Source organism: Bos grunniens, chromosome 15 (genome assembly GCF_055505025.1).
Source record: "Bos grunniens cultivar Pamir isolate PY7600 chromosome 15, Bosgru_T2T1.0, whole genome shotgun sequence".
NCBI classification, from domain to species: Eukaryota; Metazoa; Chordata; class Mammalia; order Artiodactyla; family Bovidae; genus Bos; species Bos grunniens.
Window position 1 is genome coordinate 50,009,606 of NC_141179.1, and position 72,089 is coordinate 50,081,694.

A 72,089-nucleotide genomic window follows, 5' to 3' on the forward strand; every position below is an offset into this window, starting at 1 on the left:
TATTGGCCAAAGTATGTTTTCAAATGAATGAGCTTCCTAGCCTCTGACTTTTTTTCTGCTGTAGCCATAATCTTACCTATTTATAACTGTATTTGTATCTCATTAACTTTTGTATGAATTACACTGCAAATAGCTTGATTCCTTACAATAATGTAAGTCTTCCTTTTTTTTTTTTTTTTCAATGAGTGTATGCTGAGTGGCTCTAATGTTGCTTCTGTTACTAATGACTGGCTGTGTTTCATTTTTGACTGTATAAATTCTGAGTTTCATCATTGATCAAACAGAGGAAATAGTTTTTATACTTTATAGTGTCAGAGCAAGGATTAAATTAAATGATGACTGAAACACAGTTATCACAGTAATAAATAATCTTCTTCCATATTATCATGAATAGTGCCAAGATAGGTACTGAAATTTGGAAGATCTGTTAGAAAAGATGTTTTTCCAAATACCAATAGAGTTTTGAAATAGATAGCTCTATATTCCAAATGCCAAGATAGGTACTGAAATTTGGAAGATCTGTTAGAAAAGATGTTTTTCCAAATACCAATAGAGTTCTGAAATAGATAGCTCTATATTCCAAATACCAATAGAGCTCTGAAATAGGTAGCTCTCTATTTTACAAAGATATCCTCTTAGTTATTCCACATTCTCCAAAATGGACATTTCACACTTATTCACCCACCCAAACCATCCTAAAAAATTTATTGTCTCAGTAAGTAACACATCAAATCACTTAAGTCAGTGGGAGAATCAGTTAATGTCATAAAGCATTTATTAAGTGTCAAATATTCGTCCAAATATATGAGAAACAAAGTAGTAAAAAATGAACTAATTTTTATTTTAAAAAATCAGCATATATCCCAGATAATAAAAAAAAAAAGATAAATTCAAAGTAACAGTTTAAAAATTGTTCAGGTAATAATGGAATACCAAAACTACCACAAGGAGACAATTTTCTAAGGTATATTGGAGGAGATGCTAGGAAAAGGATGACTTGAATCTTGAAGAGTAATGATAACATATCCATATAGTAAGGGTGTCAAAGGTTTTCCAAGAGGCAACATCACAATGGAGGTGAATAGACACTGTATGAAAAGTAAAAATTCATCCAGAAGAGAGTCATGGCATACTAAAAAAGGAGAATAAAACTTAAAGAAAAAAACATAATTAGAAAAGCAGGAGGGGAATCCAATAAGAAAATATCCAATTTGGGGCACTGTGATGGTCATAGTTCACCATGAGAAATAAAGAGTTGTACAATGGGAATGGTGAAAGGGCCATACAATCTTGTATGCAATGAATGACCTTGTCTCCAGGTGATAAATCTAGCCAAAAATCAGAATTCATTTAAATAAATGCTACATTATACTTTGAACTTATAGAGCCTAATATTACTTTTGACCTACTTCACAGAATATGACTTTGTCAGGTTCATGGGGCAATCTGTAGCACACAGGCTAAATCCATCTTGCTGCCTCTTTTTCTAAATAAAAAAAAATGTATTGGATCATCATCATATCCATTGATCAATGTATTGTTGATGGAGGCTTTGACACTATAGGGGCAAATTTGAATAACTAGGACAGAGATCATACAAAAAGTTTAAAATATTCACTGTCAAACTCTTATATAAAAAGTTTGCTAATCTATAATTTAGAGCAACACTTCACTACATCATAATGTGTTAGTTGAGATTCCCCAGGGACTCAGGGGTAAAGAATCTGCCTGCCAATGCAGGTGATTCAGGTTTGATTCCTGGGTCAAGAAGATACCCTGGAGAAGGAAATGGCTACCCACTCCAGTATCCTTGCCTGGAAAATTCCATGGACAGAGAAGTCTTTTGGGCAACAGTCCTCGGGGTTGCATAAGAGTCAGACATGACTTAGTGACCTAAAAACAACAAATTTTTCATCAGATATAGGTCTGTTTTTTCATTCATTGCTTCCTATATACACACATTCATGTGTGTAATTTAATTTAGTTCTAGGAACAACAACAGATTTCGATGACCAAAATGTGCATATATAATACAGAAAAAAACAGTATCCTTTGAGAGATTAATAGATTTTCCTTTTTAATAATAGTTATCAGTTCAGTTCATTCGCTCACTCGTGTCCGACTCCTTGCAACCCCAAGGACTACAGCACATCAGGCCTTGCTATCCATCACAAACTCCCCGAGTTTACCCAAACTCATATCCATTGAGTCGGTGATGCCATCCAACCATCTCATCCTCTGTCGTCCCCTTCTCCTGCCTTTAATCTTTGCCAGCATCAGGGTCTTTTCAAATGAATCAGTTCTTCCCATCAGAAGGCCAAAGTATCGGAGTTTCAGCTTCAGCATCAGTCTTCCAATTAATATTCAGGACTGATTTCCTTTAGGATGGACTGGTTGGATCTCCTTGCAGTCCAAGGGACTCTCAAGAGTCTTCTCCAACATCACAGTTCAAAAGCATCAATTCTTTGCTGCTCAGCTTTCTCTATTGTACAACTCTCACATCCATACAAGACTACTGGAAAAATGATAGCTTTGACTAGATGGACCTTTGCTGGCAAAGTAATGTCTCTACTTTTTAATATGCTGTCTAATTGGTTATAACTTTCCTTCCAAGGAGCAAGCATCTTTAAATTTTTTGGCTGCAATCACCATCTGCAGTGATTTTGGAACCCCCAAAAGCAAAGTCTGTCAATGTTTCCACTGTTTCCCCATCTATTTACCATGAAGTGATAGGACCAGATGCTATGATCTGGTTTTCTGGATGTTGAGCTTTCAGCCGACATTTTCACTCTCCTCTTTCACTTTCATCGAGATGCTCTTTAGTTCTTCACTTTCCGCCATAAGAGTGGCATCATCTGCACATCTGAGGTTATTGATATTTCTCCCAGCAATCTTGAAACCAGCTTGCTATTCATCCAGCCCAGCGTTTCTCATGATGTACTCTGCATATAAGTTAAATAAGCAGGGTAACAATATATAGCCTTGACATACTCCCTTCCTGATTTGGAACCAGTCTGCTGTTCCATGTCCAGTTCTAACTGCTACTTCCTGACCTGCGCACAGATTTCTCTCTGGTATTCTCAACTTTTTCAGAATTTTCCAGAGTTTGTTGTGGTCCACACAGTCAAAATCTTTGGCATAGTCAATAAGCAGAAATAGATGTTTTTTTCTGGAACTTTCTTGCTTTTTTGATGATCTGATGATCCAGTGGATATTGGCAATTTGATCTCTGATTCCTTTGCCTTTTCTAAAACCAGCTTGAACATCTGGAAATGCATGCTTCATGTACTATTGAAGCCTGGCTTGGATAATTTTGAGCATTATTTTACTAGTGTGTGAGATGAGTGCAATTGTGTGGTAGTTTGAGCATTCTTTGGCATTGAATGAATTGAATGGAATTGAATGGAAGTGAATGACTTGAGCATTCTTCGGGATTGGAATGAAAACTGACCTTTTCCAATCCTGTGGCCACTGCTGAATTTTCCAAATTTGCTGGCATATTGACTGCAGCATTTTCACAGTATCCTCTTTTAGGATTTGAAATAGCTCAACTGAAATAGCTCAACTGAAATTCCATCACCGCCACTAGCTTTGTTCCTACTGATGCTCCCTAAGGCCCACTTGACTTGACATTCCAGGATGTCTGGCTCCAGATCACACCATTGTGGTTATCTGGGTCATGAAAATCTTTTTTGTATAGTTCTTCTGTGTATTCTTGCCACCTCTTCTTAGTATCTTCTGCTTCTGTTAGGTCCATACCATTACTGTCCTTTATTGAGCCCATCTTTGCATGAACTGTTCCCTGTATCTCTTATTTTCTTGAAGAGATCTCTAGTCTTTTCCATTCTATTGCTTTCCTCTCTTTCTTTGCACTGATCTCTGTGGAAGGCTTTCTTATCTCCCCTTTCTATTCTTTGGAATTCTGCATTTAAATGGGTATATCTTTCCTTTTCTCTTTTTCTTTTCACTTCTCTTCTTTTCACAGCTGTTTGTAAGGTCTCCTCAGACAACCATTTTGCCTTTTTGCATTTTTTTTTCCCTTGGGGATGGTCTTGATCCCTGCCTCCTGTCCAATGTCATGAACCTCTGTCCATAGTTCTATATAAGAATAAATATATGTAGTAATCTGTCTAGATATTTAAGTCTGTATAACCCTAGTAACAGAAACAGATAAAACTTTAACAGAAAAGATCAATTAGATTAATATCTCTCATGAATATAGATACATAAATCTTCAACCGTTAACAAATAAAATCTAATAATATATTAAAAATATTATATTACATCCAAGTGAGTAAGATTGTGTGCAAGATTGGTTCAATATTTCAAAATCAATGAATGTTACCCATCACATCATCAAGCTAAATCATATGATGATATGAATTGATGCAGTAAAAACTATTTGTGTGTGACGGAGGGATAAAAATCCAACAGTCAGGAGGACTACAAGATGGCAGAGGAGAAAGTGGACATGGAGTACATCTCTCTCTATGGATGCATCATGAATACACCTTCAGACACAGAAATGCATGCAGAACACCAGCTGAGAGTGGACAGGAGTACCTAACCGGCAGAAAAGAATATAGAGAAACACCCAAAACTCGGTAGGACCAAGTAACTAGGGGAAAAAATTAGGCATATTAGTAGGACTGGAAGTGTCCTCAGCGGGTGGGGGAACTGAAGCAGGGGTCCAATCCCCACACTGGGGCAAAAGTCTGAGTCAGAGGAGAAACATTTTAAGGTCAGAGTGAAACAGCTGATCTGTGGCAGCCTAAATGGAATGAGAATCAGACAGTCCTTGTACAGCCATACACACTTCAGACAGGGATGCTGGTCCCCTGGAAGGTGCAGCGGCTAGGACCTGGAGCTTAAGGATTGCTCCACAATCCCAGAGCGAGGGCTGCTATCTGTGGAGAGATGGATCAAGGGGATGTGAGGGAGGAGATTGTGGTGGGAAATGCCTGTGGAGGAAAGCTGGGCAGCCATGGAAACAAGAAGATACTGCTGAGTCACGTGTAGGGGGTGGAGCCATCACCATAGCCTCTCTCCCCACATGCCAGCACCTGCAGCTGAACAATAGAGAGCTGACCCATCAAACACCTGGCGCACTGAACGACAGAGTAGGACCCCACTTTAAGTGCCTGATGCGCTGATCTACAGAGTAGCACCCCAGCCGGGGGTGCTATATGTGCCTGACACACTGAACAACAGAGATGGACTTTCTTGGGGGCTCAGTGGTAAAGAATCCACCTTTCAATGCCTTTTTTTTCCCTCAGTCACATTTTTTATTGTTGATATAAACCTCTGCCTCTACATTGGTCTTTTGCAGCTCTATGGAGTTTTCCTTTTTTTTTTTTTCCTCTCTCTCTCTATTTTTAATTTTAGTTTTCAATTTTTAAATTTATTATTTTTATACATTTATTCCTTTGTTTGCTTTTCCTGTTATTCTTTTCCCCTTGCAGTTAATCTTTAATGTATATAAATCTTATATACCTCTATTTAACTTTGCATATCTATTCTTTCTTTCTTTGCTTTCTTCTCAACATATTTGTTAGTTTTATTTTCATAGCTTTATTCCCCAATTGGCACCTTGCTTTACTTTTGTTTTCCAGTTTGTGCTTCAGTTAGTTTTGTTCTTACCTGGTAGATATAATTTTTGGTTTCTTTTCTTCACTAGGTCAATCTATTGTAGTTTATTTTTGTTGGACTGTTTTGATTTTGCTTATGGGTGTATATGTATATGCAAATATTCAGCCACACGTTTTATTGCTGCTAAAACCCTCTGCTCTACATTGGGCTTTTGCAGTTCTGTAGAGTTTTCTTTTTTTCTTATTTTTTTCTTTGATCTTTTTATAATTTTAATTTTTTAAACCAATTACATTTTCTTCTACATTTATTCCTTTGTTTGTCTTTCCTACTCTTCTTTTCCCTTTGCAGGTAATCTTTAATGTACATAAACTTCTTCATCTACTACTATTTAACTTTACATATATTTTCTTTCTTTCTTTCCTTTCCTTTCAACATATGTGTTAGTTTTGTTTTCATTGCTTTATTCCCCACTTGGCACCTTGCTTTAGTTTGGTTTTCCAGTTTGTCCATTAATTAGTTTTGTTCTTGAAAGTGAAAGTGAAGTCGCTCAGTTGTGTCCGACTCTTTGTGACCCCATGGACTGTAGCCTACCAGGCTCCTCTGTCCATGGGATTTTCCAGGCAATAATACTGGAGTGGATTGCCATTTCATTCTCCAGGGGATCTTCCCGACCCAGGGATTGAACCCAGGTCTCCCACATTATAGACAGACGCTTTACCGTCTGAACCACCAGGGAAGTGGTAAATAATTTTTTTTTCTTTCCATTGTGTGCCAGGTCAATATATTGTACTTTATTTCTGTTGGACTGTTTTGAATTTGCTCATGGGTGTATATGTATATGTGTATATTCCATTATTTTAACTATTATTTGCCTGATTTTGTAACTGCCATTTGCCTGGGGTTTGTCTTTGGTTTCTCATTTTGGGGTATTTGTTTTAATCTCACTTATTGACATGACAAACTACTTGTGGAATCCTCGTTCCTGACCAAGGATCAAGCCCTGAGCCTTTGGAGAGGGAGCCCAGACTCCAAAATCCTAAACAACCAGAGAACTAATGTCAGGGAGTATCAGGTATTAAGAACTCACACAAAGGAAACCACTTTAATACAAATGGTTTGGGCATCACCCAACCACCAATAGTACACTGTGTAGGACATATCATCTAAACAAACAAAACAAAAATACCAACCCAATCATCAGCAGACAGGATTACCACTTCCCTTAGCCTTGTCCATCAGAGGAAAAACAAACAAACAAACAAACAAGCAAACATATAACTCAGCACAAATCTCACCCCATTAGAAGCTTACACAACCAACTGGACCAAACTTGAGAGGACAGAGGAAATAGGCAACTATCTCAAAAAGAATTCAGAATAACGACAGTAAAGATAATCAAAAACCTTGAAAACAAAAAGGAGAAAATACAAGAATCAATTAACAAAGACATAGAAGAATTAAAGAATAAGCATATAGAGACAAACACAATTACTGAAATTAAAATACTCTAGAAGGAATTAATAGCAGAATACCTGAAGCAGAATAATGAATCAGTGACTTGGAAGATAAAATGGTGGAAATAGATTCTGAAGAGCAGAATAAAGTAAAAAGAATGAAAAGAACTGTGAACGGCCTCAGAGACTGCTGGGACAATACCAAATGCATCAACATTCAAATTATAGGGGTCCCAGAAGAAGAAAAGAGAAAGGGTATGGGAAAATTTTTGAAGAGATTATAATTGAAAATTTCCCTAACATGGAAAAAGAAATAGCCAGTCAAGTCCAAGAGGCACAAAGAGCCCCATACAGAATAAAACCAAGGAGAAACATGCCAAGACACATACTAATCAAACTAACACAGACTAAACTCAAAGAAAGAATATTAAAAGCAGCAAGGGAGAAGCAACAAGTAACATACAAGGGACACCTCATACTCTTAATAGCTGATCATCAGCAGAAACTCTGTAGGCCAGAAGGGAATGGCAGGATATATTTTAAGTACTGAAAGGGAAAAATCTACAACAAAGATTACTGTACCTGGAAAGATCTCCTTCAGAATTAAGGGAGAAATAAAAAGGTTTTCAGACAAGAAAAAGTTAAAAGAATTCAGTGCCACCAAACCAGCTTTACAACAAATGTTCAAAGGACTTATATAGTCAAGAAATACAGGAGAAGAAAAAAAAAAAAGATCTACAAAATCAACCCCAAATAATTAAGAAAATGGCAATAGGAACATCAGCTCAGTACATATATATCAATAATTACTTTAAATGTAAATGGACTAAATTCTCCAACCAAAAGACACAAACTGGCTGAATGGATACAAAAACAAGACCCATAAATATGTTGTCTACAAGAAACCCAATTCACACCTAAAAACACATATAGGCTGCAAGTGCTGCTGTTGCTGCTGCTGCTATGTCACTATAGTTGAGTCTGACTCTGTGCGACCCCACAGATGGCAGCCCCCCAGGCTACCCCATCCCTGGGATTCTCCAGGCAAGAACACTGGAGTGGGTTGCCATTTCCTTCTCCAATGCATGAAAGTGAAAAGTGAAAGTGAAGTCATTCAGTTGTGTCTGACTCTTAGCGACCCCATGGACTGCAGCCTACCAGGCTCCTCCATCCATGGGATTTTCCAGGCAAGAGTACTGGAGTGGGGTGCCATTACCTTCTCTGAGAATGCAAGTGAGAGCATGGGAAAATATATTTCATGAAAATGGGAAGCAAAAGAAAGCTCAAGTAGTAATCCTCATATCAGACAAAATATACATTAAAAGAAAGATTACAGGAGATAAGGAAGGACAGTGCATAATGATCAAGGGATCAATCCAAGAGGAAGACATAACAATTTTAAGTATCTATGCACCCAACAGAGAAGCACCTCAATACATAAGACAAGCACTAACAGACATAAAAGGAGAAATGGACAGTAACACAGTAATAGTAGGAGACTTTAACACCCCACTCACACCAATGGACAGATCATCAAAACAGAAAATTAATAAGGAAACACAAGTCTCAAATGACCCATTAGATGATTTGGATCTCTTTGATGTCTTCAGGACATTCCATCCAAATGCAGAAGAATACACCTTCTTCTCAAGTGCACATGAACATTCTCCAGGATAGACCACATCTTGGGTCACAAATCAAGCCTCAGTGAATTTAAGAACATGGAAATCATATCAAGCATCTTCTCCAGCCACAACACTATGAGACTAGATATCAATTAAAAGAAAGAAAATAAAAACTGTAAGAAACACAAACACATGGAGATTAGAAAACATGTTTCTAAATAACAGGTTACTGAAGAAATCAAAGGGAAATCAAAAAAATTCTAGAAACAAATGACAGTGAAAACACAACTCAAACCCTAAGGTATGCAGCAAAAGCAGTTCTAAGAGGGAAGTTTATAGCAATACAGTCCTACCTCAAGAAGCAAGAAAAACATCGAATAGACAACCTAACTTTACACCTAAGACAACTAGAAAAAGAGGAACAAAAAAAACCCCAAAGTTAGTGGGAGGAAAGAAATCATAAAGATCCTATCAGAAATAAATGAAAAAGAAATCAAAGAAACAAGAGTAAAGACTAATAAAACTAAAAGCTGGTTCTTTGAGAAGATGAACAAAATGGACAAACCTTTAACCAGACTTATCAAGGAAAAAAGAGAGAAGAATCAAATCAACAAGATTAGAATTGAAAAAGGAGAGGTTACAACAGTCAATGCATAAATACAAAGGAGTATAAGAGACTATTATGAACAACTATATAGCAAAAAAAATGGATAACCTGGAAAAAATGGACAGATTCTTAGAAAAGTTCAATATTTCAACAACCTAATTACAAGCACTGAAATGGAAACTGTCATCAAAATCTCCCAAAAAACAAAAGCCCAAGACCAGATGGCTTCACAGGAGAATTCTATCAAACATTTAGAGAAGAGCTAATGCCTATCCTTCTAAAACTCTTTCAAAAAATTTCAGAGGACGGAACACTTCCAAACTCATTCTACGAGGCCACCATCACCCTGAAAACAAAACCAGACAAAGACAACACGCAAAAAAAGACAACTACAGGCCAATATCACTGATGAACATAGATGAAAAAATCCTCAACAAAATTTTAGCAAATGGAATTCAGCAGCACATCAAAAAGCTCATACAACATGATCAAATTGAGTTTATTTTAAGGATGCAAGGATTCTTCAATATACACAAATCAATCAATGTGATACACCATATTAACAAATGGAAAGATAAAAACAATATGATCATCTCAATAGATGTGGAAAAAGCCTCTGACAAAATTCAGCACCCATTTATGATTAAAACTCTTCAAAAAATGGGCATGGAAGGAACATACCTCAACATACTAAAGGGCATATATGATAAACTTACAACAAACCTTATTCTCAATGGTGAAAAACTGAAAGCATTCACCCTAAGATCAGGAATAAGACAAGGATGCACACTTTCCCCACTACTATTCAACATAGTTCTGGAAGTCTTAGCTACAGAAATCAGAAAAGAAAAAGTAATAAAAGGAATCCAGATTGGAAAAGAAGTAAAGCTCTCACTGTTTGCAGATGACATGATACTGTACATGGAAAACCCTAAAAATAGTATCAGAATATTACTAGAGCTAATCAGTGAATTTAGCAAAGGTGAAGGATACAAAATCAATACACAGAAATCACTTGCATTTCTATATACTAACAATGAAAAATCAGAAAGAAAAATTTGGGAATCAATCCCATTCACCATTGCAAAAAAAAGGGTTAAATACCTAGGAATAATCTTATCTAAGGAGACAAAAGAACAGTACACAGTAAAGTATAAGACACTAATCAAAGAAATCAAAGATAACAGAAACAGATGGAGAGATATTCCATGTTCCTGAGTAGGAAGAATCAGTATTGTAAAAATGACTAAACTACCAAATACAATCCAAAGATTCAATGTGATTCCTTTCAAAATTACCAATGAAATTTTTCACAGAATTAGAAGAAAAGTTTCACAACTCATATGGAAACATGAAAGACCCCAAATAGCCAAAGCAGTCTTGAGAAAGAAGAATGGAGCTGGAGCATTCAACCTTCCTGATTTCACATTATACTACAAAGCTACATCATCGACACAATATGGTATTGGCACAAAAACAGAAACATAGACCAATAGAACAAGATAGAAAGCCCAGAAATAAACCCATGAACCTATGGGTACCTTATTTTTTACAAAGGAGGCAAGAATATGCAATGGGGCAAAGAAAGCCTCTTTGATAAATGGTGCTGGGAAAACTGGACAGCTACATGTAAAAGAATGAATCAGAATACTTCCTAACACCATACACAAAGATAAACTCAAATGAATTAAAGACCTAATTGAAGACCAGAAACTAAAAATCTCTTACTGGAAAACATAGGCAGAACACTTGATGACATAAATCAAAGAAAGATCCTCTATGGCCCACCTCCTAGAGTAATGGAAATAGAAACAAAAGTAAAAAACTGGGACTTATTTAAACTTAAAAGTTTTTGCACAGCAAAGGAAACTATAATCAAGGTGAAAAGACAGCCCTTGGAATGGGAGGAAATAATAGCAACTGAAACAGCTGACAAAGGATTCATTTCCAAAATATACAAGCAGCTCATACAAGTCAAAACCAGAAAAACAAATAATCCAATCAAAGAGTGGGAAAAAGACCTAAACAGACATTTCTCCTAAGAACACATATAGATGCCTAACAAACACATGAAAAAGTGCTCAACATCGCTCATTATTAGAGAAATGCAAATCAAAACTACAATGAGATATCAACTCACACCGGTCAGAATGGCTGTCATCAAAATGTCTACAAACAATAAATGCTGGAGATGGTGTGGAGAAAAGGTAAGGCTCTTGCACTGTTGGTGGGAATGTAAATTGATACAGCCACTATGAAAGACAGTATGGAGATTCCTTAAAAAACTGGGAATTAAACCACCGTATGACCCAACAATACCACTCCTAGGCATATACCTTGAGGAAACCAAAATTGAAAAAAAACACACGTATCCCTTTGTTCATTTCAGCACTATCTACAATAGCTAGACCATGGAACTAACCTAGATGTCCATCAACAGATGAATGGATAAAGAAGTTGTGATCAAGTCAGTTCAGTTGCTCAGTCATGTCTGACTCTTTGAGACCCCAAGGACTGCAGCATGCCAGGCATCCCTGTCCATCATCAAATCCCAGAGCCTACTCAGACTCATGTCCGTCAGGTCAGTGATGCCATCCACCATCTCATCGTCTGTCGTCCCCTTCTCCTTCTGCCTTCAATCTCTCCCAGCATCAGGGTCTTTGCTAATGAGTCAGTTCTTTCCATCAGGTGGCCAAAATATTGGAGTTTCAGCTTCAGCATGAGTCTTCCAATGAATATTTAGGACTGATTTCCTCTAGGATGGAGTCGTTGGATCTCCGTGCAGTCTAAGGGACTCTCAAGAGTCTTCTCCAACATCACAGTTCAAAAGCATCAATTCTTCAGTGCTCAGCTTTCCTTACACTCCAATTCCCACATACATATATGGCTACTGGCAAAACCATAGCTTTGACTAGATGGAGCTTTGCTGGCAAAGTAATGTCCCTGCTTTTTAATATGCTATCTAGGTTGGTCATAGCTTTTCTTACAAGAAGCAGGTGTCTTTTAATTTCATGGCTGCAGTCACCATCTGCAGTGATTTAGGAGCACCCAAGAATAACGTCTGTCACTGTTTCTATTGTTTCCATCAATTTGCCATGAAATGATGGGACTGGATGCAATGATCTTAGTTTTCTGAATGTTGAGCTTTAAGCCAACTTTTTCATTTTCCTTTTTCACTTTCATCAAGAGGCTCTTTAGTTCTTCTTCACTTTCTGCCATAAGGGTGGTGTCATCTCTGTTTCTGAGGTTATTGATATTTCTCCCAGCAATCTTGATTCCAGCTTGTGCTTCATCTAGCCCAGCATCTCTCATGATGTACTCTGCATATAAGTTAAATAAACAGGGTAAGCTTATACAGCCTTGACATACTCCTTTCCCGATTTGGAACCAGTCTGTTGCTCCATGTCAAGTTTTCACTATTGCTTCTTGACCTGCATACAGATTTCTCAGGAGGCAGGTTTGGTGGTCTGGTATTTGCATCGCTTTCAGAATTTTCCAGTTCTTTGTGATCCACATAGTCAAAGGCTTTGATGTAGTCAATAAAGCAAAAGTAGGTGCTTCTCTGGAACTCTGAGGTTGTGGTGCATATACACAATCTAATATTACTCAGCCATAAAAAGAAACACCTTTGAGTCGGTTCTAATGAGGTGCCTATATTTTATTCTCTGAATGGAGTGAGGAGATTGGAAGAAAAGGAAAAGTATTTTTGCAATTAAATAAAGAAGACAAGGGGATTACTTTAAGGCTGGACTTACTCAACAGTGTAAACATGATCTACTTTATTTGTTAGAGGCCTATGATAAAACAAATTTATGGATTTTTAACCCATTGAAATTGGTTTATCCTAGACCTTTTCTCTCTTGCATGTTATTAAACACATTATTTAAATCTGTAATAACATTTATGGAAACTACAATTCTTGAAATCATCAAAACAATGATATATGGTGTACTAAAAGTGCAGGACATATAGCACTAAATAAATGAGAGCTAATGTGTGTATGCAATTCAAAATTTTATCATTGGGCAAAATTTTTCAGCTGTATATTTAGCACTGATTTCACATTTCTACAAATGTTTCAGCAACTTATATGTTATGCTAAACTTTTATAAATTAAGGGAATAATAGCATTATATATATTTTATATATATATATATATATATATGACTAATAACATTTATTTTAATTTGAGACAAACTTACAATCATTTCTCATTTTTTAGTGTGCTGCTGCTGCTAAGTCGCTTCAGTTGTGCCCGACTCTTGTGACCCCATAGACGGCGGCCCACCAGGCTCCCCCGTCCCTGGGATTCTCCAAGCAAGAACACTGGAATGGGTTGCCATTTCCTTCTCCAATGCATGAAAGAGAAAATGAAAGTGAAGTCGCTCAGTCGTGTCCAACTCTTAGTGACCTCATGGACTGCAGCCTACCAGGCTCCTCCATCCATGGGATTTTCCAGGCAAGAGTACTGGAGTGGGGTGCCATTTTTTAGTGTAAGGCCAGTCAGAACTTATTCTTGAAATGGATTTTTTCATTAACCAAACCAAAAAGACACTTTCCAATATTTTTGTCTTCACTTTCTTATAGTGAAATAAGAAATTAAGCAAACTGTGAAGGAGAACCCTTCAAGAGCATATTGAATTTCCCCCCAATTACATTGTATTGTTGTTTAGTGGCTGAGTTGTGTCTGACACTTTTGTAACTCCATGAACTATAACTTGGCATGTTCTTCTATCCATGGGTTTCCCCATTCAAGAGTACTGGAGTGAGTTGCCATTTCCTTCTCCAGAAGATCTTCTTGACCCAAGGATCAAACTTTCACTTCTCCTGCATTGAAAGGTGGATTCTTTACCACTGAACCCCCAAGAAAGTCCACATTTACACTCACTTACATTAATATATTATAAATAAACATAATTGAAAATATAAAAACAGTGTTATGCTGTATTTAAGGTTCTAAAAAATATTGAATATTTATGTTCTATAGGTTTAAGAATAGGACTTTTATAGTCCAATCCCAATTATTTTTGCATATAGCATTCTATTTACTTAAATGCATTTGTGCGTACTAAAGTCGCTTCTGTCGTGTTGGACTCCTTGTGACCTTAAGGACTGTAGCCTGCCAGGCTTCTCTATCCATAGGATTCTCCAGGCAAGATGCTGGAGTGAGTTGTCAAGCCCTCCTCCAGGGAATTTTCCTGACCCAGTGGTCAAACCTGCAACTCTTATGTCTCCTGCATTGGCAAGTTCTTTACCACTAGCACCACCTGGGCAGCCTAAATTTACCTAAATGGCATCTTACAAAAAGAAGAGTTAAATCATAAATACCGAAAAGTATACATTATGTGCTTCTTGTTGAACCCAGAGTTGAACTGAAAGAATTGTGTGAAGTGTGTGGATATGATAGTAAATACACTAAAAGACACATGTCTCAAGTGCAACATGGACACCCATGAATCCACTTTTTCTGCTAAATGGATATAGGTTAGGAAACATTCTTCATACTATTTTTTTTCCCAAAGTCAGTATGCAGCTTAATGGTGCTATTTTTTTAACCCAGATTATTTATCTAACTTAAGTGGCATTCCTCTATTTCATTAATAAAAACTTAATTTCCCTTAGACTTAAAATTCTAACAAAATATCCACAGTATCATTGTTTCTTTTCCTTTTGACATCATACTGAACTACCATAAAGTAAAATATGAAAAAATACAATTTGTTAAATTTCCCTCATTAAAAATATGCAACTTACCGTTAAGGAATGTCATCACAAACCACTAAGTAACAACTTGGTAAAGAACTGTTAGTGCTATAATCAGTACCTCTCTCAGAGTGTCCTCATGATATCATGCTGACCACTGGAGAAAATATAACTTTAGGACATTTTTCAGTTCATTATTGTATTCAGATAGAATTTTGCATAAAGGAAAATGATGTAAAAAAACAGAAATTTGTGATAAATTTAGATAAAGTAGCATTAAAAACATTAACGATATAAGAATAAAAGTTAGGATGTCAAATGAGATTCATTTAGTATAATCTAGAATTTGCAAGGTGCTGTCTTCCTAAAGTCATCTGAGAAAGACACAATTGGATAGTTTGGGGCAATTTCAGCACTGTAAAGCTTAGCCCTATAGGATTTGTGATATCACTTAAAGATACTGTCGGGTTTGGGAAATTAGAGTTGTAAAGCCTTTGCATCACACTCTACTGGTGTGCAACATCAATAGGACTCATGGTCAGAGAAGTTGGGAGTTTCAGTGGGTTCTACAGTATTGGAAAAATATAGATTAGTGAAATCCTTTCCTACTTTCAAAGCAATTTAATTCTAGCTGGATAAAAATGATGTGCACACAAACAAAGTTTATGATATTAACTCTGTAATTATAAAAACATAGCTCATGTGATAAAGTCAAGATCACTGGAATGGAATTTGACAAACCTATAGATCCAGAGGTTTTACCTGCCTCCTGTGAAACTGTATGCAGGCCAAGAAGCAACAGTTAGAACTGGATGTGGAACAATGGACTGGTTAAAAATCAGGAAAGGAGTACGTCAAGGCTATATGTTGTCACCTTGTTCATTTAACTTACATGCAGAGTACATCCTACAAAATGCTGGGCTAGATGAAGCACAAGCTGGAATCAAGATTGCCGGGAGAAATATCAATAACCTCAGATATGCAGAGGACACCACCCTTATGGCAGAAAGCGAGGAAGAACCATAGAGCCTCTTGATGAAAGTGAAAGAGGAGAGTGAAAAAGTTGGCTTAAAGCTCCACATTCAGAAAACGAAGATCATGGCATCTGGTCCCATCATTTCATGGGAAATAGATGGGGAAATAGTGGAAACAGTGTCAGACTTTATTTTGGGGGGCTCCAAAATCACTGCAGATGGTGATTGCAGCCATGAAATTAAAAGACGCTTACTCCTTGGAAGGAAAGTTATGACCAAACTAGATAGCATATTAAAAAGCAGAGACATTACTTTGCCAACAAAGGTCCATCTAGTCAAGGCTATGGTTTTTCCAATAGTCATATATGGATGTGAGAGTTGGACCATAAAGAAGGCTGAGTGCCAAAGTATTGATGCTTTTGAACTGTGATGTTGGAGAAGACTCTCGAGAGTCCCTTGGATTGCAAGGAGATCAAACCAGTCAATCCTAAAAGAAATCAATCCTGAATATTCCTTAGAAGGACTGATACTGAGGCTGATGCTCCAATACTTTGGCCACCTAATTTGGAGAGCCAACTCTTTAGAAAAGACCCTGATACTGGGAAAGATTGAGGGCAGAAGGAGAAGGAGACCGCAGAGGATGAAATGGTTGGATGGCATCACTGACTCAATGGACATGAGTTTGAGCAAGCTCTGGGAGCTGGTGATGGACAGGGTATCCTGACATGCTGCAGTCCATGGGGTTGCAAACAGTTGACATGACTGAGTGACTGAACATCAACAAAATAGATCCATAGAATCAAAAGTTCTATCTTGTGATGTAGCTTAGAATTTGCTAGTGACCTTTCGGGCTTATTTATACTGGGAATTCATTGTGCAAAGGCCATTGCAGAAAACAAAATATTAGAAAACACAATCACACACAAGCATGTTGACACATGTATCAGTTTTACTCACATTACATAAATTACATCTACATTCATTTTGATAAATTAAATCAACAGACATTGTAAACTTTCAGGTTCACTGATAGATATCTTTAAAAAAATCCCGAACTACAGATAATTATCCAACTTTTCTCCTTTTTGATATTTGTAACTTCCACCCCACAGTGAGAAACAGACTTCCCATTAATCTCAGTTTTCAGGTTCATCAAATCTAACATGGACTAAATATTTTTTAGGCTGCTGTAAAGATGCAATTAGATGCTGAGGGGAATTTCATTATTATGTTTATTCAATAAATTGTACTCTGCTTATACCAGTGTCAGAACTATATCAGGAGTAGAAGATAAGATGAACTAGACAAGCTTTCCCTGCCTCCTAGATCTTACTTTTAACTGTCCAATAGATATCTATACTGGGTGAATGAAAGTTGCTCAGTCGTGTCTGATTCTTTTTGAGCCCATGGACTATACAGTCCATAGAATTCTCCAGGCCAGAATACTGGAGTGGGTAGTTGTTCCCTTCTCCAGTGGATCTTTCCAACACAGGCATTGAGCCCAGGTCTCCCACATTGCAGGTGGATTCTTTCCCAGCTGAGCCACCAGAGAGTTGCCAGGGAATACTAGGGAGCTCTATTACCTTAAATAAATATTAATGTATATGGATTTTATGGCATGTGTTTTTCCACCAGACTATCCTTCAAAATTGCTTCTTTCAGTGAACATCAAACCAAATAAATAAAAGCAGTAATAGAGTCAGTCCAAGTCATTAAGAATTTATTGTGCCACATTATGACAAAAAGTGATAAAGTTAAATTATTAGACATACTGTATAATTCACCAAGGGCTTCACTGGTGGCTCAGATGACAAAGAATCTACCAGCAATACAGGAGACCCAGATTCAATCCTTGGGGTCAGGAAGATACCCTGGAGTGGGGAATGGCTACCCACTCCAGTATTCTTGCTGGGGAATCCTATGGACAGAGGAGCCTGGCAAGCTATAGTCTATGGGGTCGCAAAGAGTTGGACATGACTGATCAACTAAGCACTGTTGCTGCTGCTGCTAAGTCGCTTCAGTCATGTCTGACTCTGTGTGACCCCATAGACTAAGCACATACATACATAATTCCCTAAACTACAGATACATTTTAATATAATATGGTTTGAACTGCACAGATCACTGTGGATTACAAAACAACTCTGACCCCAGAAGGAAACCTCAGTTAAGGAATCTTGAGAAAGAAGATACCAAAAAAATGTCTGAGCCTAATGTTATAGAATGAAGACTATTTTATCAATTCAGAATCAGGGTCAGGGTCTCCAGGTAGAAAATATATCACACTTAATGAGAGTGAAACTAATAGAAATGGATACATCTCTTAAGTATAAAAGTGTCCTAAGAGCAAAAAAGTCCAATTGGAAAAATTCCGACTTTTGGCACTATGCATGTTATTGGTCATCTTTTGGAATTAAAGGACAATGAAGTGTTAATGGTGAAGACCACACATAATTTTGTAAGACAGACAACCATAACTCCATTAAAAACAAATTTTAGTCCAAAACTTGAACACATAAATATAATGAAAATGTTACTTTTAGCCCTGGTAGAGTCTGAAATTATACTTCACAAACTACATGGAATGTGAAGATTTCAGGATCATAACAAAGAACATGAAGTGAATATATGTTAATCAGAAGGTAGAATGTAGAATAAAGGAGAGGATCCAAATTCACATCTCTAAATATTCCAGGTTCTGGCCTTGGCCATCAGATGTCTGTTTCATTAGGCCATACTCATTACTCTTCCTTTATAGTTGATTTTATCAACTTACATCTGATCTTTACTATTTAAAATTTCTATAAGTTTCTATAAGAACCACTGTTCACCAATCCACAAAAACATTTACAGTAAAAGCAATTTTAAGTTAACAAAAGCTAATGCAAGTTCAAATGTATGAATCCAACTGCAGTAATTATTTTGAAAATTAGATTCATGGAAACATAAAAATAATAAAACCATGAGCATAATTTAAAAATATATATAGCTTCACTTGCAGAACTTATTTTCCTTTTCAGCTATAGTAATAAAACACATTATTTAAAACTTTATTTTACTTATTTGTAAGACCATAACATAAAACAAGGAAGTACATTGCTAATCATTCCACACTGACTTTAGTTACTACCAATTCAAATTTTTCCATTTGAGTTTAATATATAAGAACTCCACTATATATGCTCCTGTAGTAGGTTGTGTGATTTTTTCTCAGGAAATAAGAAAATATTACTACCATTTGATGCATATAGTAAAACCCTCATTCCCCACTTAATGGTTAATTCATGATCATTCAGTAAAGAACTTTAGGATGATGAAGTGTTTCAATAAATGATAGAGGAAAAGGACAAATTTATTTTCAGATATATTAGAATTATAATACATTATACTGAATTTCTTTTGCAGTCCCCAAAATGACACTTGATATATTTTAGCATAGGCTAAAATACTATCATTTAATTTTGCTTTTAGGAAACATCTGTCACCAAGAGTCAATTGAGCTTAAGTTTTGTACTTTATATCATGTGTAGATTCAGTTCAGTTCAGTTCAGTTCAGTCGCTCAGTCGTGTCTGACTCTTTGCGACCCCATGAATCGCAGCATGCCAGGCCTCCCTGTCCATCACCTACTCCCAGAGTTCACTCAGACTCACTTCCATCGAGTCAGTGATACCATCCAGCCATCTCATCCTCTGTCGTCCCCTTCTCCTCCTGCCCCCAATCCCTCCCAGCATCAGAGTCTTTTCCAATGAGTCAACTCTTTGCATGAGGTGGCCAAAGTACTGGAGTTTCAGCTTCAGCATCATTCCCTCCAAAGAAATCCCAAGGCTGATCTCCTTCAAAATGGACTGGTTGGATCTCCTTGCAGTCCAAGGGACTCTCAAGAGTCTTCTCCAACACCACAGTTCAAAAGCATCAATTCTTCGGTGCTCAGCCTTCTTCACGGTCGAACTCTCACATCCATACATGACCACAGGAAAAACCACAGCCTTGACTAGACGGACCTTTGTTTGCAAAGTAATATCTCTGCTTTTCAATATGCTATCTAGGTTGGTCATAACTTTCCTTCCAAGGAGTAAGTGTCTTTTAATTTCATGGCTGCGATCACCATCTGCAGTGATTTTGGAGTCCAAAAAAATAAAGTCTGACACTGTTTCCCCATCTATTTCCCATGAAGTCATGGGACCGGATGCCAAGATCTTCGTTTTCTGAATGTTGAGCTTTAAGCCAACTTTTTCATTCTCCTCTTTCACTCTCATCAAGAGGCTTTTTAGTTCCTCTTCACTTTCTGCCATAAGGATGGTGTCATCTGCATATCTGAACTTATTGATATTTCTCCTGGCAATCTTGATTCCAGCTTGTGTTTCTTCCAGTCCAGCGTTTCTCATGATGTACTCTGCATATAAGTTAAATAAGCAGGGTGATAATATACATCCTTGATGTACTCCTTTTCCTATTTGTAACCAGTCTGTTGTTCCATATCCAGTTCTAACTGTTGCTTCCTGACCTGCATATAGATTTCTCAGATTAGATATGACTAATTCTGTGTGTTTCAACAAACTTTGTATCCAAAACAAGCTAAGATGTTTAAATAGAAGTCAAAGCCTTATTGTCTTGAATGCAAAACCAGAACATTGCTCTTCAGCACACATTGAATCTGAGAAAGTACAAACTCTCAAGAACATTTTCTCAGTACTCGTTTCTGCTATTGTTTGAAATAAAATAAAAGAGAACTCAAGATGCATCCTTAGAGTGGAAAATCTTGGGTATTTGATCTCAAATCTGTTTGGTCTTCACATCATAAACAATAGGATTGAGCAAAGATGGGACAGGCAGATAGAGATTGGATAGAAGAATGTGAATGTAAGGTGGAATATGGAAACCAAACCTGTGTGCAAAAAACAAGAAGAAAATGAGGGGATAAAACTCAAGGAATACACAAATGTGGGCAATGCAAGTGTTAAAAACTTTGAGTCTAGCTTCTTTTTGAGTCAGATTGAAGACAGTTACAAATACTTAAATGTAAGAGAGTATGATGAAGATTATGTCAAATTAGAGTATAATGAAAACCACAAAGAGACCATAGATCTTGTTGATTCAAATATCTTCTGCTGCCAGCTTCACAATGGCCATGTGTTCACAGTATGAATGGGGAACCACAGTGGTCCAGTAGTGTTTGAGCCAGCATTTGATGAGGATGAGACAGGGAGCTGCAAAGAGGGCTGCTCAGAGTGTCTCTCCAACACCAATCTGAGTGAGGAGTTTCTGGGTAAAAATGATTGCATGTCTCAGAGGATCACAGATAGCCATGTAACAATCCAAGGCCATGGCCAGCAGAATACCTGACTCAATACACTGGAAGGTATGGATGAGCCACATCTGAAAGATAGGCATCAAATATATTTCTGGTGAATGGAACCAGAATATTCCTAACATTTTTGGCAGGGTGCAGGTATTGAGAGTAATGTCTGTCACTCAAAGCATTGCCAGGAAAACATATATGGGTTCATGGAGGCTGGGCTCAGATTTGACAATGACCAGTAGCAGGAAATTCCCAAACGGAGCAGTGATGTTCATGGCATAGAAAGAAATGCTGATCCAGAACTGCATAGACTCCAGGCCAGGGATCCCAATCAGTGTCAGCACCGAGGGCATGAAGACTGTACCACTGAGCTGGAGCCTGTTTGTTTTGAACTCTCTGGTTTAGAGAGTCTGATTCAAGATGGTGGTTTTCGCTGAGTATCTTTATTGTTTTATGTTTTTACTTATGTTCATACCATCAGTAGTTAAATGTGGTTTCAAATGGCATTTTGACACACATACTCATTTTTTTAAATATTGCAGTTAAATTTGGTTGTGAATGCATATAGAGTTTCCTTGAATAATTTATTTTGAATTTTCCTTCTGTTCTCTATTTCCCTGTCTCTTTTTTTGTTATGTATACAGAGATATAAACACATACACACTTGGAAACTTACAAATATTCACTATAGAGAGAGGGAGTACTACTTCCAGTCAATGTGAATTCCTATGGTTTTTGCAAAATTAGTTTAAAACTATCTAATTGAATGTAGTTAAGTCTTCTGAGTTATTGAACTGTGGTGTTGGAGAAGACTCTTGAGAGTCCCTTGGACTGCAAGGAGATCGAACCAGTCCATTCTGAAGGAGATCAGCCCTGGGATTTCTTTGGAAGGAATGGTACTAAAGCTGAAACTCCAGTACTCTGGCCACCTCATGTGAAGAGTTGACTCATTGGAAAAGACTCTGATGCTGGGAGGGAATGGGGGCAGGAGGAGAAGGGGACGACAGAGGCTGAGGTGGCTGAATGGCATCACCGACTCGATGGGTGTGAGTCTGAGTGAACTCCGGAAGTTGGTGATGGACAGGGAGGCCTGGTGTGCTGCAGTTCATGGAGTCGCAAAGAGCTGGACATGGCCATATAGGCATTTAAAAAAAAAAATGAGGTATAATTGATTTAAAATGTGCTAGTTTCAGGTATATAGCAAAGTGATTCAGTTATACATATGTATACGTCTATTTTGCCAGGTTATTTTCCTTTATAGGTTATTACAATATATTGAATATAGTAATCTGGACAGTATAATAGATTCTCATTGGCTATCTATTTTACATAGAGTAGTGTGTATCTGTTAATCCCAAACTTCTCATCTATCCCTCTCTCTGGCCCTTTCTCCTTTGTTTCATATGATTCTGGGTCTGTTTCTCTTTTGTGTATAAGTTCATTTGTATCAATTTTTCAGATTCCACATGTAAGTCATTTCATATGATAATTGTCTTTCTCTGTCTGGCTTACTTCACTCAGTATGACAATTTCTAGGTCCATCCATGTTGCTGCAAATGGCATTATTTCATTCTTCTATATGGCTGAACAATATTTCATCTTACGTTTTACATAAGGAAAGATTGTTGACTTTGGGAGGATACTTATTGGTTTGTGAAGTAAGATTTCCACATAGATGCATTGAAATTATTATTATTTTCATTGCAAAGTCAGTCACAACAAGAAGTAGGGAGCTCTGAAACTATCACAATCCTTTCTATGGGATAGTCCAGATAAACATACAATTCATTTGTACTCATATGTCTGTCTTCTTGCTTGCTTCAAGTGCGCTAACCTAGTCTGTGTGTTCAGAGCCAATTCAGGAAAAATCTTGTGTAAACATACTTCTCATTTCTCATGACAATTATATATGACCACTTTGAGCTTACTTCCCTCATCTGTAAAGGATTTGGTCTTCTTTGTAATTAAAAAGGCAGACATAAAAATTAGCCTGCCTGGCATAACTTTGCACAACTATATGAGCTAATCATGAATGTTTCACATACACAGAGACAGAATCAGAGTAAGAGTCTTTCACGAACAAGTGTGATGGAAGCCTTCAGGCAAGGCTCTTCATCTTCACTTTAGAAGGCAGGAGTGGATGAAGTAAACAACTTTGAAATTAAGTTTAATTGCAGGGAAAAAAAAAAAAACAACCTCTAAGCTAGAATTATTCTTTTCATAGTACGAGATTTCTGGAGACAATGTACTAAATTAAAAGAATGTTAATCTGTCAAAACTGATGTATGACAGTTCTCTTTTTGTATGACACTAAACACAGTGTTTAACTTATATGCAGAGTACATCATGGAAAATGCTGGGCTGGAAGAAGCACAAGCTGGAATCAAGATTGCTGGAAGAAATATCAATAACCTCAGATATGCAGATGACACAACCCTTATGGCAGAAAGTGAAGAGGAACTAAAAAGCCTCTTGATGAAAGTGAAAGAGGAGAGTGAAAAAGTTGGCTTAGAGTGCGACATACAGAAAACTAAGATCATGGCATCTGGTCCCATCACTTCATGGGAAATAGATGGGGAAACAGTGGAAACAGTGTCAAACTTTATTTTTTTGGGCTCCAAAATCACTGCAGATGGTGATTGCAGCCATGAAATTAAAAGATTCTTACTCCTTGGAAGGAAAGTTATGACCAACCTAGATAGCATATTGAAAAGCAGAGATTACTTTGTCAACAAAGGTCCATCTAGTCAAGGCTATAGTTCTTCCAGTAATCATGTATGGATGTGAGAGTTGGACTGTGAAGAAAGCTGAGTGCCAAAGACTTGCTTCTTTTGAACTGTGGTGTTGGAGAAGACTCTTGAGAATCCCTTGGACTACAAGGAGATCCAACCGGTCCATTCTAAAGGAGATCAGTCCTGGGTGTTCATTGGAAGGAATGATGCTAAGGCTGAAACTCCAGTACTTTGGCCACCTCATGCAAAGAGTTGACTCATTGGAAAAGACCCTGATGCTGGGAGGGATTGAGGGCAGGAGGAGAAGGGGGCGACAGAGGATGAGATGGCTGGATGGCATCACCGACTTGATGGACATGAGTTTGAGTGAACTCCGGGAGTTGGTGATGGACAGGGAGGCCTGGCGTGCTGCAGTTCATGGGGTCGCAAAGAGTCAGACACACCTGAGCAACTGAACTGAACTGCAACACAGTATTTAAGTCTATAACTATATTTCCTTTCAATAAAGTATGAATAGAAAGCACTTCAACATAATAAAAAAGACATTTGTGACAAACCCACAGGTAACACACTCCATAGTGAGAAACTGAAAGTCATTCGTGTAAGAACAAGAACAAGATAAGGATATCCACTCTTGGCACTCCTAGTAAACAAAATATTGGAAGTCCTAGCCAGAGCAGTTAGGCGAGAAGAAGAAATAAATTTCATTCATATTGGAAAGAAGTGGAACAGTCACTATTTGTGGGTGACATGATTTTATACATAAATTATTGTATCAACTTCACCATGATGTATGAATATAGTAACATTAAAGAATACAAATTGGATGTTTAAAAATTTGTTGCATTTCTGTATGCTAACAGTGCCTTAGCAGAAATAGAAATTAAAACAACAACCCTATTAGCAGTCTCAACAAAAATAATAAAATGAGTTTGGGAATACATGTAACCAAGGAGGTAAAAGACCTGTACAGACAGTTTTGAAAGAAATTGATGAATACACAAATAAATGGAAAGGCATTCTGTGTTCATGGCTTGGGAGAATTAACACTGTCAAACGTCCTTATCACCTAAAGCCATCTACATATTCAGTATTATTCCTATCAAACTCCAAGGAATATTTTTCACAGAAATAAAACAACAAAAAAAATCTAAAGTTTATATGGAATAAGAAAAAAACCATTATCCATAATATCCAGCTATCTCATTTCTGGGTATTTACTGGGAAACAAAATTAACAAGAAAACCATTTGAAAAAGTATACGTATACTCAGAGCTAATTTAGGGAAAATCTTGGGTAAACATATTTCTCATTACTCATGATCGTTATGCATGACCACTTTGAGCTTACTTCCCCTATCTGTAAAGTGAAGGATTTGGTCTTCTTTGTCATCAAAAACCTTAACCTGCACTGGCATAACTGTCTACAAATATATGAGCTAATCGTGAATGCTTCACACACAGAGACAGAGCCAGAGTAAGAGCCTTCCATGAACAAGTGTGATGGAAGTCATATGTGTGTGTGTATATATATATATATATATATATGTGTGTGTGTGTGTGTGTGTCATATGTGTATATATATATAAGTATATATATATACATATATATGTATATATATGTCATATGTGTATATATATAAATATATATAAACATAAGGATTCTATATATATATATAGAATATGTATAATCTCCTCTTATAGAATTAGTTGTTTCTTCTTCAGATATAGTTATAGAACTTGCTTTTACCTAAAAAATATTGCTAATATATCATATCATAGGTCAAAACAAGTATATTAAATGTGCAGTTTTTTATATTTACTTAATGCTTCCATTAACTTCAGTTATAACTCTATTACACATTTTAGTATGATTTTAATATTTTAATAATATAAATATGCTTACATTGCTTAATATTATAAATATAAAATATAAATATGTTTCAATGTATAAGGTATAAGTAGACTTAATGTTCAACACATAATTGCAGAACAAAGAACCTTAGGGCCTTAAATACAATAATAATGATGATAATAAGTATATTTATAAACAACAGCATAGATTTTGTTCCATACACAATATATTATAATTCATTACACTGATATTTTTACACAGTAGCATTGATGCCACTTCATATTTTTAAACAGAAGAAGCAAAAAAGTATTAATATTTAGTTGCACTTTTAAAAGAAGTCCTTCAAATTTATTTAATTAAAAACAAAGTCTTCATAATTTCTTCTTCTGTGTTATCTACTGGCTAAATGTATGCTCCAAGTAATTCTGTATCCATACAAGTGAAATTATTGGAATAGGAATCAGAGCTTCAGTGTTGCAAATGTAAAATCTAGAGCTCTCTATTTCAGGAAACCAATGAACAAAAGAAAGCAAACAATCACACTAAAAATTAGTGTTTCTCAGACTGAATTTGTATTATTTGAAATAAGATAGATGAGAGGTCAAGATGTATCCTTCAAGTGAAAAATCTTGGACACTCGATCTCGAATCTGTTTGGTCTTTACACCATAAACAATAGGATTGAGAAAAGGTGGGACGAGCAGGTAAAGATTGGACAGAAGAATGTGAATGTAAGATGGAATATGGAACCCAAATCTGTGTGTAAAGGAGGAGAAGAAACCCAGGAGATAAAACACAAGGAAGACGCAAATGTGGGCAATGCAAGTGTTAAAAGCTTTGAGTCTAGCTTCCTTTTGAGGCAGTTTGAAAACAGTTATAAATATTCGAATGTAAGAGAGTGTGATGAAGATTATGTCAAATCCAAGTATAATGAAAGCCACAAAAAGACCATAAATCTTGTTGATTCGAGTATCTTCTGCTGCCAGCTTCACAATGGCCATGTGCTCACAGAATGAATGGGAGACCACAGTGGTCCGATAGTGTTTCAGCCGGCATTTGATGAGGATGAGACACAGAGCTATAAGGACACCTGCTCTGAGTGTCACTCCAACCCCAATCTGAGTGAGGAGTTTGTGGGTAAAAATAGCTGCATGTCTCAGAGGGTCACAGATTGCCACATAGCGGTCCAAGGCCATGGCCAGCAGAACACCTGACTCAGTACACTGGAAGGTATGGATGAGCCACATCTGAAAGAGACAGGCATCAAAATATATTTCTGCTGAATGGAACCAGAATATCCCTAACAGTTTTGGTAGGATACAGGTACTGAGAGCAATGTCTGTCACTCCTAGCATTGCCAGGAAGAGATACATGGGTTCATGGAGGCCGCGCTCAGATTTGATGATGACCAAGATTAGGAAATTTCCAAATAGAGCAATGATGTACATGGCACAGAAGGGAATGCCAATCCAGAACTGCACAGACTCCAGGCCAGGGATCCCAATCAGTGTCAGCACTGAGGGCATGAAGACTGTACCATTGAGCTGGAGCATGTTGGCTTGGAACTGCCGGGTTTAGAGAGTCTGATTCAAGATGGCAGTTTGTATTGACTGTCTTTCTTATTTTCTGTTTTTACCTAAATTCATATTGTCAGTGGTTAAATGTGGTTTAAAATGGCATTTTGAAAGACATATTCATTTTTTTTAATGTAACAATTAAATTTGTCCAGGAATACAGATACAGTCTCCCTGGTTGATGTATCTCAAATTTCTGCTTCTGTTTTCTATTTCTCTCTCTCATTTTCTGTTACATATAGAGAAACATATACACTCTCAGAGGCATACAAACACTCACCATAGAGAGAAGAAGCACTCCTTCTAGTCAATGTGAATTCTTCTGGTTTTTGCATAATTAGTTAAACACTATCTCATTGAATGCAGTTTGTTCTGCTAAGCTAACAAGTTCTGAGAACATAAATTCTGTGTAACATAACTGGTTTTTTTTGTTTGTTTGTTTTTCAATCAAAGAACTTATAATTCATTTGGACACTCTAGTAGAAGTAAAATAATAGTAATGATAATAACAGACTTTTAGAAGTTGCTCTAGATCTTGGGAAAATAAGTTATAAAGTGGCATAGTCAAAGAAGACATAGGCAATGATCTAAATGTGGCAATTATATAAGACAATTAGTATGCTAAGTACACATATGTTACATATAAGGTTGTAACAAGTATTTAGAATCTGTCTTTATCCCCAAGTTGGAACCTAGGTAAATTTTTTAAGAAATATGGAAAAAAATAGGTATTTTAGAGACAATAACATAAAATGTAACATGACAATAAAGAAATAAGGCAAACTTATATTGGGATAAAATGTGATACATGAATCACATGCAAGTTTATTTCTGCAAATTTAAACTGGGAAAATTTTTACCTGATTCAATGATATCCAAAGATGGAAAGCTGCTATGATTATTTCTCAAGTTATCAAAATCTGAACAATTAATATTACCTGTATTTCAAATATATACCAAAATTTATTTTATCAATATTATTCTAGGAAAATAAATCAGAAAGTATCAAAACCATGAACATAAAACTTAAAATATACTATATATTGAATAAGTAACTATATTTGTTCAGTGGAATTCAGTTTATCATGTGATTCCCAATGAGAAATAACCAGTTTTAATATATTTATTACAAACCACCTTTGGACACTATCATAGAGCTCTGTTTTCTGTCTGCTCCATTCATTCTATTATGGAAGTGATTTGCTGTTGTTCTAATCATTAAGTCGTAAGTCATATCTGACTCTTTTGCAACCTTTTGGAGTGTAGCGCACCAGGTGCCTCTGTACACGAGATTTCCCAAGCAAGAATACTGGAGTGGGTTGCCATTATCTTCTCTAGAGGATCCTCCCATCCCAGGAATCAAACCTGCATCTCCTACATTGGCAGGTGGATTCTTTACACTGAGCCACCAGGGAAGTCCATGAAAATATTAGTGTATGTTATGAAAGATATTTGCTGGCAATTTCCATATGTAAGCATTATTTAAATTCCTTGGAGGTTTATTTTTTTTCTCACAGATTGAAAATAGGCACATCATTCATATCACTGTTTCTCCAAATATTTCCTAGAACCCTGAAAATCAACCCAGTATGACATTTACCTTCTACTCATACTGGTTGATCACAGATTCTCTTCTTCCAGTAGGATTGTGCAGAAGTATCTGCAGCATCATAGAAATCCACTTGTAAATGAGCCCAAAATGCAGTCTATTATTACAGTATTCCCTTAGTCCCTTAGACCTGCAATTCAAATGCTTATTTGCTTGCTTTTCTAAATCATTACCTAACTTTGTTGAGGAAGGAATACAAGAATCTCTCTGGCCATTTCTCTGTCCCTCATTAAGCTTTCATTTTCAATTGCCTATACACTCACAAAAGTTTAATACAAGGCCCATATTGTCTTAGTTTACCATTTCTGCTTTTACTACCTTTTCCTGATTCACATTCTTCTCAAACTTTATATTCATGGTGTAACATATTAGCTACGCCTTTTACCCTGACACAATCTCCCTGCTTCTGGGGTTTGCATGGGGTTTGCAGAGAGCTGGAAACAACTGAAGTGACTGAGCTCAGTACAGCTCATTATCATTCCTTTACCTTTTCTCTGGTAAATTGCATATATATAAATAAACCTATCGGAGAAGGCAATGGCACCCCACTCCAGTACTCTTGCCTGGAAAATCCCATGGATGGAGGAGCCTGGTAGGCTGCAGTCCATGGGGCCGCTAGGAGTCGGACATGACTGAGCGACTTCACTTTCACTTTTCACTTTCATGCATTGGAGAAGGAAATGGCAACCCACTCCAGTGTTCTTGCCTGGAGAATCCCAGGGATGGGGGAGCCTGGTGGGCTGCCTTCTATGGGGTCACACAGAGTCGGACATGACTGAAGTGACTTAGCATAGCATAGCAATATATATATATATATATATATATATATAGGTTTATCAGTTTTCCCTCAAAACATGTATTTTAATCATGCATTAATTTAGCAGTTATTTCCCTTATGATAAAATATATTTCAGGTTTATACACATTTGTTTTAATAGGTGCTGTGATCTCATTGTGAAATACACTATAATCCTAAATGAATCCCCATGACTTGCTATATATTTTTAAATCAATTTAAGTGATTTTTAAACCATTGTCATGAGACTTTGTCTCCATTATTCTTGAAAGTTCATATGTTTGAAGAAAATTCAAAATTATACTCTGTCCAAATACAATGAACTTTTTAAAGGACTCTTCTATGTTGATTATTTGTTCAGTGCTTAAAACTATTTTATCTTTAAAATAAAAATTTTGTTTCTATAAACACAGTCTATCTTTCATTTTTCCTTCAGTCTCAAGACACTCTTCTCCTTTGTTGCTTTTTCTGACTCCCTTTATTTTGTTGATGCCCTGAATTCCATTGAAACCCATATTCTTCCCCATGGTTCTTTTTCTTCTCATTATATATGGCTTTCTACCCAGACATTCTGTCCAACCTCAGAATTTCACTTACAACTGACTACGACTAAATAAATAATCATACTTCAATAAATCTAACCTGAACACAGGATACATATGCTTAACCACCTCGTAAGCAGCTCCACAGGCTTCCATGGTGGCTCAGAACATAAAGAATCTGCCTGCAATGCAGGAAAGCCAAGTTGATCCCTGGGTCGGGAAGATCCCCTGAAGAAGGAAATGGTTACCCACTCTGGTATTCTTGCCTGGAGAATTCCATGGCGACAAGAGCCTTGCCAGCCACAGTCCATGGGGGTTGCAAAGAGTTGGACGCTACTGAGAGACTAAATGTTCATGCAAGGAGTTTCAAGTTGGTGAAGTCTATTTCAGGGATCAGGGAGAAGATAAATTGGATTTGGTCTTTAAATTCAATTATCTTTATTTGATCCAGCTTTGCCTGTCCTGTAGTCAATATACTTCAATAGGATTTACACAAAGGTCTTTTATTATACATAATTACATACAGGAGGAAAACCCCCCTCAGTTCCTCTAGAAGAAAACTGGAAAACTATTCATTCCATCAGACATTTAGTGACTAAATGCTTAGCAATAAGAGAAACAATTTTCATATATATATTAATAGTAAGCTTATTTTAATAATCATCCTAACAAATTTGTCAACTATAATGAAATACATGCTAGAATTCTGCAAACTAATTTAGAATTCTATTTGTACTTACTAGGCTTTCCTCCGCTTGTTATATTTCCTTTAGATTTCCTCCTACCATTTCTTTGTCTTTCCCATCAGACAAATACCATTGATTATTAAACGTTCATCCCAAGCATTACCTCCTCTAGGAAGAGTCTCATGATATTCTATTTAAAATTCAAAAGTATTTGTTTCTGGCCTTATTGAAAAATCTAGGAGAAATGCAATAGTATTTTATTTTCCTCAAATATGTTTAATATCAAAAATGTGCCAAACAATACATTTGCAAATTCATTTGCCCTGTTTTCAGATGTATATCTGTAAGGAGAATGGGATGAATTAGGAAAGGTAAATAACTAGTCAAATAAAAATATTAGGAATCTAATTACCTTAGTATATAAGTTTCCTCTGTTTTTATTTCAGTATTATTTTTAATACATAAGGTAGGACATATACTTGCTTTAGTTGAAGATATAAAGAAATTCATCAGGGGTAAGAAGGGGAAAGAAATGTGAAAAGTGCTAACCTGACCAAGAGGAACTCAGTACTATTTATTATTCTCCTCATGTCTTAGGTGAAATCCTGACAACTAAAGTATTTATTATTCTCTTCTTGTGATTTCATCAGAAAATCTCTTTATACATATTTATAGAGTCCAATTTCCCACAGTCTCCTTAGATCCTTTCTCTGTGTAGATCTCAGAGGCACCTAGAAGAACACATACTCACAAGCTCAATTCTTCAGCCTTCTTATATGTATGTACTGGGATGGTAATATAATTGCACACGCAGTTATAAAGAAACTGTTTCCAGTGAGACAAACAAAGGACACATATTATATCAGCAGTTCAACAAGGGCATGATGTAATTCTCCTGAGGAATGGGGTTAATAACAAATCATAAACAATAGAGTAATTTTTCCAGCTTTCAATGGCTTCTAAATGCATGAATATTGGACAAAGTAGTAAGTGTCAATTCTAGGACTCTATTTCAAGTATATTCTGAGACTCATAATTTCATCTCACAAGGCTGAAAGAAGTGAAAATAGTGATAAGAGCTGACCCTAATACTTTTGAAATCTTTAGGAGATTCCATGGATTTTTTTTTAATGCATATAAATTTCTTATTTCTAGAAACTACCTTGGTGGTAGTCAATTTTGACCAGTCAATATTAGGTAACTCCCACTATACAGGATCAGCTACCCAACATGTCAAATAAATGGGGACTTACAGGCATTTTTTAAAAATTAAACTTTCAGTTCAGTTCATTTCAGTTCAGTCACTCAGTTGTGTCCGACTCTTTGTGACCTCATGAAGCGCGGCACGCCAGACCTCCCTGTCCACCACCAACTCACGGAGTTTACCCAAACTCATGTTCATCGAGTCAGTGATGCCATCCAGACATCTCATCCTCTGTCATCCTCTTTTCATCCTGCCCCCAATCCCTCCCAGCATCAGGGTCTTTTCCAATGAGTCAACACTTCGCATGAGGTGGACAAAGTACTGGAGTTTAAGCCTCAGCATCAGTCCTTCCAGTGAACACCCAGGACTGATCTCCTTTAGGATGGACTGGTTGGTTCTCCTCGCAGTCCAAGGGACTCTCAAGAGTCTTTTCCAGCACCACAGTTCAAAAGAATCAATTCTTCAGTGCTCAGCTTTCTTCACAGTCCAACTCTCACATCCATACATGACCACTGGAAAAACCATAGCCTTGAATAGATGGACCTTTGTTGGCAACATAATATCTCTGCTTTTTAATATGCTATCTAGGTTGGTCATAACTTTCCTTCCAAGGAGTTAGTCAACTTAGCATAGTTCAAAGTCTTAGCACGTGTTTGCTTGAGTCCTTCAAGAATACATCCGGCAAAGTCTCTCTAATCCCACCTTCCTTTAGCCATGTTATCATCTCAGTCTGGTACTGTTAGGGGATCTGCTTGGCTTCCAGTAGGAAGGCGGGCTATTTCATGTTCCCTCTTTACCCTTGTCTCACGTTCAAGCCATTCATCTCCAAAAGTAGTAGCTTCCTCCAAAATTCAAGCTTTTTGAGTCAGGGGTCAGTGTTTGTCCCAAGACATACATGACATCTCTCCAAGTAAGCTCATAAAGTACAGTTAGTCCCATAAAGGTTTCTATGTACTTTTGGATCCTCTAAATAGTCTCAACTGCAATTGGTACTGTTAGGTAGTTAGAATAGGAAAAAGGAGTCCAAAATGTCAATGGCTAAAAGACAAAGAAAGGAAAAAACCCACGAAAACTGAACAAAAGAAAACCCATGGACCAGAGTGAGAACTTCAGGTGAAATAAACTCCTCTCCTTTTTGGCCAGCCCAATTCGCATAGGGCAGGCTCAAGGCACGGAGGAGACAAATACACAAAAGGAGGTAGCCAAGATGGACTGAGGCCTATCCTCTGGGGTTGGCCCACCCTCACAGCTCGAGGGTATACTATCCTTTGCTCAATAAAACTGAGTTGTAACCAAGCTGTAACACTCGTCTGCCATTTTGAATCTTTGTTGTGGTGAGACGGAACTGAAGAAATTACACACTCATCCAACAGTACTGTTTTAATTTTTACCAAGCCTGAGGCAGCCCCTCCTGGAAGAGTGCCCTGATTCTCAGCCTGTTCAGTTGGAAACCCCAGACACAGGAGCAAAGTAAGAAGTAAGAGGATAGGAAAGAGCTGAAGGTTTCACACCCAAGTCTGGTATGTCTCACAGACAGATAAAGAACAACACATATGGCACTTCTATCCATTTGTCTTGTTTTCTACAGAACTGATCTAATTATAAAACAGTACTGTAATTGAGAAATCCTTCAAACTGCCAGCATTCCCCATCTTCCAAAGGATATTGCAGACATTCAGTATCACAGAAGATCAGGTGTGTCTTTCTTAAATTCTGGGGATCAAACTTGTCCCAGATTTTTTAAAAATACATTTTAAAAGAGTGGTTCTGGAACTGCTTGTGCCCATCTGTAAGAGAAAGAAGTGGCATCCACAGCCACAACTTCTTTCCACCAGAGGCGTCCCTCCCTGCTCTAGTTGGGGGTGTAGACAGATTTTCCACCAAAGCTTTCCTTCCCTGGTCAGACTTAATCTGTCCCTTACTGATGCAGACACCTTACTCGTCCCTCCCAGTTCTACCAGGGAGGTGGGGTGGAGATGCACCAGGGGTAGATCTGATGTCATCCCAAAGTGATTTATTTCCTTACCACCAAGGCCTTTGATTTCATTTGTCCTTTTCCTTTGATGCCACCCAGGGTGTAACAGTAGTTTCCTGGAATATTTCCCACGCTGGGCCTACCAGGGGAAGCATCCATCTCATGTGTGCCTATGCACATTCCTGAGTATAGTCCTGAATGGAGTAAAAGCAATGAGTCATAAAGAGGCAAACAACAACCAAGATGTCCCTCCTGAGCTCCACCACGCTAGTGTATGTGACAGCAAAAGAGGTGGTGGAGGGTCAGTCAGTGAGGAAAAGGTGATTTTTGTCCCTGAACTATTAGGGCCAATCCTTATAGTTTATTTCTACAGATTCCACAAAACGAATGTCTAAGGAGTTGAGACAAAAGCCACCAGAGAGCCTCCTCTGGTCCACTAAGAGCTAACAATACCAGCAGAAGAAGCGCATTGCACTTTCAATCTGGCCAAATCCTGCAATTCCCTATCTGTGTCCTCAGAAACCTCATGGTCATCAGCAGTGTTTTTATCCCTATAGATTTGAGGCACAGCCATGACAAAGACTGACTTTCAGGTTGCTGGCCCCTGAGGTAGGCAGCCAGGAGAGTGACTTCTAGCCTGAGAGATGTTCCTAGAGCTAGAGTTCCGCCTCGCTTCCAAACATGCTCATGTAACTTTCAGCTCCTAGCAAGGCTAGGTGCTTCCATACATGGGGTCTAAGTAAAAGTACATATAACAGCATGGATCACAAGTCCCTTGAAAGTCTATGATCCGACAGATTAGGTTAGTAGTTCTAATTCCCCACTCAATTACAAAATGGTTAAAAAGACCAGGAAAAGATGACTGAGAAAGGAAAGTTTGGTCCACATGCTTTGCCCATTTCTGGCCACTCCCCTCACAGGGACGTTGGGTATCTCTTGGTATTGGCAGGTTGGTATAAACCCCTGACAAGGCTCTCCTTTCTGGGGCTGTCTTCAGTCATTATGAGGCTCCGTGAAACCACAAAGCAGGGCTCATCACTTGCTTCATGCAGGGCATGTCATTCATTCACATAAGCACACTGGAGAGTTAGTAAAGTAAAGCAGAAGGCATGTATACTGAGAAAGCAGAGAGACTAGAGCTCTGAGTGTTCTTACCTTGTCCTGAAGATCCCAGATGAGCCCCCAAGATGATAGCTTATGGTGAACGATGTCGGAATTGTGATCTCCAAAGAAGATTTAACTTCAGGACCAGGGACCAGGCTTGATCACTCAAGAGCTTTTGTGTAGCAGAGTTTTATTAAAACATGAAAAGGGACAGAAAATGCTTCTGACATAGACATAAAAAGGGGGCTGGAGAGTGCCCCCCTTGCTAGTCTTAGCAAGGGAGCTATATACTTCTTTAATTGGTTATTATAATAAATCAAAAGAATGTCTCAAGGTTGTAAAGATTTTTACTAGACACGCTCCCACAAGTTACATTTTAAGGTGACAGGGTTAGAAGTAACACTAGAAAGATCTTGCCAGACCCACTTCCATAATATACATTTTAAAATAAGAAGAATATTCAGAAGGTTTTCAGGAAGGAGAAACTGTCCTCAAGCAGGATACATTGTTGCTATAGAATCCTTAGTACAGAGTTTAAATTGAGTTGTTTTGTTGTGTAATCACCAGCTTCAGACTTAAAGAAAAAAAGTTTTATGTGACTAAGACTAAGGAATGTAGAAGGAAAAAAAAAAAAAAGACCTTTGTCCTTTCCTCCTCCTTGAGAATTCTAGACCGCTATCTCCTCTTCAAGAGCCCCAGGCCCCTTTCTCTTCCTCAGGGACCATGGGCTTCTTATTAAACTGACTCTCAAAACCTTCATAAATGAGTTTAGACTTTATCTTAAGAGACACAAAAGGCTATTGAACAACTTGATTTAATATATTGTTTCTTACTGGAAAGTCACATTTTTTTCCAAGACACATTGCACAGTATATATCGATTCACCTGAAATTTCAGTAAAATTCTTAGTAATTTTGGAAGAAGAAACACACCTTAGAAATAACTAAAAAGTTTGAATACCAACTTCAAGTTCTATTTCAACCTAGGCTTCAATTTCATCTTCTTCCAATGGGAATTCTAACAAGCCCCCGATCTATAAAAGCTGGTGCTTACTGAATGATTTTTCTGGATAAAAACTTCAGGGCTATATCATTTCATTTAGTTATTTATTATCTCCAGCACACAAATGTGGAAAGAAATACAGAGAGAAAATAAAGTGATCCAGGTTACTTGTTTGGAAATTTTAGAATGTTCATTTGAATCCTGGTTCTTAGATATTACGTGTTGAAACCCCATATGATAACTTTCATGTGTCTGCATGGGAAGGGCTTTTTGAACAAAAATTAATTGCAAACTGTGTTGAAGGGCAAAACATACAAATGAAAGGATGACGGATAAGTCATGGTCAGGAGCTAAGGGAGGGAAATGTGGCTTATTAGACAATCAGGACTGTGAACTATATTTATCAATAGGTAGAATTAAGAATTAGCTTCTCTATCCTGGTGAGGCAGCAGGATTGGGGCAGAGGATCTGTGTAGCTCATGGTTTGGGGCAGAATCAGGCAAGACTGTGCCCTGAATTCCCTGGTTAGATGAAGGTTACCAGTTTTGCTCTGCAGATGGGGCTGTGTTCTCTGACCAAGTGCCACTGTAAGCAGGGCTTTTGGATGGCCTATGCAGCTACCTATGATCTCTGGTGAGGTTTCTTGGTCAGGCAGACTGAATGTTGTTTTCACCACTGTGTGGGGTTGTGAATTAGTTTCCTTGCCAGAGAACAACTGACAAACCAGCTCCAAGCCAGATATTAGTCACTGCTGCTGCTGCTAAGTCACCTCAGTCATGTCTGACTCTGTGAGATCCCATAGATGGCAGCCCACCAGGCTCCCCCATCCCTAGGATTCTCTAGGCAAGAACACTGGAATGGGTTGCCATTTCCTTCTCCAATGCATGAAAGTGAAAAGTCAAAGTGAAGTCGCTCAGTTATGTCTGACTCTTAGCGACCCCATGGACTGCAGCCCACCAGGCTCCTCCATCCATGGGATTTTCCAGGTAAGAGTACTAAGGAAATGCAAATGCAAACCACAAAATAACTTACATCTACTAGAATGGCTAAATTTAACAGACAGAAAATGAGTGGTGATGTGATTCTGGAGAAATGTCAACCATCGGATGTTGTTGTTAGGAATGTAAATATTGCAGCAGCTTTGGGAAATAGTTTCATGGTTTCTCAAACTGACAAAATAGATTTATCATTTGGTGTACTTTTATGAAACTGCTCCATCTGTTCACCAATACACAGTTATTAAGTTTTACTCACATATCTAAAATAATAATTGTATTTGTTATCATATTCCCATTCTCAAATCAGTACTTTGAGGCCACCATCATTTCTCTATTATGCTTTTGCCACAGGGCCTAAACTAAACTCTTTTCCTGAGGATTTTATGAGGAACAAAAATGCCACCAGTTCAGTTCAGTTCAGTCACTCAGTCGTGTCCAACTCTTTGCGACCCCATAAACCACAGCCCACCAGACCTCCCTGTCCATCATCAACTCCCAGAGTTTACCCAAACTCATGTCCATGGAGTCAGTGATGTCATCCAACCATCTCATCCTCTGTCGTCCCCTTCTCCTCCTGCCCCCAATCTTTCCCGGCATCAGGGTCTTTTCAAATGAGTCAACTTTTCGCATGAGGTGGCCAAAGAATTGGAGTTTCAGCTTCAACATTAGTCCCTCCATAGAGCACCCAGGATTGATCTCCTTTAGGATGGACTGGTTGGATCTCCTTGCAGTCCAAGGGACTCTCAAGAGTTTTCTCCAACACCACGTTCAAAAGCATCAAAAATGCCATAGAGAAATCCTAAAAATAAGATGCTTACTCCTTGGAAGAAAGGTTATGACCAACTTAGATAGCATGTTGAAAAGCAGAGACATTACTTTGCCAACAAAGGTCCATCTAGTCAAGGCTATGGTTTTTCCAGTGGTCATGTATGGATGTGAGAGTTGGACTGTGAAGAAGGCTGAGCACTGAAGAATTGATGCTTTTGAACTGTGGTGTTAGAGAAGACTCTTGAGAGTCCCTTGGACTGCAAGGAGAGCCAACCAGTCCATTCTAAAGAAGATCAGTCCTGGGTGTTCTTTGGAAGGAATGATGCTAAAGCTGAAACTCCAATACTTTGGCCACCTCATGCAAAGAGTTGACTCATTGGAAAAGTCTCTGATGCTGGGAGGGATTGGAGGCAGGAGGAAAAGGGGACGACAGATGGTGAGATGGCTGGATGGCATCACCGACTCGATGGACATGAGTTTGAGTGAACTACGGGAGATGGTGATAGACAGGGAGGCCTGGCATGCTGCGATTCATGGGGTTGCAAAGAGTCAGAATTGACTGAGCAACTGAACTGAACTGAACTGAACTGAATAATAAAATATTTAGTGAAAATGTAGAATAATGAGTCTTTTTGCAATAACATTATATCTTAATAGCATAAAAGGAAATTAAGACAATCTTTGCAACATAGGGGTTATAAATTTTTTATCCCCAAATCCTTTAATAATTGTTCATTAGGTCACTAGTGGGGAAATATTTAGATTAGAGGAAAGGCTCTGCATAGTCCATGAGGTCACAAAGAATCGGACATGACTTTCACTTTCACTTTTCTCTTCTCTTGTACGACACAAACTTGACCATCACAGTCCAATTATTTTGTAGAATGTCCCTAAGTGAGGTTTGTTTGATGAGTCCTCATGGTTATATCAGATTACCTGGGAATGCCATGGAAGGAAGGCTCTTTCCCTCCCATGTATCTTTTCAGGTTATTCCTGGTATGAATTTGCCTTATTACTGATCACTGTCACTGATAATTTAACTAAGATAGGGCCTGCCAGAATTTGTCCCAGTTAAGTTATATATTTTCCTTTGGTATTTAGTATTTCGTGGGAGAAACTTTGAAACTATACAGATTTGTTACGTTATCTTTGTTCCATATTTTTTTTTCAGTAGGTAATAAGTAGCCACTATCATCCCTTTAACATTCAATTTGTTCCAGATTAGGCCTGTGGGAGCACCATAATCTGGCTTTGGCATATTTTTGACATGTGCTTGGTATTCTTTGATAATTTCTTTGCTTTTTGGTACAACAGTGTATTCAATGTACTTTCACTAACCTGGCCCTGGAGTTATCCATTTCCTGAAGAAGTTTTGGCTCTTTTTCATACAAATCACTAGAAGCTGAGAATTGCATTAATTTTTTTGGCTTTCAACCACATAACAGTGATGTCCACTATGTAGTTCTTGTCAGTTGTCATCTCATGAATTCACAAGTTTAGTTTCTGTTCCTTTACTTCAAGCTTCATCATGTACTATAGATGTTATTCTAGCACCTTCTAGAAGGTCCTCACATAAGGATGCAGGAATTTTCTTTTTCTTTTTTTCTGGATATACCATATCATGGATTCACTGACACTGAACTCACAACAGCACTATGAATTACACCTGAAAGAAGCTTGTGTACCGCATACACTGTGTCTGTCGTGTACATCCAGCTTCTTGCTCCTAGGAACACTAGACAGCAGTATGTTTGGAGGCATTTTAAACAGCAAATTATCACCAAAAGTACAAGAATGTTTAAATCATGACACAAAATACATCATGAAGAGGACATTTATTTATAGTATTTGAGGTGAAACTTAAAGGAAGAATATTACCTTGTTTGACCCCAGCTGGGACACGTACAATTTCTCATACTCTGAGCATGTCCACACATGACCATAAAAAGCTCTGAATATTAATTTTGGGTAACAAATTGAACTATGTTGTGCTCCTATTCATCTGTGATAGTTTTCATTGTTCTTAAATCAGTTTTGTCTGAAAGCGATGTAGTTAATGATACCCATGTGTAGAGTTGTCACTTGTGTTGTTGGAAGAGGATGTTTGCTATGCCCAGTATGTTTTCTTGGAAAACTCTGTTAGTCTTTGCCCTGCTTTATTTTCTACTTCAAGGCCAAATTTGCCTGTTACTCCAGGTATCTCTTGACTTCCTACTTTTGCATTCCAGTCCCCTATAATGAAAAGGATATCTTTTGGGGTGTTAGTTCTAGAAAGTATTGTAGGTCTTCATAGAACTGTTCATATTCATCATCTTCAGCATTACTGGTTGGGGCATAGATTTTGATAATTATGATATTGAATGGTTTGCCTTGGAAATGAACAGAGATCATTTTGTCATTTTTGAGATTGCATCCAAGAACTGCATTTCAGACTCTTGTTGATTATGATGGCTACTCCATTTCTTCTAAGATAATCTTGTCCACAGTAGTAGATATAGTGGCCATCTGAGTTAAATTCGCCCACTCTAGCCCATTTTAAGTCACTGATTCCTAAAACGTGGATGTTCACTCTTGCCATCTCCTGCTTAACCACTTCCAATTTACCTTGACTCATGGACCTAACATTACAGATTCCTATCCAATATTGTTCTTACAGCATCGGACTTTAATTCCATCACCAGTCACATTCACAAGTGGGCGCTGTTTTTGCCTTGGCTCTGTCTCTTCATTCTTACTGGAGTTATTTCTCCAATCTTCTCCAGTAGCATATTAGGCACCTACCGACCTTGGGAGTTCATCTTTCAGTGTCATATCTTTGTGCATTTTCATACTGTTCTTGGGGTTCTCAAGGCAAGACTACTGAAGTGGTTTGCCATTCCCATCTCCAGTGGGCTACATTTTATCAGAACTCTCCACCAGGACCCATCTGTCTTGGATGGTCCTACATGGCATGGTTCACAGTTTCATTGATTTAGACAAGGCTGTGGTCCATGTGGTCAATTTGATTAGTTTTCTGTGACTGTGGTTTTCATTTGGTCTGCCCTCTGAGAGATAAGGATAAGAGGCTTATGGAAGCTTCCTGATGGGAGAGACTGTATATGGGGGAAACTGGCTCTTGATCTGATGGGTGGGGCCATAATTGGTAAATCTTTAATTGAATTTTCTGTATTGTTTGCAGTCAAGATGGAGAAGATCTATATAGTCAGCAAAAACAAGACCGGGAGCTGATTGTAGCTCAGATCATGACTCCTTATTACAAACTTCAGACTTAAATTGAAGAAAGTAGGTAAAACCACTGGGCCATTCAGGTATGACCTAAATCAAATCCCTTATGACTATACAGTGGAAGTGACAAATAGATTCAAGGGAAGATATGATAGACATAATGCCTGAAGAACTATGGATGGATGTTCGAGACATTGTACAGGAGGTAATGATCAAGATTATCCCCCAGAAAAAGAAAAGCAAAAGGCAAAATGTTTGTCTGAGGAGGCCTTACAAATAGCTGAGAAAAGAAGAGTAGCTAAAAGCAAAGGAGAAAAGGAAAGATATACCCATCTGAATACAGAGTTCCAAAGAATAGCAAAGAGGGATAAGAAAACCTTCCTCAGGAGTCAATCCAAAGAAATAGAGGAAAACAACAGAATGGGAAAGACTAGAGATATCAAGAAAATTAAAGATACCAAGGGAACATTTCATGCAAAGATTGATGCAATAAAGGACAGAAATGGTAGAGACCTAACATAAGTAGAAGATATTAAGAAGAGGTGGCAAGGGTACACAGAACTATACAAAAAAGATCTTCACAACCCACATAATGATGATGGTGTGATCACTCCCCCAGAGCCAGACATCCTGGAATGTGAAGTCAAGTGGGCCTTAGGAAGCATCATTATGAACAAAGCTAGTGGAGGTGATGGAATTCCAGTTGAGCTATCCTAAAAGATGATGTTGTGAAAGTGTTGCACTCATTATGCCAGCAAATTTGGAAAACTCAGCAGTGGCCACATGACTGGAAAAGGTCAGTGTTCATTCCAATCCCAAAGAAAGGAAACGCCAAAAATGCTCAAACTACTGCACAGTTGAACTCATCTCATACACTAGCAAAGTAATGCTCAAAATTCTCCAAGCTAGGCTTCAATGATATGTGAACCATGAACTTCCAAATGTTCAAGCTGTATTTAGAAAAGGCAGAAGAGCCAGAGATCACAATGCCAACATCTGTTGGATCATCAAAACAGTAAGAGAGCTCCAGAAAAACAGCTGCTTTATCGACTGTACCAAAGCCTTTGATTGTGTGGATCACAACAAACTGTGGAAAATTCTTCAAGAGATTGGAATACCAGACCACTTTACCTGCCTCTAAGAAATCTGTATGCAGGTCAAGAAACAACAGTTAGAAATGGACATGGACGCCAGTCCAGGTTCGATGCATGATACTGGATGCTTGGGGCTGGTGCACTGGGATGACCCAGAGGGATGGTATGGGGAGGGATGAAGGAGGTGGGTTCAGGATGGGGAACGCGTGTATACCCGTGGTGGATTCATGTTGATATATGGCAAAACCAATACAATATTGTAAAGTTAAAAAATAAAATTAAATTAGAAAAAAAAAAAAAGAAATGGACATGGAACAACAGACTGATTCCAAATCAGGAAAGGAGTACATCAAGGCTGTATATTGTCACCCTGCTTACTTAACTTATATGTAGAGTTCAGTTAAGTTCAGTTACTCAGTTGTGTCTGACTCTTTGTGACCCCAAGGACTGCAGCACACAAGGCTTCCCTGTCCATCACCAACTTCAGGAGTTTACTCAAACTCATGTCCATTACGTTGGTGATGCCATCCAACCATCTCATTCTCTGTCATCCCCTTCTCCTCTCACTTTTAATTTTTCCCAGCATCAGGGCCTTTTCAAATAAATCAGTTCTTCACATCAGATGGCCAAAATATTGGAGTTTCAGTTTCAACATCAGTTCTTCCAATGAATATTCAAGACTGATTTCTTTTAGGATGGACTGGTTGGATCTCCTTGCAGTTCAAGGGACTCTCAAGAGTTAAATATGCAAAGTATATCATATAAGTTAAACATGAAGAGCACATGATGTGAAATGCCAGGCTAGATGAAGCATAAGCTGGAATTAAGTTTGTCAGGAGAAATATCAATAACCTCAGATATGCAGATAACACCACTCTTATGGCAGAAAGTGAAGAACTAAAGAACATCTTGATGAAAGTGAATGAGGAGAGTGAAAAGTTGGCTTAAAACTCAACATTCAGAAACCTAAGATCATGGCATCCTGTCCCATCACTTCATGGGAAATAGATGGTGATACAATAGAAATAGTGGCAGATTTCATTTTCTTGGGCTCCAAAATCACTGAAGATGATGACGGCAACCATGAAATTTAAAGACACTTGCTTGCTTCTTGGAAGAAAAGCTATGACAAACCTGGGCAACATATTATAAAGCAGAGACGTTACCTTGCCAACAAAGATCCATCTAGTCAAAGCTATGGTTTTCCCAGTATTCATGTATGGATGTGATATTTGGACTGTAAAGAAAGCTGTGTTACAAAGTATTGATGCTTTTGAACTGCGGTGTTGGAGAAGACTCTTGGGTGTCCCTAGGATTGCCAGGAGATCCTACCAGTTAATCCTAAAGGGAATCAGTCCTGAATATTCATTGGAAGGACTAATGCTGAAGCTGAAACTCCAATATTTTGGCCTGCTGATGTGACAACCTGACTCATTGGAAAAGACTCTAATGTTGAGAAAGATTGAAGGTGGGAGGAGAAGGGGACAACAGAGGATGAGATGGTTGGATGGCATCACCTACTCTATGGACATGAGTTTGAGCAAGCTCCGGGAGTTAGTAATGGTCAGTGAACCCTGGAGTGCTGCAGAGGTCACAAAGAGTCGGACACGACTGAGTGACTGAATTGAACAGAGTTTCAGTGTAGGATGATGAAAAAGTTCTGGAGCTAAGTTGTGCTTATGGTTACATAAAAAATGTGATTATTCTAATGACACTGAACTGTATATTGAAAAATAGCTAAAATTATAAGTTTTGTCTTATAGATATTTTACCATCACACACAAAAAAATCTTTATCACATACTTTATTAAACTGAAAACAAGGAAACCCTATGGATTCCAAATCAAAATAATTTCAATTTAGACATTCCAAAATGGAGATTCTAATAGGCTGAATAATGACCCACTAAAGATGTTTAAGGCAGAGGAACCAGAGACCAAACTGCCAACATCCGCTGGATCTTCAAAAAAGCAAGAGAATTCCAGAAAAACATCTATTTCTGCTTTATTGACTATGCCAAAGCCTTTGACTGTGTGGATCACAATAAACTGTGGAAAATTCTGAAAGAGGTGGGAATACCAGACCACCTGACCTGCCTCTTGAGAAATTTGTATGCAGGTCAGGAAGGAACAGTTAGAACTGGACATGGAACAACAGACTGATTCCAAATAGGAAAAGGAGTATGTCAAGGCTGTATATTGTCACCTTGTTTATTTAACTTATATGCAGAGTACATCATGAGAAACACTGGACTGGGAGAAGCACAAGCTGGAATCAAGATTGTTGGGAGAAATATCAATAACCTCAGATATACAGATAAAACCACCCTTAAGGCAGAAAGTGAAGAGGAACTCAAAAGCCTCTTGATGAAGGTGAATGAAGAGAGTGAAAAAGTTGGCTTAAAACTCAACATTCAGAAAACGAAGATCATGGCATCTGGTCCCATCACTTCATGGGAAATAGATGGGGAAACAGTGGAAACAGTGTCAGACTTTATTTTGGGGGCTCCAAAATCACTGCAGATGGTGACTGCAGCCATGATGCAGTCATTATTATTTATTATTATTAAAAGACACTTACTCTTTGGAAGAAAAGTTATGACCAACCTAGATAGCATATTCAAGAGCAGAGACATTACTTTGCCAACAAAGGTCCATCTAGCCAAGGCTATGGTTTTTCCAGTGGTCATGTATGGACGCGAGAGTTGGACTGTGAAGAAAGCTGAGCGCCGAAGAATTGATGCTTTTGAACTGTGGTGTTGGAGAAGACTCTTGAGAGTCCCTTGGACTGCAAGGAGATCCAACCAGTCCATTTGAAGGAGATCGTCCCTGGGATTTCTTTGGAAGGAATGATGCTAAAGTTGAAACTCCAGTACCTTGGCCACCTTATGCAAAGAATTGACTCACTGGAAAAGACTCGGATGCTGGGAGGGATTGGGGGCAGGAGGAGAAGGGGATGACAGAGGATGAGATGGCTGGATGGCATCGCTGACTCAATGGATGTGAGTCTTAGTGAACTCCAGGAGTTGGTGATGGACAGGGAGGCCTGGCATGCTGCCATTCATGGGGTCACAAAGAGTCGGACACAACTGAGCAACTGAACTGAACTGAAAGATTTTTATGTCCTAATCTCTAGAACCTGTGAATACATCAGTTTACATATTGAAAGGGAATTTGCAAATGTGATTAAGTTAAGCATCTTAACATATAGAGAAGTTTATGCATTATCCAGATGAGATTAATAGTGAAACTTTTGAAGGTCAAAATCAGAGAAGGTAATGAGTCAACAGAAGCAGAATCATATTGGGAATACAATCTAAGGAATGTAGACAGTCTCTGAAAGCTGAAAATAGGCAAAGAAACAGATTCCTACTTAGACTCTTTAGCAGAACAGATACCTGGTAACCTATTTTAAACTTCTAACTTCCAAATCAGTAAGGTAATAAATCTATGCTTCAGCCCAACAGATTTGCAGTAGTTTGTTACAGTGATCCTAGAAAACTAATACAGAAATATATTACAATCAGTTGAAGAAGCAGTTGCTGTTTTCAAAACAGGGCAAGATTAATCCTGTAGAAATTATTATATTGATGACCTATGGAGAAATAAATGGCAACCCACTCTAGTATTCTTGTCTGGAGAATTCCACAGACAAAGGAGCCTGGCAGGCTACAGTCCATGGGGTTGCAAGAGTCGGACACAACTTAGCAACTAAACCACCACCACTTTGAATTTGATGACTTAAATCCTGGTAGCAGTCTGTTTGTGGGTGTAATATCAACATAGGACCATCAGTGAAGTGGGCATTTTCAGAGATCTTGGTAACTGGATTTTAAAGCACTGGAAACATAGACATGAATCAGAAATGTCTTCTAGAGGAAACGGCTAGAGGTTGCAGAAGGATGAAAGAAACATGTAGAATATTTTTGCATAATGTTAAAGATGCAATTTGAAAAAAATAAATAATTCAAATAATATATTCAATGTTGTTATATAATGGGACTAGAAATCCTTATGGACTCATGGTGCTATGATTTTACTGACTCAAATTCTCTCTGCAATGGGATGATATTTAGGGTTTGCTTGGCAGATGATGAAAGCATTATTTAGCATAGTCCTTATCTAGAATGGAAAAAAATAATACATTCATTGAAAAGCAGTTAGCCAATTATTTGTCTATGTAGATAAAAATTGCAACCATGTATTCCACTGCTCATATGAATTGAAAGATAATTCCATATGTGTCAAAATGCAGACTATTCTGGATAAGCCCATACCAACTTAGTGCAAATATAAAGCTCATTTTCTTCCTAGAAATACAGAAAAACATGGAAAGAAATATGTAACATTGCCAGTAGATTTATTCAGAATTCATTTATTCATTTGTTTTTTAAATAAAACTTGTATTGACAGTACCCGCTGACTCATGGCTAACTGTAGTATTGAGGATGATGTGTGGCAGAACCAATACAATATTGTAAAGTAAAAAAAAAAAAAAAAGGAGAAAACTCAATCTCTTAAAAAATAAAATAAAATATAAGATAATCACTAAAAATGATGAATTCATCAAATCACCATGATGTACATTTTAAATATCTTAAAATGCAATGCCATACAGAAATCCTAATGGTAGCTAGCTGGAAGCATCTTTTCAGCACAGGGAACTCAGCTCAGTGACCTACAATGACCTGGAGGGGTGAGACAGAGGCTTAAGATGGAGGGATATATGTATACTTATAACTGATTCATGTTGTTGAATAGCACAAACCAACACAACATTGAAAAGCAGTTATCTTCCAATAAAATTTTTAAATAATTTTTTTTTAATTTCAAAAATAAAACCACTTACTAACTTTCATAAAGAAAGCTGAGTGCTGAAGAATTAATGCTTTTGAACTGTGGTGTTGGAGAAGACTCTTGAGAGTCCCTTGGACTGCAAGGAGATCCAACCAGTCCATCCTAAAGGAAATCAGTCCTGAATATTCATTGGAAGGACTGATGTTGAAGCTGAAACGCCAATACTTTGGCCACATGATGTGAAGAGCTGACTCATTTGAAAAGACCCTGATGCTAGCAAAGATTCAAGACAGGAGGAGAAGGCAATGACAGAGGACAAGATGGTTGGATGACATCACCGACTCAATGGACATGAGTTTGAGTAAACTCCAGGAGTTGGTGATGGACAGGGAAGCCTGGCATGCTGCAGTCCATGGGGCCACAAAGAGTCAGACACAACTAAGTGACTGAACTGAACTGAACCAGCTTTCAAAAAAATATTTAGTAAAAATGTAGAATGAAGTGTATTCATGCAATAATGTCATCTTAAGAGCATAGAGATAGATTAAGAAGACAATCTTTGCAATAGAGAAATTATCAATTTTCTTGTCAAAATTCCTTCAATAGACTTCCATAAGGTCACTAATGGGGAAAAATAACTAGATAAAAGGGAAGGTTCTGCATCAGTTTCAGATGATATTTACATCACCACTAGAAATGAGGGAAACCCAGTTTTACTGCATCATATGTTTTGACATGCTGCTGCTGCTAAGTCACTTCAGCTGTGTCCGACTCTGTGTGACCCTATAGATGGCAGCCCACCAGGCTCCACTGTCCCTGGGATTCTCCAGACAAGAGCACTGGAGTGGGCTGCCATTTCCTTCTCCAAAGCATGAAAGTGAAAGTGAAGTCATTCAGTCGTGTCCGTGTCCGACTCTTAGCGACCCCGTGGACTGCAACCCACCAGGCACCTCTGTCCATGGGATTTTCCAGGCAAGAGTATTGCAGTGGGTTGCCATTGTCTTCTCTGGTTTTGACATGAACATTACATAAAAGTCTAAACCATAGATGTATTTTCAAAATTTTAGTTAATTATAAATAGGTCTAGATGATTAACATATTGATGAATTTGGGGTAACACAATTTTTATATGATAATCATGCTTAAAGAATATGTCCATAAAATGTAGAGACATTCATTGTCATGTTTATAAGAACTATGATTACTCTACAGCAAATTTCAGAAGACTGTCATGGAATGTAGATTAGAAAAACTCAATTCTCACTTTTATGATTAGCAAGACATGTAAGTTCTTTATATTCAAGCCCTCATATAAGAACAAAAAGTTATAGAAAATAATACTCAAAGTGTAAATGGTTGCACAAATAGGAACTAGCATATTGTGTTGTCAGTATAGTATTCTTACTGATAAAAACAAAGAGTTGTACTACATTTTCAGAGAAAACCACTTCTTCATCCTGCTTCGAATCTGTTGGGTCTTTACACTATAGATTATTGGATTCATCATGGGAGGAAAGAGAATATAGATGTTGCCCATAAGGACATGAACCAAAGGTGAGAGATGCTTTCCAAAGCGGTGTACCATAGTGAGACCAATGATGGGAATGTAGAAAACCAGAACTGCACAGAGGTGGGAGACACAGGTCTCCAGAGCCTTGAGCCTCTCTTTTCGAGATGCAATTGCCAGCACTGTATGCAAGATAAAAACATAGGAGATGAGAATAAGGACAGCATCCAACAACAAGGTACAAATGACCAGAGCCAGGGCATAGAAGCTATTGAAGCGAATGTCAGAGCAGGCCAGCCGGAGTAGATCCTGGTGCAGGCAGAAGGAATGAGAGAGAATGTGGGGTCTGCAGTAAGGAAAGAACTTCAAACGGATGATGACAGGAAGAATAGACAAAGAGCTTCTTGTCAAAATGGTCACCATGAAGTAAATGATCCTGCTATTAGTCAGAATGGATGTATATCTCAGAGGATTGCAAATTGCTATAAAGCGATCAAAAGCCATGGCAAGAAGGACTCCAGACTCCATGAAAGATAGTCCATGAACAAAATGAGTCTGCGAAACACAGGCATCTAGACCAATCTCCTGGCTGAGCCCCCACATAGTCCCCAGGACAGTGTATACTGTGGACAACCCCATGAACAGGTCAGTGAGGGCCAGCATGGCCAGGAAGTAGAACACGGGCTCATGCAGGCTCAGCTCAGTATGAACCACATGCAGCACCAGGCAGTTTCCCAGGAAAACCACAGCATAGATCAAAGAAAAAGGAACTGAAAACCAGGGATAGTATTGTTCTAGGTCAGGGAACCCCGTGAGAATGAATATCGAAGAGTTGATATTGGAAGCAGAAGAAGCAGACATGAATATGTGAAAAATAATTTCCAAGTTAAAATAAATATTTATTCACATTTTTGTTTAAACTGTCTGCTGCCTATAAGAATAGTCAGATATAACACAGCCTCTTGGATTATCACCCAGGGAAAGCTGATTGTAGAATCCCAGGGAGTGTCAACTCTGTATTAGAAGTTACAGCACAAGATGACTTCATAGGGAACCTCCTTGGTATTAGTCTCAGAAGTTAGAGAAGATAATCAAGATCCTGATGATTTTAGGCAGAGTGAGTCATAAACTTCATTCCCTTTCAGTCTCTGAGAGACTAGCAGCATACAAGCCAGATGACAGTGACTGCAGTTAGTGAGAGCACAGTGCTGTCTGTTCTGCTGCTCCTGAGAAGCCTCTGCACACTCTCTCCATCCCAAGTCCTTGAGCCCAGGCAGTCAGAGTGTTCACATTTATGAGGAAGGAAAGTAGAGGACTGATTGTGTGAGTTCAGTGAACCCATGCTCCTGGGACACCTGTGTCCTCTTGGGTAAATGATGCAAGTGAGAGATTCTGTGTGGTCACTTAGAAACTAGTAGTTCCCTGGAAATGTGAGGAATAGACGAATAACTGAATTTTCCCAGGAGTCCACAACTCTTTTTTAATCTTCAGTTCAGTTCAGTCGCTCAGTCGTGTCTTACTCTTTGCGACCCCATGAATCACAGCACGCCAGGCCTCCCTGTCCATCACCAACTCCCGGAATTCACTCAAACTCATGTCTATCGAGTCGGTGATGCCATCCAGCCATCTCATCCTCTGTCATTCCCTTCTCCTCCTGCCCCCAATCCCTCAGAGTATCAGAGTCTTTTCCAATGAGTCAACTCTTCCCATGAGGTGGCCAAAGTACTGGAGTTTCAGCTTTAGCATCATTCCTTCCAAAGAACACCCAGGGCTGATCTCCTTTAGAATGGACTGGTTGGATCTCCTTGCAGTCCAAGGGACTCTCAAGAGTCTTCTCCAACACCACAGTTCAAAAGCATCAATTCTTCGGTGCTCAGCTTTCTTCACAGTCCAACTCTCACATTCATACATGACCACTGGAAAAACCATAGCCTTGACTGGACGGACCTTTGTTGGCAAAGTAATGTCTCTGCTTTAGAGGAACATAATTGCATGGACTGAAAATTCAACACTTACTCAAAAGAAGAAGGCAAAACATGAGCATTCAATAGGAAAATAGAATATCAGCATTCTGAAGCCTTTTTCTTGATTTGTTTTCACGTCGAAATAAGAAATATGTTTTAGTAAGTCTTATTTATTGTTTTATTTTTTACTTATTCATTATTTATTGCTTACTTATTATTTATTGCTTTATTCTTAAAGAGATGGGAATACCAGACCATCTTACCTGCCTCTTGAGAAATCTGTGTGCAGGTCAGGAAGCAGTAGTTAGAACTGGACATGGGACAACAGACTAGTTCCAAATCAGGAAAGAACTATGTCAAAGCTGAATATTGTCAACCTGCTTATTTAACCTACATGCAGAGTTCAATTCAGTTCAGTCGTTCAGTCGTATCTGACACTTTGTGACCCCATGAATTGCAGCACGCCAGGCCTCCCTGTCCATCACCAACTCCCAAAGTTCACTCAAACTCATGTCCATTGAGTTGGTGATGCCATCCAGCCATCTCATCCTCTGTCATCCCCTTCTCCTCCTGCCCCCAGTCCCTCCCAGCATCAGTCTTTTCCAATGAGTCAACTCTTCCCATGAGGTGGACAAAGTAATAGAGTACATCATGCAAAATGCAGGGCTGGATGAAGCACAAGTCAAGATTGCCAGGAGAAACAGCAATAACCTCAGATATGCAGATGACACCACCCTTATGGCAGAAAGCAAGGAAGAACTAAAGAGCCTCTTGATGAAAGTGAAAGAAGAGAGTGAAAAACCTGTCTTAAAACTCAACATTCAGAAAACTAAGATCATGGCATCCAGTCACATCATTTCTTGGCAAATAGGTTGGGAAACAATGAAAACAGTGAGAGACATTATTTTCTTAGGCTCCAAAATCACTGCAGATGGTGACTGCAGCCATGAAATTAAAAGACGCTTGCTCACTGGAAGAAAAGCTATGACCAACCTAGACAGCATATTAAAAAGCAGAGACAATACTTTGCTAACAAAGGTCCATCTAGTCAAAGCTATGGTTTTTCAAGTAGTCACGTATGGATGTGTGAGTGGGACTATAAAGAAGGATGAGCACCAAAGAATTGATGCTTTTGAACTGTGGTGTTAGAGAAGACTTTTGAGAGTCCCTTGGACTGCACAGAGATCCAACCAGTCAATCCTAAAGGAAATCTGTCCTGAGTATTCACTGGAAAGACTGATGCTGAAGCTGATGCTCTAATAATTTGGCCACCTGATGCAAAGAACTGACTCAATGGAAAAGACCCTGATGTTGGGAAAGATTGAAGGCAGGAGTAGAAAGGGACACAGAGGATTCTCGAGATGGTTGAATGGCATCACCAACTCAATGGACATACGTTTGAATAAGCTCCAGGAGTTGGTGATGTACAGGGAAGCCTGGTGTGCTGCAGTTAATGAGGTTGCAAAGAGTTTGACATGATTGAGCAAGTGAACTGATTTATTGTTTTTCTCTAAATTTCTTTATTTTTTTTGGCTGATCTTTCTTCTGAACTATAGCTAAATATGTCTCCTTTTTGACAGGCATAATAAAGAGAACCATATAATAAAATTTTTTGAAAATATGCTATAATAATGACACACATTTGGGCTTCACAGGTAGCACTAGTGGTAAGAACACACCTGCAATCCAAGGGACATGGATTTGATCCCTGCGTGGAGAAGACCCCCTGGAGTATGAAATGGCAACCTGCTTTGGTTTTCTTGCCTGGAATATTCCTTAAAAAGAGGAGCCTGGCAGGTTACAGTTCATGGTGTTGCAAAAATCAGATAAGACTGAGCACATACACATATTGCTAAAACATTCAATTAGGGTTAATTATACTTAGTTCATCATGCACTTATCTATGAAATACTTAATTTATTTTCTCATCTTCATACGTGTAAATTATTGTCAAGTGCTGAATATGAAATTTTAGATAACTTTTATTCAATTTGTTCCTCTGAGACAATTCAGTAAATTTTTTCTTGATTAAAACTTTCAAATATAGCACACAAAACAGTTTTACTGATTCATTTAGAGTAAGTTTCTTATCTGATGTCTCATGATCCTCATATTCCTTAGTATGTGTTTTCTACAAATAATGACAATCTCCTACATGACAATAATACAACCATCAAATCATGAAATTAACACAGACACATTACTACCATTGAATTTGTAGAACCCAATGTAACTTTCTCCAATTGTACCTTTAATGTAAATTATATTAAAAAAATTCTGGTTCAGAATTATTTGTGTTAGTATTAATAGTTCTGTTATTTTAGTCTCTTCTCTGATACTTCCTCAAACTTGTCTTGTTTTATATGACACAACTTGAACATCACACGTCATGTAATTTGTAGAATGTCCCTCAATGGGGTTTGTTTGATGAATCCTCATGGTTAGATTCCAATTATGCAGGAATGCCATGATTGTCAGTCTCTTTTCTTCCCATGCATCTGTTTCAGGTTATGCCTGAATTTGCCCCATTGTGGATGATTATCTTGTTAGGTGAGGTTAGCCAGGGTTTGTCTCTATAAAGTTGCATATTTTCTTTTGTCATTTAATAAGTATTTGGGGGGAGAGAATATTCACTATCATTATTTTTATTGTTCAATTTAATGTTGATTTTATTTTTTTAAAGTATATTTTCTTATTTATTATGTTTTTTATTGAAGTATAGTTGCTGTACAATATTAAATGAGTTACTGGTGTAATGTTGATTTTATAATGTTCCAAATTTGGCCAGTGGGGGCACCATAATCTGGCTTTGGGATGTTTTTGACTTGTGTTCATTATTCTTGGAGCACTTCTTTGGTTTTTGGTACAACAGTGTATTCAATGTACTTTCACTAACCTGGCCCTGGAATCATCTATTTTCCCAAGAAGTTATGGCTCTTTTTCATACAGATCACTATTCAGAAGCTGAGATTTGCCTTCTAGACAGGTCATTTCTATTGGATAAACAATGTTCCTATTGGTTCTTTCAGGGGCATTAGCTAGGTATTAAATCTACCTACTTATACTGAAAACCTTGAGTCCACCTTTATACAGCTAATTCTCATTATTCATGGTAGTTGTGTTCTATAAAGTTGCCACATACACTGAACTGGTGGCCACAGAAATATTGTTTCTGGGGGAAATACAAGGGTAGGTTTCTACAAGTCTTGATCACAGCATCTTTGTATTTCTTTGCTTTTGACAGCTTTGTGCATATAATAGCATAACAGAACTACTGTTATGTTATATAGATTCACTTGCCCATGACTCTATAAGACAAGCCAGTCTCACAAGCACTGAAAACTAGTTCACGCACAAATCTCTTTATTTTAAAAATATCTTCCTGACTCCTGAGGGATCACGTGTCAGAGCCCTGTGTCTGACACGATGACCAGCACCTCGGCCCCAAGCTTACTTTCAACATTCAGAGGCCTAGTGGCCTCCTCTCCATGCTACCCCGGGTCACAATGTGAGTGAAAACATTTCAAGCCCAGCAGTCATGGGACTTAAAGTACACTGGAGCAAGAGGCCAGTGCATGTTGGCAGTTCCAGGGAGAGCTCTGGGGAGTGGCCTGTAAAGGATGCCAAGAAGCTCTTTGAGGTCAAGGATTCCACCAGAGTTCTACACTGTGCTTTACTAAGATAAGCACTGGGTTTTCTATGAAACTGGATAAGATTCAAATCCCATATCTGTCTTCTATGAGTCTGTGACCTGAGGAACTACCTGCATCATACATCAATAAGCTCAAGCCCTGAACCACTGGAGTGGGAACACTGACTCAAAGACCCTAGACTACCAGAGAACTAATGTTAAGGAGTATCAAATAGCAAGAACTCACAGAAAGGAAACCATTTGAATACAAGACCTGGCATCACCCAACCACCAGTAGCACCCTGTGCAGGAGGCCTCATTTAAACAACAAAAAAGGCAAAAATACAAACCCAAGTATCAGCAGACAGGATTACCACCTCACTCAGCCTTGCCCATCAGAGGAAAAACAAACAAAAATTCAGCACAAGTCTCACCCTATATGAAGCTTACACAAATGACTGGACCAACTTTAGGAGGGCAGAAACCAAAGGAAGAAAGGATTCAACCTTCTTCAAAGAAAGAATTCAACCTGAAGCCTGGGAAAAGAAGACCTCAAACACAAGAAGTTAAAAAAAAAAAAAATAGTGACAAGGAAGAGAAATACTACACAAATGAAGGAACAAACTACAAACACAGAAGTTCAAATAAATGAAGAAGAAAGAGGCAACCTACCTGAATAAGAATTCAGAATAATGATAGTAAAGATGATCATAAACCTTGAAAACAAAATGGAGAAAATGCAAGAATCAATTAACAAAAAACTAGAAGAATTAAAAACTAAACATACAGAGACAAACAACACAATTACTGAAATTAAAAATACTCTAGAAGGAATCAATAGCAAAATATTTGAAGCAGAAGAACAAATCAGTGAGCTGGAAGATAAAATGGTAGAAATAATTTCTAAAGAGCAGAATAAAGTAAAAAGAATGAAAAGAACTGAGGACAGTTTCGGACCTGTGGGACAATATCAAATGCACCAACATTCTCATTATAGGGATCCCAGAAGAGGAAGAGAGAAAGAAAGGGTATGGGAAAATTTTTGAAGCGATTATCGTTGAAAATTTCCCCAACATGGAAAAGGAAATAGCCAATCAAGTCCAAGAGGCACAAAGAGTCCCATATACAGGATAAATCCAAGGAGAAACACACCAACACACACACTAATCAAACTAACAAAGACCAAACAGAAAGAAAGAATATTAAAAGTAGCTAGGGAGAAGCAACAAGTAAAACATAAGGGGAATTCCACATGCTTAACAGCTGATCTTACAACAGAAACTCTGCAGGCCAGAAGGGAATTGCAGGATATATTTTAAGAACTGAAAGGGGAAAATCTACAACCAAGATTACTGTTCCCAGGAAGGATCTCATTCAAAATTGATGGAGAAATAAAAAATATTTTAGATAAGCAAAAGTTAAGAAAATTCAGTACCACCAAACCAGCTTTACAACAAATGTTAAAGAGACTTATATAGTCAAGAAATACAAGAGAAGAAAAAAAAAAGATCTACAAAATCAACCCCAATTAATTAAGACAATGGCAACAGGGACATATATATCAATAATTACTTTAAACATAAATGGATTAAATGTTCCAACCAAAAGACACAGACTGGCTAAATAGATATAAAAACAAAACCCTGATATATGCTGTATACCAGAAACCCATTTCAGGCCTAGAAACACATATAGATGGAAAGTGAGAGGATGAAAAAATATATTCCATGCAAATGGGAAGCAAAAGAAAGCTGGAGTAGTAATCTTCATAACAGACAAAATAGAACTTAAAATAAAGAACATTACAAGAGATAAGGAAGGACACTACATAATGACCAAGGGATCAATCCAAGAGGAAGGCACAGAAATTGGAAATATCTAATTTATCCAACAAAGGAGCACGTCAATACATAAGACAAACACTAAAAGACATAAAAGGAGAAATTGACAGTAACACAATAATAGTAGGAGACTTTAACACCCTACTCATACCAATCATCAAAACATACAGATCGTCAAAACAGAAAATTAATCAGATCAGATCAGATCAGTCGCTCAGTCATGTGTGATTCTTTGCGACCCCATGAGTCGCAGCATGCCAGGCCTCTCTGTCCATCACCAATTCCCGGAGTTCACTCAGACCCACGTCCATTGAGTCAGTGATGCCATCCAGCCATCTCATCCTCTGTCATCCCCTTCTCCTCTTGCCCCCAATCCCTCCCAGCATCAGAGTCTTTTCCAATGAGTCAACTCTTCACATGAGGTGGCCAAAGTACTGGAGTTTCAGCTTTAGCATCACTCCTTCCAAAGAAATCCCAGGGCCGATCTCCTTCAGAATGGACTGGATGGATGTCCTTGCAGTCCAAGGGACTCTCAAGAGTCTTCTCCAACACCACAGTTCAAAAGCAACAATTCTGCGGTGCTCAGCCTTCTTCATAGTCCAACTCTCACATCCATACATGACCACAGGAAAAACCATAGCCTTGACTAGACGGACCTTTGTTGGCAAAGTAATGTCTCTGCTTTTGAATATGCTATCTAGGTTGGTCATAACCTTCCTTCCAAGGACTAATGGTCTTTTAATTTCATGGCTGCAGTCACCATCTGTAGTGATTTTGGAGCCCAGAAAAATAAAGTCTGACACTGTTTCCACTGTTCCCCATCTATTTCCCATGAAGTGATGGGACCGGATACTATGATCTTTGTTTTCTGAATGTTGAGCTTTAAGCTAACTTTTTCACTCTCCACTTTCACTTTCATCAAGAGGCTTTTGAGTTCCTCTTCACTTTCTGCCATAAGTGTGGTGTCATCTGCATATCTGAGGTTATTGATATTTCTCCTGGCAATCTTGATTCCAGCTTGTGTTTCTTGCATTCCAGCGTTTCTCATGATGTACTCTGCATAGAAGTTAAATAAACAGGATGACAATATACAGCCTTGACAAACTCCTTTTCCTATTTGGAACAAATCTGTTGTTCCATGTCCAGTTCTAACTGTTGCTTCCTGACCTGCATACAAATTTCTCAAGAGGCAGATCAGGTGGTCTGGTATTCCCATCTCTTTCAGAATTTTCCACAGTTTTTTGTGATTCACACAGTCAAAGGCTTTGGCATAGTCCATAAAGCAGAAATAGATGTTTTTTCTGGAACTCTCTTGCTTTTTCTATGGTCCAGCAGATGTTGGCAATTTGATCTCTGGTTCCTCTGCCTTTTCTAAATCCAGCTTGAACATCAGGAAGTTCATGGTTCACATATTGCTGAAGCCTGGCTTGGAGAATTTTGAGCATTACTTTACTAGCGTGTGAGATGAATGCAATTGTGCGGTAGTTTGAGCATTCTTTGGCATTGCCTTTCTTTGGGATTGGAATGAAAACTGACCTTTTCCAGTCCTGTGGCCACTGCTGAGTTTTCCAAATTTGCTGGCATATTGAGTGCAACACTTTCACAGCATCATCTTTCAAGATTTGGTATAGTTCAACTGGAATTCCATCAACTCCACTAGCTTTGTTCGTAGTGATGCTTTCTAAGGCCCACTTGACTTCACATTCCAGGATGTCTGGCTCTAGGTCAGTAATCACACCATTGTGATTATCTGGGTCATGAAGATCTTTTTTGTACAGTTCTTCTGTGTATTCTTGCCTTCTCTTCTTAATATCTTCTGCTTCTTTAGGTCCATACCATTTCTGTCCTTTATCGAGCTCATCTTTGCATGAAATGTTCCTTTGGTATCTCTGATTTTCTTGAAGAGATCCCTAGTCCTTCCCATTCTGTTGTTTTCCTCTATTTCTTTGCATTGATTGCTGAAGAAGGCTTTCTTATCTCTTCTTGCTATTCTTTGGAACTCTTCATTCAGATGTTTATATCTTTCCTTTTCTCTTTTGCTTTCTGTTTCTCTTCTTTTCACAGCTATTTGTAAGGCCTCCCCAGACAGCCATTTTGCTTTTTTGCATTACTTTTCTATGGGGATGGTCTTGATCCCTGTCTCCTGTACAATGTCACAAACCTCATTCCATAGTTCATCAGGCACTCTGTCTATCAGATCTAGGCCCTTAAATCTATTTCTCACTTCCAGTGTATAATCATAAGGGATTTGATTTAGGTCATACCTGAATGCTCTAGTGGTTTTCCCTACTTTCTATAATTTAAGTCTGAATTTGGCAATAAGGAGTTCATGGTCTGAGCCACAGTCAGCTCCTGGTCTTGTTTTTGCTGACTGTATAGAGCTTCTCCATCTTTGGCTGCAAAGAATATAATCAATCTGATTTCTGTGTTGACCATCTGGTGATGTCCATGTATAGAGTCTTCTAAGGAAACACAAATCTTAAATGACCCATTAGATGAGATGGATCTCTTTGATATCTTCAGGACATTCCATCCAAATGCAGAAGAATACACCTTCTTCTCAAATGCACATGGAACATTCTCCAGGATAGACCACATCTTGGATCACAAATGAAGCCTCAATGAATTTAAGAAAAAGGAAATTGTATCAAGCATCTTCTCCAATGACAACACTATGAGACTAGATATTAATTACAAGAAAAAAGCTGTAAGAAACACAAACACATGGATATTAAACAACAGGTTTATAAATAATCAACAGGTTACTGAAGAAATGAGAAGAGAAATCAAAAAAAATCTAGAAACAAGTGACAATGAAAACACAACTCAAAACCTATGGGATAAAGCAAAAGCAGTTCTAAGACAGAAGTTTATAGCAATACAATCCTACCTCAAGAAACAAGAAAAGCATCAAATACACAACCTAACTTTACACCTAAAACAACTGGAAAAAGAACTTAAAAACCCCAAATTAGTAGAAAGAAAGATCCTAAAGATCTGAGCAGAAATAAGTGAAAAAGAAATAAAAGAAACAATAGTAAATGTAAATAAAACTTAAAGCTGGTTCTTTGAGAAGATAAACAAAATTGACAAACCTTTAGCCAGACTCATCAAGGAAAAAAGAGAGAAGAATCAAATCAACCAAATTAGAAATGAAAAAGGAGAGGTTACAACAGATAATGTGGAAATACCAAGGAGTATTAGAGACTATTATGAACAACTATATGGCAATAAATATAGATAACCTGGAAGAAATGGACAGATTCTTAGAAAAATTCTATCTCCTAAGACTGAACCAAGAAGAAATAGAAATTATGATCAACACAATTAAAAGCACTGAAATTGCAGCTGTGATCAAAAATCTCCCCCCCCAAAAAAAAAACAAAACAAAAGCCCAAGACCAAATGGCTTCACAGGAGAATTCTATCAAACATTTAGAGAAGAGCTAATGCCTATCCTTCTAAAACTCTTTCAAAAAATTGCAGAGAAAGGAACACTTCCAAACTCATTCTTCAAAGTGACCATCATCCTGATACCAAAAGCAAAAAAAGACAACACACAAAAAAGACAACTATAGGCCAATATCACTGATGAACATAGATGCAAAAATCCTCAACAAAATTTTAGCAAACAGAATTCAGCAACACATCAAAAAGCTCATACAACATGATCAAGTTGAGTTTATTTCAGGGATGCAAGACTACTTCAATGTATGCAAATCAATGTGATACACCATATTAACAAATGGAAAGATAAAAACCATATGATAATCTCAATAGATGCAAAAAAAGCATTTGACAAAATTCAGCACCAATTTATGGTTAAAACTCTTCAAAAAATGGGCATAGAAAGAACATACTTCAACATAGTAAAGGTCATATATCATAAGCCTACAGCAAACTTTATTGTCAATGGTGAAAAACTGAAAGCATTCCCTCTAAGAACAGGAACAAGACAACAGGGTCCACTTTCACAACTATCATTCAACATAGTTCTGGAAGTCCTAGCTACGGCAATCAGAGAAGAAAAAAATAAATAAATAAAATGAATCCAGATCAGAAAGGAAGAAATTCAGCTCTCACTGTTTGTAGATGACATGATACTGTATATACAAAATCCTAAAAATAGTATCACAAAGTTACAGGAGCTAATCAGTGAATTCAGCAAAGTTGCAGGATACAAAATCAATACACAGATATGACTTGCATTTCTATATACTAACAATGAAAAATCAGAAAGAGAAATTATGGAATCAATCCCATTCACCATTACAACATAAAGAATTAAATATCTAGGAATAAAGTTACCTATGGAGACAAAAGAACTGCATGCAGAAAATTATAAGACACTAATGAAAGAAATCAAAGATGACATAAACAGATGGAGAGATATTCCATGTTCTTGAGTAGGAAGAATCAATATTGTGAAAATGACTATACTATCAAATGCAATCTACAGATTCAATGCAATCCCTATCAAATTACCAATGGTATTTTTCACAGAACTAGAACAAAAAGATTCACAATTTATATGTAAACACAAATGACCCCAAATAGCCAAAACAGTCTTGAGAAAAAAGAATGAAGCCAGAGGAATCAACCTTCCTGACTTCAGATTATAATACAAGCTACAGATGTCAAGACAATATGGTACTGGCACAAAAACAGAAATATAGACCAATGGAGCAAGATAGAAAGCACAGAAATAAACCCATGTATTTATGGATATCTTATTTTTGACAAATAAGGCAAGAATATACAATGGGACAAAGAAAGCCTCTTCAGTAAATGGTGCTAAGAAAATTCGACAGCTACATGTAAAAGAATGAATCAGAACACTTGCTAACACCATACCCAAAAACAAACTCAAAATAGATTAAAGACCTAAATGTAAGATGAGAAACTATAAAACTCTTAGAGGAAAACATAAGCAGAACACTCAATGATATAAATCAAAGCAATATCCTCTATGACTCACCTCCTACAGTAATGGAAATACAAACAGAAATAAACAAGTGGGATCTGATTATATTTAAAAGCTTTTACACAACAATGTAATATATTGTATATATATATAATATGCAAGGTGAAAAGACAACCCTCAGAATGGGAGAAAATAATATCAAATGAAACAACTGAGAAAGGATTAATTTCCAAAATATACAAGCAGCTCATGCAACTCAATATCAGAAAAACAAACAAGCCCATCAAAAAGTGGGAAAAAGATCTAAACAGACATTTCTCCAAAGAACACCTATAGATGCCCAACAAACACATGAAAAGATGCTCAACATCACTCATTATTAGAGAAATGTAAATCAAAACTACAATGAGATATCACCTCACACTGGTCAGAATGGCCATCATCCAAAAGTCTACAAACAATAAATGCTGGAGAGGTTGTGGAGAAAAGGGAAGGCTCTTGCACTGTTGGTGGGAATGTAAATCAATACAGCCACTATGAAAGACAGTATGGAGATTCCCTTAAAAACTAGGTATAAAACTACCATATGACCCAGCAATCCCACTCTTAGGCATATACCCTGAGGAAACCAGAATTGAAAAAGACACATGTATCCCATTGTTCACTGCAGCACTATTTACAATAGCTGGAACATGGAAGCAATCTAGATGTCCATCAACAGACGAATGGATAAAGAAGTATGGTACATATACACAGTGGAATATTACTCAGCCATAAAATGGAACACATCTGAGTCAGTTCTAATGGGGTGGATGAACATGCAGTGAAGTGAAGTCGCTCAGCCGTGTCCGACTCTTTGCGACCCCATGGACTGTAGCTCACCAGCCTCCTCCGTCCATGAGATTCTCCAGGCAAGAATACTGGAGTGGGTTGCCATTTCCTTCTCCAGGGGATCTTCCTGACCCAGGGATCTAACACAGGTCCCCTACATTGCAGGCAGATGCTTTAACCTCTGAGCCACCAGGGAAGCCCCAGATGAATGCAGAAACTATTAAACAAAGTGAAATCAGAAAGTGAAAGATAAATATCATATTCTAATGCATACATACAGAATCTAGAAAAATGGTACTGAAGAATTTATTTACAGGCAGCAATAGAGAAACAGACATAGAGAAGAGACTTATGGACATGGGGAGAAGAGAGGAGAGGGTGAGATGTATGGAAACTTATATTACCATATGTATAATAGATAGCCAACAGGAATTTGCTGTATGGCTCAGGAAACTCAAATATGGGCTCTGTATCAACCTAGAGGTGTGGGATGAGGAAGAAGATGGGAGGAAGGTTCAAAAGTGAGAGGATATGTGTATATCTATGGCTAATTCATGTTGAGGTTTGACTAAAAACAGCAAAATTCTGTAAAGCAATTATCCTTTAATAAATAATAAATGAATTTAAAAAATCATCCTCTGCTTCCTCATATATAAAAACTATTCTGTCTAACATTTAATATTTACCATGCCAAAAGGCCATTCGAAACACTCAATCAGCTATCATTAGCTGAAAAGGGATAACATTTTTTGAAGCCTGAAATCTTGACCATTAGTTTCTTTGGTTTTCAATTACTCAACAATGATGTTCACCATGAATGTTTTTGTCAGCTGTCGTCTCATGAATCCACAAATTTAGCTGTTATCCCATTTTCTTCAAGCTTCATGATGCACACTACAGATGTTATTATAGCACTTTCTGGAGGGCCCTCATATATGGATGAAGGTATTTTCTCTCTCTCTCTCTTTTTTTTTTTTTTCTTCCTGGATGTACTCTATCGTGGATTCATTGACTTTGAACTCACAACAGCAGTATGAATCACACTTGAAGAAAGGTTGTGTAACACACACATTTTCTCTGTAAGGCACATTCCAGCCTTCTTGCTGTTATACTAGACAGCACTATGTTTGGAGGCATTTCAAGCAGCAAATTTATCATCAAATGTACAAAAATGTTTAAATGATGGCACAAAATAGATCACGAAGATTATTTACAGTACGAGAGCTGAACCAAGAAAGGAGAGTATTACATCAGGGACATGTATTTACATCAGGAGACTCAATTTTCTCCCTCTCTGAGCATGTCCACAAATAGCCACAAAAGCTCTGAATACTAATTTTGGGTAAAATTTGTCCCCCCCACACCCCGTTTCTTTTTACTATGTCATGTACTACTTCATCATAATAGTTTTCATTGATCTGAAATCAGTTTTATCTGAAAACAATGTATTTAATTCAGATTTCTTTTTATCAGTGTTCATACAATGTTTTTTTTTTTTAATCTGTGCCTTTAAAGTGGTATCATGTAGACAATATATAATTATGTTTTTAAAATCTGCTCTGACAAGTTATCCCTATTACTTTTCATATTCAGATGTTTCACACCTAAAGTGATCTTTAATTTAATTGGATTAAAATCAGCCATGTTTGATATTGCTTTCTATAAGTTATACTTGTTCTACTTTTCTCTTCTTTCTTGTTTTTGTTCCCTTCTTCCTCTCTTTTTTCCCCTTCCCTAGTTTTAATTGAGCACATTAGATGATTCTTTTTATTTGCTTGCATATAAATTTTACCTATTTTTCATTTTTGTTTAGTGAGTGCCTAATCCAAGTTCACTTTTAAACAATAATATATCACTTTATGTGCTTCTCTGGTGGCACAGCAGTAGAGAATCTGCCTGCTGTTCAGGAGATGTAGGTTCAACCCCTGGGTCTGGAAGATTCCCTGGAGAAGGAAATGGCAACTCACTCTAGTCTTCTTGCCTAGGAAATCCCATGCACGGGGGAACCTGGCTGGCTATAGTCTATGGGGTTAAAAAAGAGTCAGACACGACTTAGCGACTCAACAACATGCCACTTTATGAGTACTGAAGGTAACTTACATTAGAATAATCCCAACTCCCAGTTTCTCTTTCCCATGTTTTATAACATTGCTGTTAATCATTCACTTACCCATATAATCATAAAATAAATTCTTACAACTATTTCTTTGAATAAATGGCCATCTATTACATCAATTAAAAATAAAGTATCTAGCTTCATTATTCCATTTCTGATGCTTTTTTAATGTGGATCTAAATTTCTGACAATATCATTTTTCATTACTCTGAGAAACTTTTTAAAGTAATTCTTGCAGTGTCAGTTTATTACCTATTGATTCTCTGTTTCTGCACACCTGAGAAAATATTTCTCTTTCACTTTTGAAGGATAATGTCACTACATGTAGAATTTAGACTGTTTTTTTTTTTCCTTAGAATACCCAAATATTTCATTCCACTCTATTCTTGCCAAAGTGTTAAATATCTACCATATGATCTAGCTATTTCATGCCCAGCTATTACTCAAGATCTAATGCAAGCTTTGGATTTTACAGTCTAAAATGCATGACTTATATTTCATAGAAAGACATAAAAAGTAAAAGTATTGAGAATGTCAGAAAAGTTAGAAAGCTTTTAACAGGATAAAGAGATACATGAACATAGAGAAGAAAAATAAAGTACAACTAAAATCAGTAAATAATTTATTAGAAGCTAAGCAGTGTGGAATCCAGCACATAACAGTTCTGATTCCACTTATTTTGTCAGATTTATTTTGGCTAACTTTATTTTATCCAAAGTTAGGTTACTTTAACAAGTCTATCCCCTTTGGGATCTTATGATACTTTGGTGATAGTAAAATGATCAGCTGTTCTACCCAAGAGAAAAATTACACATGCATTTCACATTTTCCCAGTGGTGTTGCCAGCCATGGCAGCAGTATGCTCCTGTGGCTATGTATTATCTTCCTTTTGAAATAAACAGAGATCCCAGAAGTGTATCCCCAACCAAGTCTCATGAGCCTATTAACATTATTGTTTCTGCGTAAAACCCTCTAGTCTTCTGACATTCTTAGTCACTAGCACTGGAATAGCTATGTTTAGACAACTGGTTCTTGACCAAAAGAATAATGAATCAGGCCTCTACTTTGCGGAGTTCATGATACTTGAGGAAACTGTATTATATTTTCTTCTCAAAAGCAGACAAACATTACTAGAAATTAAAGGGTCATAAAGTGATCTAATTTTTAATACCTCTCTAGAAATATTTTTAATCCTCTATTAATGTCTGCTATCTCTATCCTGAACTTCAATAGTTCCAGATTTACTCTCACTGGTTTTCCTGGCTTAGAAGTTGACTATCTCTGGCTCTCCATCCCTTTTGCCTCCATTTATGCTATGGTTTTCCTGGGGAACTGCATGGTGCTCCACGTGATCAGGACTGAGCCGAGCCTGCACCAGCCCATGTTCTACTTCCTGGCCATGCTGGCCCTCACTGACCTGTGTGTGGGGCTGTCCACCGTGCACACAGTGCTGGGAATCTTATGGGGGGTCATTCAAGAGATCAGCCTGGATTCCTGCATTGCCCAGTCCTATTTCATCCATGGTCTGTCCTTCATGGAGTCCTCTGTCCTCCTTACTATGGCTTTTGACCGCTACATTGCCATTTGCAACCCACTACGCTATTCCTCCATCCTAACTAATGACAAAATCATGAAGATTGGGGTGGCAATCTTATGTAGGAGTTCTATGCTCATACCTCCAGTCATTATTCGCCTAAAGTTCTTAAATTATTGTCACCCCCACATCCTTTCTCACTCTTTCTGCCTGCACCAAGACTTAATTCGAATGGCCTGTTCAGACATTCGCTTCAATAGCATCTATGGTCTGGCCCTGGTGATCAGCAACTTGTTGTTGGATGCAGTGCTCATCATTATCTCCTATATCATGATCTTGCATGCAGTCTTAGCAATTGCATCACGAGAAGAGAGAATCAAGTCTTTGCAGACCTGTGTATCTCACATCTGTGCTGTTTTGGTTTTCTACATCCCAATCATTGGTCTGACCATGGTTCATCGTTTTGGCAGACACCTCTCACCCTGGGTTCATGTTCTCATGGGCAATGTCTATATCCTTTTCCCGCCCTTGATGAACCCCATTATTTATAGTATCAAGACTCAGCAAATACGAAGAAGAGTCCAGAGATTGTTTTACTTGAAAAAATGTAAGTCTTAATATCAAATGTGAATGTATTTAAAAGTCAGCAAAGCAGTTCAAAAGGGTAAGAGTCAGTGAATAATTAAAATATGTTTAATTACTTTCATTTGAATGAGGATTTCCATTTTACAAATACTTTTCTCTGCATTTTCCTTGAAACTATCATATCAGTGAAATCAGTTACTCTGTCAATGATTTTTGTATATCTGAAAATACATATATAATAGCTTCCAAATCATAATAAGTTCTGAGGCAGTTTAGCTATTAAAATTCATCTCACTATGGCCAGTTTGGGATTCATTCATTATAAAAAGGTACATTTTGCTGATTAAAATCCCCCAAGTAATTACTTAAGGACCAAAATTTATCTTACTCAAATTCTCCTTACTGTAAATGACATTCTTGTTTATTGTCTAACCATTTTCCCAGTTTAGTCCCATGGCAATGTAACTAAATAAGCCTAAAAGAAAATTTGACCTTTTTGAATAAATTTAAAAAGCAATGAAGCAAGCAAACAACAAAAAATTAATCTTGATGCTTTTTGCCCATCAGCCAGTCTTCCCCACTCCCACCCTACTGAACTGGAGAGAGAGACAATCAGTAATTTCCAGAGTAGAAACAAATATATACTTTTATGATTAGTTTTATTTTCTTAATCCAGGGAACAATACAAATAGCTATTCCACTTGAAAACCATTTGAAAATATTTCCAATGAACCCATAGATCATTTAAATCCAATGGGGAGAGAATGTTACTGTGATCAAAGAAAAACATTTCTAATTTATCTCCCCATCAAGACTCTGTGGTAGATGCTATTTTCTAATACATATATTATTTGTAGTTTAAAACACACAAAGATTAAACGATATGTCAAATTTTTAGGTGGTAGTAGGTGATGTGACTTGAATATATTCTATTTTCAAATCACATGAAAAGTCTTTCTTTCCTATCTCCCCTCTGTACTTTTTAACATGAAGTTTGTTAAATGGTTCCACAACCCTCATAAAACTTTCATAAAATAAAAGTGAGCAAAAACACAAACAAATCATGGATAGCAAAATAATGCACACATTTGAACTCTTGGTATGTGTAAATTTCCTTAAGACATTATTGTTGCAAGGATATTTATATAATCTACTTGATATGTTTCAGGCATGTTTTGTTAATGCATACTTTCAAGTAGTAGTTCACTCGGTTTAGATGTACATGCACTGTCTGATAAATTCTCAAAAATATTTACAGTCATAAAATCACCACCACAATCAATCAAGATATGGAATATTTCCATCACCCCACAAGTGCCTTTTATCTCTTTGCAGTCACTCTTCTCCCACAGCCACAAATTCTCCACTGCCTCCAAACTAATTTCTATCATAGGTTTTGCCTTTAAGAGAGCCCCCATGTGTGTGCTCAATTGTGTCTGTCTCTTTTGTTACCCCATGGACTGTAGCATACCAGGATCCTCTGTCCATGGGATTATCCTGCCAAGAGTACTGGAGTGGGTTCATTTCTTACTCCAGGACATCTTCCTGACCAGGGATTGAACCCTCATCTTCTGTGTCTCCTGAATTGGCAGACAGATTCTTTACCACTGAGCCACCTGGGAAGGACCTTTTAGAGAAGATCCCATAAATTGAATCATAATCTTAATGTAATCTTTTTGTCCAGATCCTTTCACTTGCAATAATACTTTTGAGATTCACCTTGTTGTTGTTGCCTGCATCCACAGCTCTTTTTATATTTGAGTTTTATTCCATTATACTACATAGGGAAAACTATTCATTAATTGATTGGGTTAGCATTTTATAGTTTTGATTTTGAATGAAGCAGTTATAAACAGCTACACCATGCAATTTTAAAAGCAACTCCCTAATATTGTTAGAGTTTATTTTTAATCATCACAATAATAATTATAATGGTCATAAAATAATAAGTAGGTTATATTTATCAGATTCCTATTATATGCCAGGCACTGTGGAAGGACACAGTAATGATTCTCACTGTTGATCTTAGAGCCAGTCCATGGGTAAATCATAATCAGTCAGTTTTGCAGATGAGGAAGTTGAAGTAAAAGGATTTTAAAAAGTAGAAAACAATTGTGGGGCACTTTAGTTTCACAGCACTTTCCCACTGCCATTACTGTACCGTTTTGCATTGCAGTTATCTCCCATCATTCTATTTGTTTTTATTGTTGGTGGTGTTCATGGTGTGAGTTAAAAATTTTAAATTGTGTGTTGCTGTAAATATAAGTTTTCAAATGCATTAGCACTTGACACAACCATTTAGTAGGCCATTCTTTCATGAGCCAGTATTATGATATAAAAAATTCTAATGTAACAGGTGTTGTACTTTATACTCAAATAATAACATATGATGAGTTTAGTTTATTTTTAGTCTTATCTTCTCTCAGAGGGCCAATGGTTCTTCCACTTAAAATGTCAATTAAAGTTTTTGAGTTTAAAAAAGATATTTGCTGTGGTGTCATATTTTCTGTCAATTGGAAACTGATATTCTCTGCCAGGAAATTTCTTTCTTCCACAGGTCTCTGCCACTAACTGTCACCTCTCTACAAACCCCTCATCACAGTGAGCATTGAAGGGGAAGCTGACATGGCCCTGCTTTCAAGAACTGGATGGGCCTCTTTTCTAAGTCTGTAACACTTGGCAGACCCTTGCTGAATGAATCTTATCTTACCTCCTCACTGTGTATGGAACGCTGATTTTTTCATCCTCTGCTGCATTTTGACTGATTTTCTTTTCAGTCTAGTTAGTAATCCAACTGTAAATGGCTTTTAGTCTACAAGCTCTGAAAACTGACCCATTTTCTCTTATTTCCCTGACTCTAAGTTGTTTGTTTGTTTGTTTAAAGCCTTTGGTTGCAGAATCATTTTTCCCTAGGCATGACAGTTCCCTTGACAACTCTACTAGTCAGCATTCACCATGATTTTTGTGTCCCCCACAATGCTGTAAAGAACACCTAGATCCATGTGCTGCATTGTGGAAGAGCAAGAAACTGGTTCCCTCATTGAATATACCATGTGCTAATTTTTACCCTAATGCTGATCTCTGATTATGGCATGAGATAGTTTGCATGGAAATTTCCCTCAGGAGATAAACAAGTAGTAGGTTATTAATCTCCTTCTGCTTTTAACTTTTCCCTCAAAACACATTGGGTTTCTAGCTTCTCATGCCCTGACACTCTAAGTGAGGGGCAAAGAATGCAGCTGAACCTGAGACCTTGAAGATTATATCTTTTCAATTCTCCTTGCCAATCTGTGTTTCTCTTCTGCATCTCGTGCTGAAAGGGGTTCCATTACTCTTCTTTTTTTTTAAATTTTTTAAATTTTAATTGGAAGCTAACTACTTTACAGTATTGTATTTGTTTTGCCATATATCACTCTTCTTTTGTTTTAATATCTAAAAGAAACTTCCTCTACATCGCAAACTCTTTGCTTTCTGTCTTTGTTCTAGCTGGTACCTTCTAACAGAAGTAGTTGATAACAGTAGGATGCTGGTGAAAGAAAAGAAAAATCAATAATATCCAAAAGGCAAAATATTATATATATATATATACACACACACATATATACAAATATGTACATACATAAATATATATATACATATTCTGAATGGTTTCAACTAATTCTTTTCTTATGATAATACATCTGAATTTTAGCAAATTCTACTTGTTATAAAATAATGCTAATACATTTTTGGCATAAATAAAACATTTTTTTCCATAGTATTATATTTAAATCAAGTCCCAACACCAACATGACACTGCAAAAGTGCAAACTAAACTTTACTATTATATTTGTAAATGATTATTGACATTTCAGTTCATTTCAGTCACTCAGTTGTGTCTGACTCTTTGTGACCCCATGGACTGCAGCATGCCGGGCTTCCCTGTCCATCAGTAACTCCCAGAACTTGCTCAAACTCATGTCCACCGAGTCGGTGATGCCATCCAACCATCTCATCCTTTGGTATCCCCTTCCCCTCCAGCCTTCAATCTTTCCCAGCATCAGGGTCTTTTCTAATAAGTTAGTTCTTCGCATCAGGTGGCCAAAGTACTTGAGCATCAGCTTCAGCATCAGTCCTTGAATGAATATTCAGGACTGATTTCCTTTAGGATGGACTGGTTGGATCTACTTGAAATCCAATGGACTCTCTAGAGTCTTCTCCAACACCACAGTTCAAAAGCATCAATTCTTCAGCTTTCAGCTTTCTTTATAGTCCAACTCTCACATCCATACATGACTACTGGAAAAGCCATAGCTTTGACTACATGGACCTTTGTTGGCAAACTAATGTCTCTGTTTTTTAATATGCTGTCTAGGTTTGCCATAGCTTTTCTTCCAGGGAACAAGCGTCTTTTAATTTCATGGCTGCAGTCCCCATCTGCAGTCATTTTGGAGCCCAAGAAAATAATGTCTCTCACTGTTTCCACTGTTTCCCCATCTGTTTGCTATGTATCAATGGGGCCAAATATCATGATCTTAGTTTTTTGAATGTTGAGTTTTAAGCCAGCTTTTTCACTCTCCTCTTTCACTTTCATCAAGAGGCTCCTTAATTTCTGCCATAAAGGTGATATCATCTGCATATCTGGGGTTACTGATATTTCTCTCTGCAACCTTGATTCCAGCTTGTGTTTCATCCAGCGTGGCATTTCACATGATGTATTCTGCATATAAGTTAATAACCAGGGTGACAGTATACAGCCTTGACATACTCCTTTCCCAATTGGGAACCAGTCTGTTGTTCCATGTTCACTTCTAATTGTTGCTTCTTGATGCACACACAGATTTCTCAGGAGGCAGGTAAAGTGCTCTGGTATTCCCATCTCTTTCAGAATTTTCCATAGTTTGTTGTGATCCACATAGTCAAAGACTTCAGTGTAGTCAATGAAGCAGAAGTAGATGTTTTTCTGGGAATCTCTTGCTTTTTCTATGATCCAACAGATGTTGGAAACTTGATCTCTTGTTCCTCCGCCTTTTCCAAATCCAGCTTGAACAACTGGAAGTTCTCATTTCACATACTGTTGAAGCCTAGCTTGGAGAATTCTGAGCATTATGTTACTAGTGTGAGAGTCTATCACAATTGTGCTGTAGGTTGAACAATCTTTGGCATTGCTTTTCTTTGGGACTGGAATGAAAACTGACCTGTCCTGTGGCCACTGCTGAGTTTTCCAAATTTTCTGGCATATTGAGTGCAGCACTTAACAGCATCATCTTTTAGGATTTGAAATATCTCAACTGGAATTTCATCACGTCCAATAGTTTTGGTTCTGGTGATACTTCCTAAGGCCCACTTGCGTTCAGACTCCAGGATGTCTGACCCTAGGTGAGTGATCACACCATCGTGATTATCTAGATCATGAAGATCTTTTTTGTATAGTTCTGTGTATCCTTGCCACCTCTTCTTAATATCTTCTGCTTCTATTAGGTCCATATCATTTCTGTTCCTTATTATGCCCATCTTTGCATGAAATGTTCCCTTGGTATCTCTAATTTTCTTGAAGGGATCTCTAGTCTTTCCCATTCTATTGTTTTCCTCTATTTCTTTGCACTGATTCCTGAGGAAGACTTTCTTATCTCTCCTTGCTATTCTTTGGAACTCTGCATTCAGATATATCTTTCCTTTTCTACTTTGCCTTTAGCTTCTCTTCTTTTCTCAGCTATTTGTAAGGTCTCCTCAGACAACCATTTTTCCTTTTCTCATTCTTTTCCTTGGGGATGGTTTTGATCACCACCTCGTGTACAATGTTACAAACCTCTGTCCATAATTGTTCAGGCTCTATCAGATCTAATCCCTTGAATCTATTTGTCACTTCCATTATATAATTGTAAAAGATTTGATTTAGGTCATATCTGAATGGTCTAATTCCCTACTTTCTTTAATTTGAGTCTGAATTTGGCAATAAGGAATTCATG

General features: G+C 37.7%; 3 protein-coding genes and 1 pseudogene across 3 annotated transcripts; 1 reads left to right on the top strand and 3 right to left on the bottom strand.

Moving 5' to 3' along the window:
- Positions 1 to 20,726: 20,726 nt before the first annotated feature.
- Positions 20,727 to 25,401, bottom strand: LOC147358076 (olfactory receptor 52A5-like; annotated as a pseudogene).
- LOC147358077 (olfactory receptor 52A5-like) lies at positions 23,443 to 28,087 on the bottom strand. The gene has a single exon (XM_086342039.1). The coding sequence runs from the start codon at positions 27,387 to 27,389 to the stop codon at positions 26,439 to 26,441; it is 951 nt and encodes a 316-aa protein (XP_086198165.1). The 5' UTR covers positions 27,390 to 28,087; the 3' UTR covers positions 23,443 to 26,438.
- A 15,690-nt stretch (positions 28,088 to 43,777) lies between these two features.
- LOC147358078 (olfactory receptor 51V1-like) lies at positions 43,778 to 53,319 on the bottom strand. Its single transcript, XM_086338446.1, has one exon. The coding sequence runs from the start codon at positions 49,575 to 49,577 to the stop codon at positions 48,636 to 48,638; it is 942 nt and encodes a 313-aa protein (XP_086194572.1). The 5' UTR covers positions 49,578 to 53,319; the 3' UTR covers positions 43,778 to 48,635.
- Positions 53,320 to 65,223: 11,904 nt separating this feature from the next.
- On the top strand, positions 65,224 to 66,344 carry LOC147358079 (olfactory receptor 51V1-like). The gene has a single exon (XM_086338448.1). It carries the CDS (start codon positions 65,224 to 65,226, stop codon positions 66,172 to 66,174), a length of 951 nt encoding a protein of 316 aa, XP_086194574.1. The 3' UTR covers positions 66,175 to 66,344.
- The last annotated feature ends 5,745 nt before the right edge of the window (positions 66,345 to 72,089 follow it).

Coding starts and splice junctions, on each gene's coding strand:
- LOC147358077 (XM_086342039.1), bottom strand. CDS start 27,389: ATGCTCCAGCTCAATGGTACAGTCTTCATGCCCTCAGTGCTGACACTG.
- LOC147358078 (XM_086338446.1), bottom strand. CDS start 49,577: ATGTCTGCTTCTTCTGCTTCCAATATCAACTCTTCGATATTCATTCTC.
- LOC147358079 (XM_086338448.1), top strand. CDS start 65,224: ATGTCTGCTATCTCTATCCTGAACTTCAATAGTTCCAGATTTACTCTC.